Source organism: Rosa chinensis, chromosome 4 (assembly GCF_002994745.2).
Source record: "Rosa chinensis cultivar Old Blush chromosome 4, RchiOBHm-V2, whole genome shotgun sequence".
In the NCBI taxonomy this organism is placed as follows: domain Eukaryota; kingdom Viridiplantae; phylum Streptophyta; class Magnoliopsida; order Rosales; family Rosaceae; genus Rosa; species Rosa chinensis.
The window spans coordinates 7,058,966-7,130,687 of NC_037091.1; the positions used below are offsets into that span (position 1 = coordinate 7,058,966).

General features: G+C 40.1%; 3 protein-coding genes, 4 long non-coding RNA genes and 1 pseudogene across 12 annotated transcripts; 6 read left to right on the forward strand and 2 right to left on the reverse strand.

The window, feature by feature from the left end:
* The first annotated feature begins 4,917 nt into the window (after window positions 1-4,917).
* Window positions 4,918-5,613, forward strand: LOC112198703. The gene is made up of 2 exons (XM_024339829.1): window positions 4,918-5,108; window positions 5,478-5,613. Exons 1-2 carry the CDS (start codon window positions 4,918-4,920, stop codon window positions 5,611-5,613), a joined length of 327 nt encoding a protein of 108 aa, XP_024195597.1.
* Window positions 5,614-7,735: 2,122 nt separating this feature from the next.
* Window positions 7,736-8,680, forward strand: LOC112195829 (probable prefoldin subunit 5). The gene is made up of 2 exons (XM_024336043.2): window positions 7,736-8,098; window positions 8,544-8,680. Exons 1-2 carry the CDS (start codon window positions 7,736-7,738, stop codon window positions 8,628-8,630), a joined length of 450 nt encoding a protein of 149 aa, XP_024191811.2. The 3' UTR covers window positions 8,631-8,680.
* A 388-nt stretch (window positions 8,681-9,068) lies between these two features.
* On the forward strand, window positions 9,069-10,225 carry LOC112200316. 3 transcript variants are annotated; one of them, XR_002936269.2, is made up of 5 exons: window positions 9,069-9,298; window positions 9,391-9,491; window positions 9,575-9,655; window positions 9,724-9,922; window positions 10,052-10,199. It is a non-coding gene; the product is annotated as an uncharacterized LOC112200316 (long non-coding RNA). The 3 variants fall into 3 exon arrangements; XR_002936268.2 differs by lacking the exon at window positions 10,052-10,199 and adding an exon at window positions 10,211-10,225 and having other exon boundaries at window positions 9,071-9,298; XR_002936267.2 differs by having other exon boundaries at window positions 9,071-9,298; window positions 10,037-10,201.
* Window positions 10,226-10,813: 588 nt separating this feature from the next.
* Window positions 10,814-11,811, forward strand: LOC112200286. The gene is made up of 4 exons (XR_002936240.2): window positions 10,814-10,861; window positions 11,172-11,255; window positions 11,523-11,598; window positions 11,798-11,811. It is a non-coding gene; the product is annotated as an uncharacterized LOC112200286 (long non-coding RNA).
* Window positions 11,812-11,821: 10 nt separating this feature from the next.
* On the forward strand, window positions 11,822-13,385 carry LOC112200287. Its single transcript, XR_005810081.1, has 3 exons — window positions 11,822-11,904; window positions 12,826-12,919; window positions 13,034-13,385. It is a non-coding gene; the product is annotated as an uncharacterized LOC112200287 (long non-coding RNA).
* Window positions 13,386-41,784: 28,399 nt separating this feature from the next.
* On the reverse strand, window positions 41,785-47,389 carry LOC112198704 (annotated as a pseudogene).
* A 10,286-nt stretch (window positions 47,390-57,675) lies between these two features.
* LOC112196702 lies at window positions 57,676-61,265 on the reverse strand. Of its 4 annotated transcripts, XR_005810080.1 has the most exons (10): window positions 60,927-61,265; window positions 60,654-60,773; window positions 60,434-60,553; window positions 60,098-60,243; window positions 59,914-60,003; window positions 59,258-59,361; window positions 58,664-58,859; window positions 58,255-58,588; window positions 58,131-58,176; window positions 57,676-58,006 (listed from the first exon to the last, which is right to left on the reverse strand). It is a non-coding gene; the product is annotated as an uncharacterized LOC112196702 (long non-coding RNA). The 4 variants fall into 4 exon arrangements; XR_005810079.1 differs by lacking the exon at window positions 59,258-59,361 and having other exon boundaries at window positions 57,683-58,006; window positions 58,255-58,434; window positions 58,510-58,588; window positions 59,914-60,243; XR_002935342.2 differs by lacking the exon at window positions 59,258-59,361 and having other exon boundaries at window positions 57,682-58,006; window positions 59,914-60,243; window positions 60,434-60,550.
* An 8,670-nt stretch (window positions 61,266-69,935) lies between these two features.
* LOC112198705 lies at window positions 69,936-71,476 on the forward strand. The gene is made up of 3 exons (XM_024339830.1): window positions 69,936-70,068; window positions 70,182-70,673; window positions 70,809-71,476. Exons 1-3 carry the CDS (start codon window positions 69,936-69,938, stop codon window positions 71,474-71,476), a joined length of 1,293 nt encoding a protein of 430 aa, XP_024195598.1.
* The last annotated feature ends 246 nt before the right edge of the window (window positions 71,477-71,722 follow it).

A 71,722-nucleotide genomic window follows, 5' to 3' on the forward strand; every position in this document is an offset into this window, starting at 1 on the left:
ACTAAAACAATACGATTTCCGAGCTATGCTACCAAGAAATCAATTTCCAAGAGACTCTTTTGGATTAGACCAAACAATGATGTTTTAATATGGTTACAATTTGATGCTTACGGACGCTCTTAGTCCAAGTATTGTGAACGCTCTTAGTTCACACGAACACTCTTAGTTCGTTTAATTATGAACACTCTTAGTTCATACGAACACTCCTAGTTCGTTAAGCGTGAATCCCCACAATTCCGCTTTGTTAAATATCAAAATCATTTGGCAACATATATTCAAATATTTGCAAGAAATAAAAGGAATTTAAATACAAGAAAGTAGCAACCTTAATTATAAAAACTTACGTGATTGTTCTTGGTTTAAAGACACGCGCGTGTTGATGCAGGCGTGTAGCTAAATTAGGATTGCTGGAATCTGGTCGGAAATTGGCAGTTGGTGGGCTGCCCTTCTCCCTTCCCTTTTTTTTTTCTTTTTTTTTTCTTACCTTGGCCCAGCCCTTCTCCCTTCCTTTTTTTTGGGTCTTTTCCCATATACCCAAAAAGCTCCTATATTTTTCCCAACTGTCCAAAACTTTTGTATTAATCTATTGCTGATAGAAAAAGACTAATAGGGATGGTTTTTTTCGGAAAAAATGCCTTCTGTATCCGATGTTGACCAGTGGTTCTAGCAATATTGTTTGACCAAAAAAAAACTTCGCCCTATACGACAAAAACAAAAACAAGACTAGCCTTCAACATGCCCAAGTTTTTCGCCTAACAGCTACTTTAACAGGCAGAATCACTGCTTATTGTCCTGATTTTTGGTTCTAAAACTGATTTTTTCCAGGTGAAAAATATTATTAGAACTTTAGATTTCTATAGGATGCATGCATTTGGATAGTGAAATGACAACTATAATTAAGGAAATGTAATGACAACTATAATTAAGGAAATGTAATGACAACTATAATAGTTGAAGAAGTGGGTGAGCAACCACCTGAATTCATTTATTCAAATATACATACATGCTAAACATTCAGAGCCTCATTCTAAGGTAAACAGCAAAAGGCTGTTTAGCTATCCATAAGAATGAGAACAGATACTTACTTGTAATGAAAGCACACTACTTCACACTTAGACAGGAAGGGAAGCACACTGCTATACTATTTGAGAGAAGACTCTTCTGCTCTATTTTCTGATCTAGAACTTATATGGAAATTATTCCTCCCCTTACAACTGAAACTAAAGCTCCTTATATAGAGAGCAGAACTCAAACTATAATTCAAAACATCAAAATGTACAGAACAACTCCGTGACCTTTCAGCTTTTCTGAGTGCTCCTGATAATGGAGGTCGGATGGGAAAAGTAGAAAAGTAGTTGGTGAAATGTCTTTTTCTTGACTTTTGGCAAAAGCAAAAGTAGCTTTTAGAAAAGTCTAAAGGTCTACAGTTGCAATTTTGGTGCTGATTCTTGACCTGTAGCTTCACATGTTCTCGTCGGTTTCAAAATTGTGGCCAAGGACAAAGGAGTTGTTGTCTGCCTGGGCCATACGAGCAGTTGTTGCATTGTCTTCGACATCTGTATCAACATACATTTTATAGTGGTTGTCTGTTTCAAGTCTTTCTACCCACTGTAAGCATGCTAGTGTCGAATCTATCTCTTTTTTGGTAAGAGATAGGAACATGTCACTGCTGACTATGTCAGGATGATCGTATGCAGTGATAATAGTTTTTTCTCCTGCTGCCAGGAAGGTATTGTTGATATCTTCAGAGATGATCTTCATGATATATTCTAAAGTCATGGCTTTCATCTATGGAATGCTTGAGTTTGGTTGGCCATTGCAACCAACACAGGCAGGCTGCAGATATTTCCTTTGAATAATTCTCACATAATGATATGGAGAAATATACTCAACCTCACTGTTTGCCTTCTGGATCCATTTTGGAGGAGTGGATCTGGACTTCAGACGAAGCATATAGTCATTTTTTCTAATGTTTTTGACTGTGTTGACAATGATAGGTGACAATCCTTTAAGCTCATCATTTGTTTTAGTCCACAGATTATGGACAAAAGCATTTTCAATAAGCCAAAGCTTGTGTTCTTGAGGATATTCACTCTGAACATTGACTAAGTATCTTCCAACATATGGTCTTGCAATGATAAAGAGAGTTGGAGGGACTCAGTCTTCAGAATTATGACTTCCTATCAGACTATGAAATTCATGCTAGTCTGATTCATTAAGTGCCATGATAGGGACCCTAACACTTTCTGGGCTTTCCAGGAAGTGAATTTTTTCTTTTCTTACAACACTCTGCTGTGTATGAAGTTCTTCAAACTGTGGTCTGGCATTCTCATAAAGTTCTTCAGCTAGTGCAAAGAGTGCCGGGAAAATTAGACCACTGCTTCTTTCTTGAAAAGTAAATAGGAGATTATCCAGAATTGCTTTCTGGTGGTAAGCTAGTCTCCTGCCAATTCTGAACACAGGAGCATCAAAGGTTCTTAATTCATAATTAAAAACATTTATAACTCCAGTTGGAGTTGGTCTGCTTTTTGGCAAAGCAGCAGCCGTCAACGATCTTGATGAGCCTTTACCGTCTGCCGTTTGAGACGAGCTAGCCAATCATTTACCCTAAGATTGATCAGTTGTGGTTAGTCCTTTTGGACTTAGCAGAAACCTTTTGAGGATTTTTTCTCTGGTTTCTTTGGGATCCACTTCAGGCTCATGTTCTTTCCCAGTTCTTCTGCTTCTGGGATTACGACCTTCGTCATCATCTCTTTGGCTAAACATTGCCATTTCTCTGGTCAATGCGTCTGGAAGATAATTCTTGTTTCCTGCAATTAATTCAACATTATAATTATATTGGTTAAGAAATAATTGTCAGTTTGCTAATCTTCCTCTATCGGCAGCTTTATCAAGTTTGAAATTTTTGAAATTCTTTACTCTGGCACAAGCGGTGCGAACAATAAAGGCTTTTCCAAGAAAAGCTGGAGAATTTAAAATTATTTTCTTGACAGCCAAAATTTCTTTTTCCCCTGTGGGATAATTCAGTTCTGCAGGGATGAACTTGCCGCTACAAAATTTGCAGATTTTTTCAATGTTAGTTCCAGGCGTTTTTGCCAGAACTGCACCGGACCAATAATTATCACTCGCATCTGTTTGGAGGATAATTTCATCATTCTCTTCTGGTTGTTGAAGAGGAGGGAGGTTTTTGCAGAGATTTTTTATCTGCTTCACGATTTTTTCATCATCTTCTGTGAAGTTCCATTTTCTTTTGGAACTTATCTTTGGAGATAACATTGCTGTTAACCCTGATATTTTGGGAATGAAATCTATCCCATAATTTATGACACTAAGGATTGTAGGCTCTCAGCATCAGGAATTCTATCTGGGAATTTCCAGATCTTCTCAAGGATATGAGGTTGGAGTTTTATTACTCCATTCTTGATGTTTATTCCTAGGAAATCAACTTCATCGAGGATAAAGAAGATTTTCTTTTCACCTAGGATAATTCCATGCTGAACTATCAGCTTTACAACCTCATGGAGGTGTTTCATGTGTTCTTCTCTGTTTTTGGAGAAGACCAGGATGTCATCTATGTAGACGATGCAGAACTCAGCAATGTGCTTGAAGATGTTGTCCATCTTTCTTTGAAAGATTGAGGGAGCTTGCTTGAGACCAACAGGCATTACCAGCCATTCGTAATGACCTTGTGGTGTTCCAAATGCAGTGAGAGGAACACTCTTGCACTACACCAAAAATGTTAACACACAACACTTTTTGCACAATGAAAAAAAAAATGTGTTGTGTGATGAAGAAAAGTTATTCACACAACATGTTTACTAAACTAACGTTGTATAAGGAGGTTAAAATTCTGAAATTTTTTTAGAAGGTCATTTCACAACGGTTATAAGAATAATCCGTTGTGTGAATCATAAAAAAAATAGCGGCAGATTTCCCTCCTAGATCGACTCAAATTTGGCTCCAAATTGATACTCTAAAGTACAACAGAATAGTTATATCTGTTGTATGAGTGTAGCTTGCAAAATATCATACAACTGTTTTTTTACTTTCTGTTGTCTGATAAAGGGAGATATATTGGGAAAGTTTGGATGTGTGTAGATTTGCCTCAAAATGGCACTATTCCCTCCAACATTTCCCTGCATTCTCTCCCCCAAAATTTGATTCCCTCTCAGCAGGCAATAAGAGGCGGCAAAACTGAAAATTTTTAAGTGGCATTCAGACAACAGATATGTGGAAAACCATGGTCTGATGCCTGCATGATGAAATTAATGGCTTATGTGGCCATGTGTCCTAGCGCTAGACAACTACACAATAGCATCGATCTATTCAGACCAAACTATTAGAACACTTCAGAAAAAATCCATTCAGTCGACCAAACTAATGCCCACAGCTAAACCCGACACGACATTCACTCTACAAAACCACACAGCTGACCCCAACTCACCTCGACTCTCTCTCTGACTCCCTCGTTGTCCGACTCTCACTCTGACTCACTCCACAGCTGCCTCGACTCACTCCACAATCCTAAACCCTGAATCCATCGCCTCCGAAGCGAAGCCTTCGAAGCCCTAAATGGGAGATTTCCCTTCGAAGCCCTAAAGGAGATTTCTCTGTGAATCCGTGGATTCACATCGGAGCAGCCTTAGACTTGGATTCACACAGGAGACCTAAACAATTTCGTCATCTCGAACTTGGTTTCACGCCTTTGATTCGATTTGTCTCGAACTTGGTAAGTTCTCGTCGTCTCCTTTACTGTTTTGATTCAATTTTGATTTGGATTTGCCAGCTTTCGCTCTTCGTTACTGTTTCAATTCACTGAGATGCAAAATTTAGGGTTCTGATATTCATAAGCAGATCTTAAAATTGTGCACTCTAGTCACCAGAGTTTAACAGAGACTCGAATCTCCATCTCCGACCATGGATTCTGAGCCTTTCGAGAGAGAAAAGAACGTGACTTTTCTGGGGATGATGTACCAGCTTCTCCCACACCAATCCGAAAAAGCTTCATCATCTTCTTCTTCTTCTTCCTTGGAAGGTCCTCGTTCTACTGAGGGCCTCTCTGCCGCTTTGTCCGATCAGTCTCGTATTATAGTCGCCAGACCTGTTAGGTACAGACCCATCTAGCTCTACCCTTTTAAAGTTTATAAATTTCTGATTGTATGTGTGAATTGGGTTACTTTGGTGTGAAACTCGTGAAATATTTGATCAATTTATGCAGTAGGTCCATAATGCCTTGTCTTTAACTAACAATTATGCTACCAAAGTTTGGTTCTTTAATCGCTTTTTCGCAAATTGATTATGGGTTTTGCTATTGAGCTTCCCAAACTTGTTTTGGCTTGTGTTTAAGTAGAGTTGTTCACGTATTGGTGAGGCTTGAATTAGTATATGAACTTGTGTTATGGTTAAGTGAACTTCAATAGTTGGATTGAATTTCTGCAATTGGACTGAATTGGTAAATTTTTTATGTTTGCTTGCAGAGGAGTGGTGTCCCTGTGGACATGCTCAAAGTTCTGTGCAATTGCCTTTGTTGCTGGGATCATTGTTGCCTATACCCTGAAGCGACGCGTTAAACGCTGGGCTAACAAGCTTCTCAAGAGGATCAAAGACGATTGATTGCACCTAGATTGAGTTAAGTTATCGCGGCGATGTCTCTATCATGTAATCTCCCTCATCCATTTCTCCTCTCTTATTTTCCCTTTTCCTGAATTACTACCCTAAATCTCGAATTAGGGTTTTTCATTTTGTAGATTTCAATTTTTTTTCTTTAGTTTGGGTACTGCTAATTTTGTTTTCTTTTTACAGTATTGCCGCCTAGTTTAGTCGGATTTGGGTCATATCTGGTAATACATCCTTTTCATATGGGTTGATTAATTGGATTTTGATTCATTTGTAAATTTGCAATTTTTAGAATTGAAGTGCATATAAAGAGCAAAAACAGAATGATTGGCCTTGGATTTTGATTCACCTCAAGCCTTCTTTCTTCTGGATTTGCAGTATTCGTGGGGCTGGAATGGACCCTAGTCCATCGAACAGTGTCGAGAGGTAATTTGCTCTAATCTATGATATACTAGAGTTGGAATTGGATGACTGCTCATGTGAATGAATGCAATACCGTAGGCAATAGTAACTTCTTCTTTTTTCAATGACACCCCAGGTGTAGGAGGAATTGCCTATTAGAGCAAGCATTCTTTTCTGAAGTAAAACTAGAGAGAAGGATGAGGCTGGGAGGTAAGTATATATAAAGCATGAACCATGGCTTTTTCATATGATTTTTCTCATTGAAAAAAGAGTAAAAAAAAAAAAAAACTGAGCTGATGTTTAATAGAGATATTGCAGGACATAATGGAACTCACCCTTTTGCTTTACCTATTTACATTTAGGTCTATGTTTTAGCAAGGATTGATTGTAGGCACTAGGCAGAGCAGTGAATGTTGGGCATATTTGTTCGTTTGTTCCAACGCCTTTGACAATACAAGGATACTGGAGAGAAAATAAGCCTTCTGAATGGTACGCTGACAAGGCCTTTATTCTAAGTGGTTTCTCTGTAGCTTCAATTTGTTACCTCCATTTGTTTGACCATATTTTCTTCTCCTTGGCTTTACCAAATCATGAATGCTTTTGACACTTTGAGTATGTCTATGTAAACATAGAGTCATAAATTGTAAAACCAATTTGATGGTGTAAATACCTATTATCTAAACAGTTGTGAGGATTCCACGTTATTACACACTTACTATTGTATCCTGTAGTAGTGTACCGCATCTTAGCTTCTAAAATGCAATAATTTGTAAATTCTAACTAATGGTATGTTTTGATAAGCCAATTCAAAGCAAAAGGTAAAACACTTAATTAGTGGTTTAACATATTAGCTAAGAAGTAAAGTTTGTTTAACATCTTTTAGTTTCCTTAGATAGAATAGATAGTACTGAACCTGAAAGATATCAAGTCTGTATCTTGCTGAATGCTAAAAGTCGAAATCATCAAAATAAGCCACATGCCAGTACTTAATCACCTAAGCCATGGAATTTGTTTTCTAATCTTGCAATTAGGTACTCTTTGCCCCTACTTTTGTCACAAAATTTTGTCTTTTATTGCTAGATTCTGTGTGTTACATTATTGCTTTGAAATTGATTTGATGGATTTACTCCTTAGTCATTACAGTATTGATGTTGTCTTTTATGTGCATTTTTCTTATTCATTTTGCAGAATTTGTAACTTGTATTCAACCCTTTTAATACGGTTTCATTGGTTCTGATCCTTTTGTCCCTGCTGATTCATCTAGAATGGCACAAAAGACTCAATCAGCAAGCTAGTGTCAGACTTAAACAGTGCAAAATTGGAACCTGATGTTGGTGAGCTTATTTGTTTGAACTTTAATATAAGCCTGATTCAATTTTCAGTAGATTTACTAGACTGCACTAGTAATTTTGTCACTGGCCATCTGGATCGGAATATAACTAAAATTGAATCCGAAAAATAAGTTTGGTAAAATGTACAAGTTTGATAAAATTGTAACCAAGTAAGACGCTTTTAATTTATAATATGTGTTCCAGAAATATTAATATGGTTTTGAATTTAACATAACTTTCCTGGGGATTTACATTTGTTGATTTCTTCTACATTCATACATGATATTCCAGCCATCTGCATTCATCTACCTTTTCATTTGGGCTTTTACTAAAATCTATTCTTGTTTGTGCTAGTATCTTATGTGCATGTTGAAGATCGACTGAAGATGGCGATGGGCGTGAGAGAAGAGATGGAGAAGCTGAGCGTGGAGCAGTTGAAGGCAGTGAAAGAGCAAACTGATCTGGAGGTCAATCTTCTCCAGGACTCTCTCAACAACATCCGCACAGCCACCACCCGCCTCGAGCTCGCCTCCTCCGCCCTCCACGACCTCTCCCTCCGACCCACCGGCAAAAAGATGCTCGTCCCTCTTACCGCCTCCCTTTACGTCTCCGGAACTCTCCAGGACCCCGACCAGGTCCTCGTCGATGTCGGCACCGGCTACTTCATCGAGAAGAACATGCCTCAAGCCAAAGACTACTGCGACCACAAGATCAATCTCCTCAAGTCCAATTTCGAACAACTCGTTGAGGTCAAAGTTCTCCACTTTGTGAATCTATTTCAATATTTCTTACATTTGCTAGGTTTGGTGATTAGTCTTCCTTCTTTCTTGCTCATATACGAGACCTGAAATTGAAAACCTCCTTATGCATAATATGTTTCTTGTTTGCTACTCGTAATGCCAATTTCATATCTCAGCTACTTTGCTATTACCTTCAAAAATTCATTGTTTTGCTGCTCTGTGGCAGCCGCAATTGAGTAGTGTTTCTGTGACCATTGATCCAGAGTTTAGGAGATTGCTGATTGCTGTAATGTTTTCTTTGTATGTTTTAATCAAAGGGGGGACAAAAATGCTCCTCTTGACTCTAATGCATACTTAAACTGCTTTAAAGTAGGGCTACTCTTTCTTTGCTTATAAGTTCTTCCTTTTTTGTTGTTGTTTTCTTCTAATTACGAAATTGTAAATTGATATGCAGGTTGCTTCTAAGAAGAAAAGCATATCTGATGAAGCTGGGTTAGTTTTGCAAGCAAAACTGAAGCAGATGGCTCCTACAGCACAGTAGGAGACAAGGACTTTTAATATGTGTGCTGTGGTATTCAAGTTAAGATCATGGTGAAGTACTGGTGACTTAGGAGTAGATTATGCTTGTTTTGATATAGAATTCAAACATCATGCTAGAGTTGTGGTTTGCACACTTGAACTGGTGTGGTTTTGTTCCCTTACAAATGGGCACTACTAGAATTTTGGCCTTAGACATCATGACAATTACATCGGTGAGGAATTCACACGATGTAAAAAAATGTCATTAACATCGATTTCTCAAATACCGATTTCTATGTATATTACTGACATCGATATTTACTGTTGACTGATGTCAAAGGTTTGATTTAAATTTTTGCGAAAACGCGGAGCGGCTTAAGTTAAAAATTTTTGAGAGAAAACGCGGGGATGAAAAGTTGTTTCCCACACTTAGACAAATTTGGACTAAAATTGACTTGCCCAGTTGCCCTAACTATTCGACAGCCTCTATTCTTCCTCTTCGTTCTACACCAACTCCTCGCTCTATTCCTCCTCTTCATCCTCTTGGTTCTTCGAATCCAAGCAGAACTCGACGCCTCGTCCTCCATCTTTTTCGAGTCAGGCCAGCTCTTGTACGTGCTCGAAGACAGTGAACAGCATCGGTTCCTCAAGGCCGCCGTTTCGGAGAAACTTTGAGCTTTTGAGTCATAGGTAATTCACTAATCTGTGGAATACAAGTCTTTGAAGGATTTGTGAGTTCTGAATCACAGATCTGAGCTTTTGTTTCTTATTTTGCTTCCAAGGAATTGTGTTTCATCTACCAAGTTATTCTTCATTCAGCTGGGCAAAGTTCGAAGCTTCCATGACCGTGTAACTGGAGCTTTCTAGGCATTCTTTATCTCTGGTTCGCTCTTTCTCAATTCTTGTCATTGTTTGTCACTGATGTGGGAAATTTTGGGGATTTTGTTGAGTTTTATAAATTTGAAGCTTTACTTTTCGGAGATTATAATCAGAGGCAATAGATCTTTTTCTAGTCTTGGAAGACGGATATTCGATGTTTATATTCAGGTAGCCACTCATACTGTTTATGCACTCTATAGGCTACAACGATCTCTGATTGTTTTCATTTGTTACAGGAGAAGTTAGTGTTGAACGATTTCGACATTGAAAAGGATGCCCAAGGGGTTGATAAGCCAGTCATCTGGGAATTTAAAGCAGTTGAGGTTAAGAAGAAAACTTTAGAGATCCGATTTCATTGGTCTGGGAAAGGGACAACAGCTTCCCCAAACAGAGGAGTATATGGTCCCCTTATTTCAGCTCTCTCTATAGAATCAGGTATTTTCCGCATTTAAAACATTACTCTCTGTCTCTTTCTCTCTCTCTCTTTTTTTTTTTGACTTGTTTGAAACATACAAGTAAGTGAAGCAACTAAAACTTAAATTGTGATAGATCGTAAAATACTAGAAACAGAATTGTGGAAGAAGATGGGAGCTTTTGATATGTGGATTTGGAATTCCTTTGTTTGTTTCTGCTCATTATCTCCTCTAATTTCAGGTACCCAAAACAATTTCTTTAGGAATTCACTCACTCATTGATCTGAAATTGTTTTTCTCTGATTTGGAGTCTCTATAAAACGTCTGCAACTTTTCCTTTGAAACTTGATTTCAAAGTCTGCAAGTTTAGTCCTCCTCGGTTTCTATCTCTCCATGCGCTAAATGAAGTCACTCCAAGTAACTCTTTGGTTTCTACAAAAAACAAACCCGCATCAACGCGGTAACGTATGCTGTTTAATTTTCAGTTTGAATTCAGAACTAAATTCTGAATTCGAAGGCTACACAGTTTGAAAGAGATCTCTGTTTCTGATAGAAGTATGATTTCACCTTCTAGATCGTGTTTTCCAGATGGATCTAAAAATATCTGGTTTTGTCTTCTTTATAAGATTCTAGATTTATTCGAGTTTTCTGGCAATTTACACTTCTACCACGTATTCTAATGCTATAAAATCTGCAATTGACTTATTAGGTTGTTCGGGAAGTGTCTGCAAAGACCCAACACAGTTTCTCCACTGTTTTAAATATGCAATCATTATCAGTCCCCACAAAAGATCGGTTAGGATCATCACTCATTATCATTCGCTTTTTCTTCTTTAACTGGTTGATTGGTTTAGTTCTGTCTGCATACATGATTGACACTTGCTTTATCACTGCAGTGTTCGACTAGAAGAATAAGAGGACTGATAGATTTGGGTTTGGTTTGGAGAGTAAACGATTGCAGGTTTGGAAATCCTATTTTCCTGCTGTGTTCTTCTTCTCTTAGTTTTGTTTGTGCTGAGGTTAGAGATATAGGCATTTGATTTAGTCTCTGCTGATTGATATCCTCTTTTCAAAATTTCTACTTTGCTTTTGATTACTTTGAACAACCCTATATCTTCTATTGTGGTCATGGTTGATTATTGTTGGCATTTCAGTTTTCAATTGGGCATGCCTTCTCAGAGTTATTTTGGGCCTTTGGTTCCTTAGCATTGTGTGAGTTACCCGAACCATTGAATATATAAGAAGGATCTCCACCACTGTTTCAATTCCAGAAACCTCCAGCCTCCATCAAGGTCAACATCTGCTTTTAGCCGATAACAAGCTTAGACATGAAAGTCAACATCATGAAAGGCTTGGTGAGATTTCACTTTCATACATATTGATTTTGTTCACTTGATTATCACATCATTCAGCTTAGTAACTGCTAGATTACTTGATTTCAGTTTGAGTTAACGATCATGATTCTGTTTATTAGGCTATTGAGTTTTTTATTCAATTCAATTGAATTCAAATCAGTAAACGTCTTCTTATCTTTCCATTTCTTAGTCGAAACAAATTCAATTAAATTGTTTCCTGGTTGAATTATGTACTCTATGATAACCTTTATTTTTATTTTTGAACAGCTCCGAAAGGACCGAAACTCAAGTTTTGGGAGAAATCTGAAAAAAGAAGGTTGTACTCATAGCTGAAACAGAGCAGGTTTGATCCTTAATAGAACTATCTTTTTTGACTTTCAGATGCAAATGTGTTCCAGGTGAAGGGAGGGGAGCAGAAGGTTATGTCGTACATTTTCAATGAAATTTCCTTCAAACCACCCTTACCAATAAACAATTTGTCTTAAGTCTTAACTTTATGATATTAATAGTCTATTTACAATGCATATTTTGCACATTTGCAGACCCCGTATCATGAAAGTATGTGAAAGACCCTTAATAGTATGCTTATATAATTTCACGTTGCCCTGCATTACATAAAGAGGGGCAAAACTCCGAGGCTCTTATTCGGGTAAGCTTTAGTTGTCTGTGTGTACAAAATTGTTGACAAATGCAGTTCATTGATACATTGAATATCATGTGGTTTCTTTTTGTTGTAATGCATTGCTTTTAAATGACCACCCGCAATATCTCAAGCTTCAAATTATTTGTTCGGGCTGATTCCAGAATTTTGGATACATTGCCTTTGGCCATTCCTCTACAAAAGTATCCAATACCTAGGAATATGTCCCGTGATCGACATACAATAACTGTTTTAAATCAATGACTACATCACATGATCATGATTCATGAGGATATGTCGATATATATTGGCCTGTATCTTCTTTCGGACAGTTTGCATATGCATGTTTTTAAATTTTAACACTAGCACGTAACTACAAAACATATTATAGTTGGTGCCAACTTATTAAAATGGTACCAACTTACTAAACAGAATCTTGGATTTCTGATAGTATTTTCATACAAATTGATGTATTTTAGTCTTTCCTCTATGGATACAAGTGCAAGTTTTAGATGCTTGATCTTTAGAATGCTTTTATTTTTTAATCTTTGACATAACTACTCATTTTTTAGAAATTTTTATTTAGATTTTTGGGATGTTAATAGCTATAGCTACTCACTATGAATATAATTGCTACTGTAAGCATCCACGTTAACGTTAGCGGCAAAAACTTTCTGTTCTATGTTGCATCAGCATCTCACAGAAGCATTCAGAATTTTGTACCACTTATATTAGGTTTGCATTAGTAATTACTATATTGATTAAAAGGGATTTTAATTTTGTAGTGATTCACTTAAGTTGCGTATATGTGTTTAAACTACCCATAAATCTTTATCTGGTGATACCTGTAAATTACTCTAACATGGTGGTTATGTTTTGATAAACTATCTCATTTTTTATCTTTTAATGATAATTATTGTATGTTTCCAGATTAAAAGCGTAGCTCAGTACCTTTATTTGAGAAAGAACCCATCCATGTTCAGAGATGAGAGTTCTCCGCCAGTCTACTGGTGATAACCATTTGGTATGCCTTACTTTCTCCAGTGTGTTGGCCAGTTGTTTTCATGTGCTCTTTGTGCTTGCAGTGTTAAAAGTTAGAACTGCGCCAAGCTTAAGTATTACAGTCTACTGAATGCAGATTCTGCACTTGGGAATAAATTTTCTGATAGCTGATGATATGCTTGGAATACTTGCTGTCAAGCTAAAGAAAGGATCGGCTTTGGCTTTGGTATATGCATTATGATGGAAACTTTGGTTTAATTATAGTGGGCAGATTATGACTTATGTTATTGAATATATTCATAGTGGGCAGTGAAGACTCGGAAAGTATACACCCAAGATGAACTTGACGAGGTCCGCATTGAAGTAGCTGACTATTTGCAGACTTTGCTATAGATGCTGACTCTACCAAAGTGATTTTGAGTAAGGCTAGCTAGATTTTGTAGAATCATTTTGAAGTAGAACGTTGTATAGTTGCAGGTGAACTAAACTGCATATAGTTATTGCAATGGTCTATTTTGGGCTAGCCTTGATGTAGGTTGGGGTGTTTTTACCTATTTTTGAAACTATTAACAATTCTGCTGTTCGACAGAAATTAATGCAATGCCCCATATTCAATTAATTCAGAATGTCTTGTTGTTGAATGTGGATTACAATCATTTTAGCAGCTATAATTAATTTCTTGGACATCATCTCATATAAAAGATATGATGTATACACACATGTTTCAAATCAGTGTTAAACTACAAAACGATGTCCATAAAGAGATAATACATCAGTTTCGAAACTAAAATCGATGTCTCATTTTTCATGGATAACGACGTATTGAGTAAGAAGCGATGTTTAAAAAACTAATCGACGTCGATGTAAACTACAGGGAACAATGTCTGGAATCAATGCGGACATCGATTCACAATTTCGGAAACGATGTCTGGAATCAATGCGGACATCGATTCACAATTTGGGAAACGATGTCCGGAATCAATGTGGACATCGATTCACTATTTAGGAAACGATGTCCGGAATCAATGTAGACATCGATTCACAATTTGGGAAACGATGTCTAATAGTAAAATGGACATCGCTCCATAAAAGGAAACGATGTTTATTATAATAATGCACATCGTTTATTATATACTAAGGAATGTAGATTGAATCTTAAATAGTAGGATATATGGAAAATATGTGTGAACCTCACAAACGGCAGGCAAAATGAAAATAATCTGATGTCTGATACCATAATAAACATCGTTTCTAATATGAGTAACGATGTTAAAATGAATATTTATGCTATTGGACCTATACTTCATTAAACATTAAATGCCAAAATATGAAGGTTTAACAATATCTAAACACACTAATATATTATCATAATAACTGTTTTACATCGGTTCCATAAGCTTATTCGATGTATATTGTTGATCTGGACATCGGTTTTTGACCGATGTCTTTTTGTTCGTGATCTTTAACATCACCCACTAAGACATCGGATGGTTTTTTTTTTAACATCGGTTTTTGGCCGATGTAAAAGGCCAAAATTCTAGTAGTGGGGATTAATTCTCTTATGATCTTTAAAGACTCGTGTTGTGGTGTATCATTGCAGAACTACTTACAATTTACAATTTGCTTTTTCCAGCTTCAAATGTTGTGTGGTGTATCATTTGATGAACTACTGTTCATTTGGTAAATGGACCAAATGAATGCACAATTTAATTTTGGAATGGGATGTTCAAATGATCAGACAACAGAATAGATATAATGGCGACTGCACGAATGGCCAAAATTGGGGCAAATACACTGCAATCATTTATATCACACATCGGTTTTTAACAAATTAGTGTCTTCTAATTTATACTCACACAATAGAAGCAATTGAACTCTGTTGTCCCAAAAGTTAATCAGACAACAGATATAGTCCAAGAACTGAAGTTTGAAGAGCAATCAGACAACACACAAAATAAAAATATGTTGTCTGACAAGCTTAACATACAACAACTTGAAAACAAGCACTGTTGTCTGAAGACGCCCCTCAACTACTGCGTAGCTGCGCGCTTGGCATCTGCCGAGCCATCTGCTGAGCTATCACACAACAGTTATAACACATACCTGTTGTCTGTGTGTTTATCACACAACTGTGTTCCACCGTTGTCTGATTTTTCATCAAACAACGGCTCACTCTACAACGGTGGGTCTTCAAATCACACAACGGTTTTCTGCCGTTGTCTGATAACAAAATTGGTGTAGTGTCGGGATGCATCTTGACCTGCCAGAAACCCGACTTTGCATCAAATTTCGAAAAGACTTTAGCTCCTCTGAGCTGGTTGATCAATACTCTTACTTGAGCAATTTGATAACCGTTTTTGACAGTCTTCTTGTTGACATCTCTGTAGTCAATCACCATTCTAGCTTTTCCTTGTAGATTTTCTGCATGATTTCTCACGTAGAATGCTGGAGCATGATGAGGGCTAGTGGAAGGTTGAATTAATCTCTTGTTCAGGAGATCTTCAATATCTTTTCTGAATTCTTTTTTATCTTCCTCTTTATACTGAGGAATGGCTTTGACATGACAGATGGCATTCATGTCATGTAATCTTAATTCACATACCACCGGGTCTTTTTCCCAAAACTTCTGAGGGTCTACATCAATATTTTGTTCGAGTAGTTTCTTGATTTTATCAAGAGTGGGAATTTTCTGAGACTCAAGCTTATTCTAAAAGTGCTTGAGGTTATGCTCATGGATGAAACTAGCTTCTTCATCTTCACTAGTTTCTTCTTCTTCTTCTTCAGAGGATTCTTCAACAAGTAATTCTTCTTGTTGCTTGATTTGGAGTATAGGCTCGAATTTGGGTTTGTAGGGGGTAAGAACACCACTATTCTGTTGCGTTCCCTGATACTGAGTAGTAAAACCAGAACCTACTACACTTTTTGCTTGTGTAAGTCGGTCTGCCCAAAACACCCGTTCTCCTTTTCTGAAGCCTATCGCTTCTTCATCCTGAATGAATCTCTGTTGGAGAATAAAATCATTTCCTGACAGGAAATCGGATCCTTGGCCTTCAGATTGCCAAGCATTATGGATGATAAATGTTCCTCCACCAATGGTGATATGAACATTTTTTGCTACCTTATTCATGGTGAGATGGCTTCCATCAAATGTAACACCAGTAGCAGTTCTTTTCTTTTCTTCTTTGCAGAGTTCTTCTGGAATTGCAAATCTCTTTGCAACAGTAAATCCTGATCCATTATCTACAAAGGCATGTAGATGATATTTTTTGTGATCAGAGAATTTTAGCCCAATCTCTATGTAGTTGCTGTATCTACTAGTAGAGACGACTTTTGATTGTAGAAGCTCATTTTGTTGAGCTTGTTCCTTCGGAATGAATGGTTTACATTCTTCTGGAACAATTTCTGGTGGTTCAACAAGTTCAAAATTTTCATTTTCATCGATTTTTTCTTCATCGATGATTTATTCCTTTATTTTTGAGGAAGATGGTTCCATGATTTCTTGGAACAAAGTTTCTACTTCTTTATCTTTTTGCTCAGAGAAATATTCTTCATATTCTTGCTCTACCAATTGGCTGACAAGGCCATTCTTGGTTTTTCTTCTTGCTTCAGCTATGAAGCATTCTTTGTGATAAGTCTTTTTTGACACCTCACAAAACATAGGGAGACCATTCTTTTTGTGACATAAGCAGTAGTCACAAACGAATGTACCAGGGTTTATCTGATAAGAAGACATTAAAGATTTTGTCTTGCTTTCTTCCCAGTTTTTGATTCTTAGAACATTCATCTATCTTGATTCGAAGTACTCTACTTCAGAATCTAACTCAGATTCACTTGAATCTTCTTCTTCAGACCAGGCAGAATAAACTGACATGTCATCTTCTTCATAAGAATAGGCTATTTCGTAACCTTTCATGTTCGCTGTTTCTACTATTAGCTCATATTCTTCAAAGAGAGCTTTTGTAGTTCTTTTACCCTTTTCCGGGCATTCATTGGCGTAGTGCCCTTCAGCTTTACATAACCAACACCTACAATCTTTCTTGCTTGGTTGTTTATGCTGATAGGTATTCTTCTTTTTCTTGAAGAATTTCATTTTAGGTTGTTTATGCTGATGGGTATTCTTCTTTTTCTTGAAGAATTTCTTTTTAGGATATTCATCCTGTTGGTTTTTGTAATTGGAACTTTTCTTGAATTTCCAATCTTTTCTCTGATTACTCTTTTTGAATCTTTTTAGAGTAATATTTGTCTTTCTTCTTTCTGTGGAATTTGGATTCATGACATTCCCAGTTGGTTGGCATATCCAGTATTTCGTAGCAGAAATTCTCAACTCCTTTGAGTTGTTTCTTGGCCATCTTAGCTCTAAGATTAGCTTTGCATTGCTTTTTCAATAATTGCCTGATTCTGTCGGCAATTCCTCCAACTGAAAATCTTTCAATTGGTTTTTCAGCTATGCTTTCTCTTACAGCTGTTCTCAATGGTTCAGGGAGTTTTCTGTGCAACAGGTTGACTAGATCAGTATTCTCTAGTTCACCAATCGTACAGTAATATTCTTGAAATTCGTTCAAGTATTCTTCAAAATATCTCATGTCACAGATTTTGAGAGCATAGATATTTGATTTGGCCGTTTCTTTAGCCTTCTCACTCAGATTTGAGAGATCTCCACAGAACTGATCATACAGGGGTACTGCAAAATTATACGGAGACTTTAAATTTTTGATTTCTTCTAGCCAGTCTCTTCCTCTGGCAGTCTCTTTGAAAGACAGATAATACTTTTTTGCTACTCCAGTAAGAGTAGTTTCACAGTACACCTGCAGATCTGGTGCTTCAAATTTTCCAAGGTTAAGTGCAGAAGCCATCATCAGGCTATCTACCTATTGGTCAATGGTTTTTCTTTTATCTAGACTCTTGTCTAGATTTAACCAGATGCTATAGTTCGTGATTGGAACTTTAGGCATATTGTCCTCTGGGACAAATCTTTGGAAATTTCTTTCCCCTTTTCTACCCGTGGGGGATTTCTGAACTGGGAGTTTTATTTTCCCTTTTTCTCTGATAATGAAAGTTCTGGAGCTATCTCCTTCTTCCATTTCAACATCTTGATAAGGAAAAACTTTTCTCGTCTTTCTGATTTTGAATTCTTTCATTTTTTCGATTAGTTTTTCTAATCGTTCAGGATTTTCGCAAGATTCTGCTTCTTCATAGAGTTCATAGAGCTTTTCTGCTCTGAACATATTAACTGGTCTGTTTAGATCAGCTTCTAATTCTTCTTCAGATATAGGTTCTTCAATAGTGGGTTTTGTACCATTAACACTAGCTTCTCTAGTGCTGTAGCTTCTTCTGAGAAGATTCTTGTTTATCTTGAGGTTCTCAGGACAGACATCACTTTTTCTGTGATTGTCAAAGTTGAGACAGATTTCTCCAGTCTTTCTACTTTCATAGATTTTTGCTTTCGCTCTTTCTGGTAGCTTTTTTGGACCGGATAATTTCCATTCAAGAGGAAAAGTCACTTCATTCCAAGTAGTTTTATAAATCTGTTGTGAATGGTTTTTCTGATTGGTGAGGAAACCAGTAGTAAGACCCGGAATATTTGTTATTCTGGTCTTGGGGGCTACTGTAGTGCTCATCAATTTATAGTATATTCTGTATACTATGGCTAGTTATTGCATATCTTCTTTCATCGATATGCCATCTGTCTTGACTCTCAGTCATAGACAGTGAGCTGCATCTTTCAAGCTAGTTGTGAAATTTGGGAAGCAGTTGAAATATGCTATTTGATCACATAGAGATGCTTCAAGAGTTCCCAACAGACTAACTCGGAAGTCTGTTAATCTATTGTCTTGTAGAACACATAGAACCGAACAGTCTATGCCTTCACGAGCAAGCAGATTTATGCCTACTTGGACTGCTCCAATATGCATAAATTGATAATTTTTTGCTTGAGCTCTAGCAACTTCTGAAGGAGTGATAATTAGAAGATCAGTCTCTCCTCCTGCTGTAGAGGGGGTTGTAATTTCCAGTAGTTTAAAATAATGGCTATCCATTAGATCAAACGTTCCCCTTTTGTAGATTTGTTTAAAATCTAGTTTTGGAATGAAGGAGTTTTTTACCTCCTGTTCGATTTTGTTGAATTCGAATGCTTCAGCATTTAGGAGCTGTACTCCTTTCTTTTTTCCAAAGATGCTTAACATCTTGATATCTCTTTTTTCCGGGTTTTCATACCGGATACTAGTCTGACTAGTAGATGGTTCCAAAAAAATCATGTTTGGAACAAGATTCTTGTCTGGTTTTTCTAATGGTTTGAATCCATTAGCTTTCTTTGTTTTTACTGTAGGCACTTTCTTTTCCTTCAGTATTGTTTTCATAGAATCCAGCGTTTTTTGCTATCCATTGATTTTTCTACTAACGACTGTTAGATTTTCTTCTTTCGTTTTTGGAAGTTCTTTGATATAATCCATTTTGTTTTCCAATCTTTCCAATTGGTGGATTATAGTAGGTAACTTTTCTAGATGAGTTTGACATCTAGATAATTCTAGTAACAGCCTCTGATATTTCTCATCAGAGGAATTTAATAGAGAATTTAATTTCTCTAATAGCAATTCTGACATTGTCCCCATTAGGAGGGATATATTCCCCTTTGAGCTATTTTACAAGCTCTGATACCAGTGATTTGCGGATCTAACCAATGCTCAAATTATCAAGAGGTTTTTGTTCCTCTTCCAGAATATATAAGAGATTATCAATATCTTGTTCTACTTTATAGATTCTGGTTTGAAGTCTATAGATGATATCTCAATAGTTGGGAGATTCTCTATTAAGACTTTCTCTATAGGCTTTCAATTTTCTCAATTTTTCTCTCTCTTTTTGCAATTCTTTGCTAGTATTTTTGCAGATAGCAATCAACTCAAGTCTGTCAATAATCGAAATTATAAATAGTAATACGTACTGTTTACCTTTGAAAAATAGAGGATGATTGTTAACATCTGTATATTTAAACAAAAGAAACTCTGATGGGCCCACCACATTTTCAACAATACTATTATTATGCATATGCAGACTCTAACATATAAAGATAAAGGCTGCAAACCAAACTGAAAAAGGACAACAAAGAAGGGTACTACTGGTAGAGGTTTTGATAAGATGGGTAGGTAGGAAGAAAGGAGAGAAAAAGTTGTGTAAAGACGAAGGAAATAAAGACTTTGGGGTGTATGAGAAGTATTCTCGTGGATTTGGGGTGTATGAGCATTAACCCCTTTTTTTTCTTTCCGGGCCCAGCCCTTCTCCCTTCCTTTTTTCTTTTTCTTTCTTTTCCTTCGGTCTTCTTCTTCTTTCTTTCTTTCCTCTGTTCTTCTTCCTCCTAATCTGCTGGTGGCGGGGCAGAAATTGCAAGGCAGGCAGCAGCTTCGGGCAGGGACGCTGGTGCAGTGGCGTGGCAGGCAGGGGGGCTGGGCTGGGCTGCGGGCTGAAGCTCAGGGCTGCAAGAGGGCTGGTGCTCAGGGCTGCAGGTGGTGTGCAACGAGGGTTGGTGCGGAGGTGGCTGGAGGCTGCAGGATGCGCGGGGGCTGCAGGAAGCGTGCATGGCAGTGGACTTGCACGGAGGCTGGGTTACAATGGGCTTGCAAGGAGGCTGGGCAGTGCGGTTTGATGTGCAGGCGGGCTGGCAGGGCTGCAGGGGGCTTGCAGGCAGTAGGGAGGCTACTTGCGGTAGGTTTTGGTGTTTAGGGTTTTTTTTTTTTTTTTTTTTTTTTTTTTTTTTTTTTTTGCAGCTAGGGTTAGAACTCGTGCTGATAACGTGTTGTAGAAGAATGGAATTGTGTGTTATCATTGATAATAGGAGCCCTTTAAATAGGTAGTTACAAGGTACCCAAAAGGTAATAGAATCTGATTACAATTGAATACCTAGAACACATTCCTATTACAACTCTAAACCCTAGTTTGTAGAGCACATTATGTCAATATCTTTCAACATAAAGTACTGTTTTCCTTCTTCCACCTAGATTTTTAGCAAATTTAAGACACCGAGGAGAGGAGGAACTGTATAATTACTGAAAGAGGAAGCATGTAGCGTCCACAAAGACTTATCTCCATCCGTAAAAATAGAATGGTACGGTGGATAAAGAAACTGCAAAAGATATAACACATTTACTCGACTAAACGCAAAACCAGTTATTTTATCCAAGGAATGCAGGTGGTAACTAATGGTAAGAGTTATACCTTACAGAAAATATGATATCTTGCATCATAGATAAGAACTTCGGCGCACCCATAAACCGCCCAAGAATTTTAATCTTACCAGAATTCACAAGAGGAACAACACATTTTGCCCATTCCATTAGAAACCGACCAATTTACAAATCCAACCATTACATACACCACATCATTCTTTGGCATCCTAAAATAAACTAAATCGAAAAGAAAAAAAAATGTAAAAGGGATAACTTTGTTTAACACAAAAGTTCTTACAGAAAACACAGATTAAACCTCTCCTGATCTTTTCGTCGAGAAACAAAAAATCCATTGGGTTTTGTAGCTGGAATTTGAGGAAGGAAAAGAGAGATGAACAATCTCATTGTCCAATAATTTCATGCCTTTACTAGTGAAACCGCAGTGACGAATGTGCTTCCCACCAAGTGTTAGGAACGTTGTGGTATGGGGCACCCAATTACAACTGAAGTAGAAACTATGAAAATGAGTGAAGCACAAGATGATAGGCAAATTGTAGAAGGATTTCACTATAGCAAAAGGATACAACAATTTATCTTCAGCAATAAGGAGAGCAACAATTGAGAATACCCTCTCTCTTACAACAGGAGGAAATACACACTAACAAAGGAAAGACACTTGAGTTTTAGGAGAAATCTCCATTTTCTCTCTAAACTCCACTCCCTCTCTCTCTTTGTTTTCACTCACCACAACATGGGATTACAACTCTATAACTCAAGACCTCTATTTATACTAGATAGACGAGGTTACAACTAGCTTCTTAAAGCTTAAGAAAACTTAGCTCTAGATGAGTTGTAAATACAATCTTTACAACTATCATATGTTGGAAAGTAAGTCACAATCTTTGTCCTATTGTTTGTACCCACATTTGCATGACCACTCGGACGTAGCTAATGTGCATAGATATTGAATGATTTCTAGTTACAGTTTGCCGCTTAACAAGCAATTGGGCTGATTGCCAGAAATGTTGGCCGATGAATAATTGGACAATTCATCTGGTCCAAGACAAGTCACATAAAAACTAGGCCGATAGAGGTTTCGAAAGTTAGGCCATTGGTTATCGGACGACCCATAGTCATTGGTTTATTGTCTAAAAGCCCATTGGCCAATACTCTAATTGGTTTCCAATATGAACTCAACTTAGAAAGATAATAGCCGATTGTCAGAGAGGCCGATAAGCTATAAACATGAAATTTGATCGAGTTTAGTATTTCAGTCGACTTGGAGTTCATGTCAGCTGATAAGGAGAGTTCAATCCAAGTTAGTCTATTTCAAGATTAATTGCAGCCGTTGATTATCTCCATCAAAGCCAATCCTGATAAAGCCAAGGATCAAGTCAGCCGACGATAAGTATTGAAGCCGAAGCAAGATAGAGTCACTAAGCCAAGAGGAGGCTGAATTCCACTCAACTTCAAAGAATCAAGAGATCAGTTCAAGTCACAAAGGAGCCAATATAAATAGAAGCATCAACAGAAGACAACACACACACAACTCCAGAAACTCAAGCCATCAAGCTTTTCTTATTTCGTTTTACCTTTTGCTAAGGTAGAATTTCTGTCTGCTTCCTTAGTTTATTTGCTCTGCTAGTTACAATCTCAGTTACTTTACCTTTCTTGTAGCCTAGTATCGATTTTGAATTGTTCTCTTCATTTTCTTTCAAACAATAGTTGATAATTTTCAGCCATTCCAGATTTCAGTTTCGTTGTTATTATCTTTTATTTGCTCCTTATTGTCTTTATGCTTTACTTGTTTGATCGTGCTATTTACTGTTCGTAGTCGCATAGTAGCAATTAATCTTATATTTACTCATATTCTCACAACCGCCCCTAACTCACCCGACCTTCAGCCACCAAGTCCTTAATCTAGAGGCATCGAACCGCAGCAGAGAATAAGTTCCTTCCTCTGCTAACAATTGCTTGATAAGTCAGATCTACATCCACTACACCTACAGTTGCACACTTGGCCTTCTGGCCATGTGCTGGCACGCTCCGCATCTATTCATTGAGAAGGACATTTGTTCCTTGATCCCTCGGCTGTATAGGCCGAGGTGATTTTCAGAGGCAACATTTTTTGGCACCCCTAGTGGGACTCAAGATTACTATTTTCTTAGTAAGGTTGAATACAAGGGAAGAAGGTTAGTCAACAAAAACAAGACAACCCATATAGTGTAAGCTGGGGAAAGAAGTGTCTTCAGTGTGGAGAGTCAGGACATTATTCAACTTTTTGTCCTTCACGGCCGAAGCCCGATCATACTTCAATCAGAATGTCACTTGAGTCAAGTGGAAATGGGACTTCAGACTCTTCATCGGCAGAGCAATCAGCCGATGAACGTAGAGCTCAAGAAGCAGCAAAGACTGCAGCAGCCGAACTAGCCGCAAGGCAGGAGGCTACACAAGCAGCGGCAGCCGATGCTGCTGCAAGGCAAGAAGACATGAGATGAGCAGCCGCTGACGCAGCCTTGGCCAAGCAATCTACTGAAAATTCGTCTAGAGGCTCACCACTTAATGCTTTTCAAAGTGCCTCGAATAGTGCAACTACTCCCGGTGCTATCATCTATGCAGCACAAGATGGTAGAGTTAGAGATACTGTGGAAGCTGATTATTTAGGACCGGCCGGAGTGTCAACCGAATATATGTACAAAGCATTGAATGAGGTTTTTAAATTGCAGACGAATGAACTCGCTACCCGAGGAGAAATCAACAATAGAACGTTGGTAGATCAGTTAGCTACTGTTTGGGAGAGAATACTAACCGATCAATTGGAGGATTGCAAACGTTTCTTGAGCAACTGAACCAAACAATGGTGGCTATGGTGAATGGTCAGAACATTTTGCAAACCATGCTGATACAAAATCAACAAGGCCAACTCAACCAAGCACTTCAACCTCCATGGCAGCAAGCTCATGCTTATGTTCCATAACCACTGGCTCAGTTTCCTATTGGTGGACAGCCGTTTCAAGCTCAACCCCAATTTGGAATGGCCAATAATTATGTGCAACAGCCGATAAATAACAACAACGGTTTAGGAGGACAAAATCCACCTAGGAACGGGTTGACGGTCGAAGAAATAAGGAGAATCTGTGAAGAAACTGTAGGGTCGGCTCCTAGAAGAACGGCCAGGCCGAAATACACCAAACCATATCCGGAAATGGTTGAAAACAGAGACTATCCGAGGGGATTCAAATTTCCCGACTTTCCTTTATTCAATGGAGATGATTACCAATTAACTATAGCACATATTTTTCGGTTCACAACGCGATGTGCTGAGCATTCTAGAGATGACGACTTGAAGTTGAAGTGGTTTGAGAACTCACTGACCGGCCCTGCTCATAATTCTATGTCAACTTGGCTCCTAATTCTATTCCAAACTGGACCGACATGGAAAGAGCTTTCCATGAGCAATTCTACATAGCCGAACCAGAAGTCACAATTGCTGATTTAGCAAAAATGTATCAGGAAGCACATGAATCGGCCCAAGATTTCTTGGATAGATTTAAGGCCTCAAGAAACAAGTGCAGAGTTAATTTGGGAGAGCTAGAGTTTGTCCGGATAGCTCAACAAGGTCTAAATTACGAGTTGCGCAAGAAATATGAAGGAGTCGATATTAGGGACATCTTTGAATTAACCACTAGCGTGGCTAGATACGAGGCAATCATCAGAGAAGAAACTCAAGCTAGATCAGCCTCAAAGGGAACTTATTATAAAAATCCTACTGTTCATGCTATGGAGGCCAATTTCGAAGGTTTGAAGGTCGAGGAAGAAGATTCGGCCGATATCAATGCTGCCGAATTGTTTATAAACAAACCAGTGGTTTGTAATGCCCTTGCAAAGCCAACAAACCCAATCAAGGATAAACCTCAGCCGATAACCTACCATACCAAAGATGGCACACCTTTAAGATTGACACCTACCCGCACTTACACTTTTGATATCACAAAGGCTGACATAATTTTTGATCAACTTCTTGCTGAGAAAGTAATTAAATTGCCAAACGGCCATGTTATACCTAAGGCCGATGAAACTAGAAATAAGTCTTATTGTAAATTTCACAATTCATGGAAGCATTCTACTAACAATTGTGTGGATTACCGTGATGCTTTGCAAGATCTCATTGAAAAAGGGAAGTTGAAGTTTCGAGAGACGAGCAAACCAGCTCAGCTTGTCGATACCGACCCTTTTCCAGTCAATATAGTGTACGTCAACTTCCCAAGAGGTCACAGGAGGAATTGGCCAAATATGAACTTGTCTGATCCTAGGGCCCGAAGGAGGTATATGTTTCATGACCAGAGGAGGGAGCCAGTTTATGATAGTCAGGATGAGGATGCATATGATATGACAATGCCACCGGCTTTGAAGGCTTCTTCGTCGTCCACTTCAAAAGTATCGTCGGCTAGTGCTGTGATTATGTGCAGCTGTTGCAACTGCGAAGTAACCCTCAGTAATCTTCTACAAATCAAAAACCAAGAGTTAGCTACTGACCAACAGGTAAAGCCTGATAAAAGCTCCAACTAATTGTGAAGAGAGTAAGAAGAGAGATACAGGAAGGAAACATGCTGTTAATGAATTGGGGACTCCCACGGCCAATTTGGCCGAGGAGGAAGTACTTAAGCTCTTTGGCCCTCATAGTCCCAAGGGATTTTATCAGGGACAGCAAACTTCCCAAAGTGTTTTTAAGAGGATAAAGGAATCTGAAAACTCCAAAAGCGGACGACTTTCCGTGAGGAGAAGGTTGACTTTTGAGGATGATGATCTTGAGGGAAATTTTGCTGACAGTTTCAATGGCCGACGATGATAAGGTTTTGACCAAGATGATCGATTTTATGACCAAGATTATTTTGCTAGAAATAGAGGCCGTAGACCTTATAGGACATATCGGCCACCAGTTACTCATGATAATAGGTGGTATGGCCGAGCGGCCAGAGATCAGCCATTTTCCCCTTTGACAAAAACTCAAAAGAGACGTATGCAAAGGGAAGTGACGGCCGCAAGGCAGCAAGGGTCAGAAGGGCAGGAAGTCAGACGTCAACTGAAGCAGATAACAAAGAAGCCCCTATAATAAGATAGGACTTTCATAAGGATTTAGGAGAACCTATGGAACTTGAGACCATCGGTGACCATTTTGAAAATGTCCTTAGCTTCCCAAAGCTACCCCATCTGCGGTTTACTGAAGGAGGGGTTAAGGTCTTCAAACATCTCAACCCTTCATTTAAGTTGGCTGAATTAGAAACAATGAGAAAGTTTCACCAGAAACATTCAGCCCTTGCAATTTATGGGCTTCCAAGGAATCAAGACTATATTCTCAATACAATAGGAGCAAATTCTGATGTCGATCATGCTCTGATTCGGCAGGGTTTCCATAGCCAATTTATTACACCTGGTTTAAAGGCTTTGTATCGAGCACATCGCAAAGGAATCCAAAAGAAGGATATAGTCGCTCAAATTCCAGTTTCAGAAGCCGACTTTCCTTTCCTTAGATGTTTTCATAGAAGTCACTCGGCTGAGGAAACCTATGGCATAACGCCAGAAGAGGTCCAGCTCGTAAGGGAACTTGATGATTATTTAGAAAAGAAAGACTTCGCAACTGAAGAGCAAGCGAAAGCCGATGCCAAAGCTAAAGATATTGAACAACAGAAGGAAGTACATAAGGCGGCTATGGATAAGACGCCAAATGGAAAAGTCCCTACCATAAGAGTACTGAGAGGACAGGATCTGCCATTCTCAAATCAAGATCTGGGGATGATGAAAAAATATCATAGGATGTATTCAACATTGGCCACTTATGGCCTAACTGAGGAGGAAAGCGCGATGATGAAAATGTTGGAAAAGGATCTGTCCTCAGAGTCATACCTCATCACTGAGGATTCTAGCATCGGCTTAAAAATCAGTTATCAGGCAATGATGGAGAATTGTAAGCTGGAAGCCAATACTGATAACTTACCTATTTTTGATGCTGACCTGACTTACCTCCGCACCTACCATAAACAACATCCAGCTGCTGAGATTTATGGATTCACTTCCGCCGAGGTAAATTACTAAATAACTTGTCCAAATACTTGCGGGCTCGTGCAATTGAGTGGCAAGCAGAGACAGAGAAGGCATCCACCAAGCTGACAACTGGGGCCATTGAAGAATTGAAGAAAGAGCAAGCCAGTCTCAATCAGCAGTTGAATGATGAGGAAATGGTAGAAGGTGCTGCCACGAACAATGGTAAGCAAGATGATTTTGGAGATGAAGGTGATGAGGAAGTCGATTATGGGGAAGAAGAGGAACAAGGTGACTATGATAATGAAGCTGGAATCAACTACAACATAGGAGATGACACAGCTTTTGACATGGAAACCTTATCCCCATTTTACAAGGGCAAGGCCGCCTTTGGAAAAGGAAAAGGTAATACAATGGACATCAACATGGTTTATGTCCTACCTTCAGAACTTAAAGCTCAACCAGGTCAGTCAAATGAACTGATCGGCGACTTTGTTGCCGATCAACAACCTCGATTTGAGATTGATGAAGCCGTTGCCCAGTTGAAGGATGAAGACGGCCATGTGGTACTCACAACACCAACAGCCAAAATGGCTCAACATTTGAAGTCGTTATACATCACGGCTTACATAGAGGGATATCCAATAACGAAAGTTTTGGTGGACAATGGTGCAACAGTTAATGTGTTACCTACAGCCGTTATGAAGAAATTACGCAGAACTGAATCCGATTTGCTACCTTCGGACATCACAGTGAGCAACTTCTCTGGTGGGAAGAGCAGGCCAAGAGGTATCCTCCCACTCGATGTCACAGTGGGGGAAAAGTCAAACATGACAGCTTTCTTCGTGGTCGATTCATCTGCTCATTACAATGCGTTGCTTGGCCGCGATTGGATTCACCAGAACTTATGTGTACCTTCTTCCCTGTATCAAGTTTTGATCTTCTGGCATGGAGACAAAATTGAGGTCATTCCAGCAGACAATAATCCATTTCAAGCATCCACCAATGTAGTAGAAGCAAGGTTTTATGAGGACGATATTGGTTATTTCACTTTCAGTGGACGAGATAGCAAGGGCCGACCTACCCAAGTTACAGCCCAGAAAATTGTCAACCTAGGGAGTGAGGATGTTTTGCAAGATGCATAACGTCCAACCCTGGTTGACCTCTTCAAGGACAATATCAATGTCTAGAGACCCAAGGTCTCTAGAAAGAAAGGCCGCAATCCGATCTATTTTAGGACATTTGCTGGCCTATTGGGTCAACAGGACTACCAAGTCTAACTCGGCCATCAACTTGATGGAATATATTGCAGAACAACAGGAAGAAGAACTGCAGTTGGAAGATATCGGCCCAGCCTCGACTGAATTAGAAGATACTGAAGCCGAAACTCAAGATCCTGTAGACCAAATCAACTTGGGAGATGAAGATAACCCTCGGCTGATCTCTATCAGTAGACTTCTCGATCCAGAACTGCGAGCAGCGATGGAGGCTTTATTACGAGAATATAAGGATTGTTTTGCATGGGAGTACCATGAAATGCCCGGGCTCGATGGAAGCTTAGTAGAACATGTATTACCTCTTAGAGATGATTGTAAACCTTACAAACAAGCTCCTCGGTGCTGTTCCGCCGAGGTACAAATTGAAATGAAAGAGGAAATTGAACGATTACTACATGCTAAATTTATTAGACCAGCTAGATATGTGGAATGGGTTTCCAACGCTGTACCTGTAAGAAAGAAATATAGCAAGATGAGAGTATGCGTTGACTTCAGAAACTTAAATTTAGCAACTCCAAAAGATGAATATTCTATGCCAATGGCCGATCTCTTAATTGATGGAGCGGCCAAACATGAAATATTATCTTTCATGGATGGTCATGCCACTATAATCAATATTTGTAGCCGAAGAGGACGTCCATAAAACAGCCTTCAGGTGCCCAGGCTTTGTTGGAACCTTTGAATGGGTAGTGATGCCTTTCGGCTTAAAGAATGCCGGAGCAACTTACCAAAGGGCCATCAATGCCATTTTTCACGATTTAATTGGCAAAATCGTAGAGGTTTACATAGATGACGTGGTTGTTAAATCAAAAACCCGATCATGACATCTAGCCGATCTTGAGCAGACATTCAAACGTATGCGAAAACATAAACTTAAAATGAACCCCAAGAAGTGTGTTTTTGGAGTATCAGCGGGGAAGTTTCTAGGTTTTCTCATTCACCAGCGGCGAATTTAGGTCGACAAGAATAAGGCTAAAGCCATTATCGATGCACCCGCTCCTTCTAACAAAAAATAGATACAATCATTCCTTGATCAAGTTAATTTTCTCAGACGATTCATCTTTAACTTGGCAGGTAAGCTTTGGCCTTTCTCTTCTCTACTTAAGTTGAAAATTGGAGATGAATACAAGTGGGAGCCAGAGCACCAACAAGCTTTTGACGAACTCAAGAAGTATTTAACACAACCCCCAGTGTTAGTACCCCCACAGAAAGGAAAGCCGCTGAAGCTCTACATAGCGGCCACAGCTGAATCAATTGGGAGCATGTTGGCTCAAGACAATGATCAAGGAAAGGAGTAAGTCATCCATTATTTGAGCAGAATCCTCACACCTATTGAGATAAGATATTCGCCGATTGAAAAACTATGCCTCGTGCTCTACTTTTCGGCGATTAAATTACGTCATTATATGTTACCATCAGTTGTTCATATAATTTCACAAACGGATTTAATTAAATATATGTTGACTCGGCCGATCATCAAAGGCCGAATTGGAAAATGGACAATGGCGGTTTCTGAATTTACTTTCAAATACGTGGCTCAGTAGTCAGTTACAGGCCAAGCATTGGCTCAATTTCTTGCTGACCACCCTTCTGTTGAATTGAAGATATGGAGAACGTTGAAATAGATACTGCACAAGTCGGCCAGATGTATCACGAGCCTTGGCTACTAAATTTTGATGGCTCAAGCACCAGTGACTCTGCCGGGGCAGGAATAATGATTGAATCTCCAACCAGCCAAAAGCATCAATATGCCTTCAAACTGGACTTTAACTGCACAAACAACCAGGCTGAATATAAAGCCTTAATAATTGGCCTGGAAGTATTGGAAGAGCTTGGAGCAACAAGAGTTAAGGTGTTTGGGGACTCACTATTAGTCCTTAATCAAATGCTCCAGGTTTTTAGATGTTCAAATCTTTCGCTGGCCACTTATTATGCCACAGCACAATAATTGACTAGTTGTTTTCATGATATGGAATTTCACCATCTACCGCGAGAACTCAATCGAGAAGCGAATGAAATGGCTCAGATTGCTTCTGGTTTCTGCATCCCGGAAGGCCAGACTACCAAAGTCATCACAATTGAGATGAAATCGTTGCCATCTTTGGCCGAGAGAGGTATGCCTGCTGATGTTTTTGAGCTTGACGTCCCACTTGGTGATTGGAGATTTTATATAATCCAACACCTTTTGATGAAAACTGATGGAGGTGGGAGTTGAAAAATCAAAATGTTGTCTAGCAAATTCACTATTAAAAATGGTGAACTGCTAAGAAAAAGTCCTGATGATGACCTCCTTCTTCGTTGCCTTGGCTCTGAAGATGCCCAACTCGTAATGGCTAAAGTTCATGAGGGTATTTGCGGAGCACACCAAGATGGGATAAAAATGAGGTGGTTAATTAGGAGACATGGCTACTACTGGCCAACTATTCTTAAAGACTGTATTGAGTATGCTTGAGGCTGTGCTCCATGCCAACTTCACGGGTCCATTCAGAGAGTTCCTGCTTTCCCCATGAATCCAATAGTGAAGCCATGGCCTTTTCGGGGCTGGGCAATGGATATAATTGGCCAAATATCTCCCCCATCTTCCAAACAGCACAGATGGATACTGGTAGCCACAGACTACTTTACAAAATGGGTTGAAGTCGTTCCATTCACCTCCATAAGCGGTGCCGAGGTGATCAGATTTATTGAGCAAAACATCATTCACCGCTTCGGTATTCCAGAAACTATAACAACTGACCGAGGATCGGTATTCATAGCTGAAGCCGTCATCAAACGGATGGCCGAATATAAGATTACAATGCAACAATCGACACCCTATTATGCTCAGGCTAATGGACAGGCTGAGGCCACAAACAAGGTCCTCATCCAAATTGTGGAAAAGATGATTCAGGAAAATCCGCGTGATTGGCACAATCTTCTATCAGAAACTTTATGGGCTTATCGGACCTCCAAACGCTCGGCTATAGGGACAACTCACTTTGCTCCGACGTATGGACATGATGCAATTTTACTTATGGAAATGACAGTCAAATCATTCAGAGTCGCAATGCAAAACAATCTCACAGCCGATGAATATAATCAGGCAATGTTGCAAGAACTAGAGAATCTTGACCAGGCGCGGTTGGATGCATATGATCGGCTTCAAGCTCAAAAGAAGGCTGTCACTCATGCTTACAATACAAAGACCAGATACAAGAATTTTGGGGAAGGCGCGCTGGTATGGAAAGCAGTGTTACCCATCGGCACTAAGGATCCCAGATTTGGAAAATGGTCACCAAATTGGGAGGGTCCATTTATTATTGACAAAGTTCTCGGCAAAGGAGCATACCATTTGAGAGATAAAGATGGCGAATGACACGCAATGCCCATTAATGCCAATACCTAAAGAAATATTATCCCACAATGTGGGAAGCGCGAGCTGTTGAATAATGGTGTAATCAAAAGATGGCCACTAGTTTATAATGTATATATGTTTAGGCCATCTTGATTCTGGCCGATGCAATTAAGCCGAAAAGATTATTTTTATCAGATTTCCAGTTTGTTTGCTTGACCATTATACTTCACTTGTATTTACTACTACAAGATATTATCTATCCATGACCCAACAATGTTTATGATAATCTACCGGCAAGCAAATAATTAATTAAGTTTTTCATCGGCCCATAACTTTCAAATGTTTACAAAAACCGGCCAATGACCGACAAAAGAGCCACATACATCAATCATCATTACTCGGCTAATAAAGCTTTAAGAGCTCCCAAGGTACAACCAGTGTCCTGAAGGTCACTCTCAAGTTGCATACACCTAGGCTCGGAATTTTTCAATTTGGCCTCTATTTTTTTCAGTTGTCCTTGGCTTTGGAAACAATGCTTACTCCTTTGAAGGAGCTTTTCCCCCACTTCTTGTCTCTCTTGTTTCAAGGACGCCAATTGTCTTTCCAACTTATTTATCTTGCCTTCAAGAGACTCCACAACCCGTTTTTGTTCCATACACCACCCAAACTTGGGAACTAAGGCTTTCTTCATTTGCTCACAAGCCAAGATTTGTTGTCTCCTTTTTTCTATTTCTTGGTACGAACCAGCTACACGAGATATTTGTTGGGTCAACACTTCTAGCTTCTCACTAATGAGGGCTACCTTGGGAGGGGCAAAATATTTGGCTCCAAGTAACAAATCCATGGCCACTTTCACTTTTGATAGTTGGCCTGTTTCCATAAATTCTTTTAATGGCTGTGCTAACGTTTCCTTTACCACCTTCAGAGCCCTATCCATTTCCTCCCTTGATGTCAATTGGGCGGTCGGTAATTACAAAATGGCCGAGCAGCATTCTGGTTGGATTAGAGCATCGGCCGAAAATGCCCTCATGAAAGCCTGAAGTTCGGCTTCAAATCCTTGATTACCTTCCTACAATGTCAGCCACTAACAATCAGTTCTTTAGCATAATAGAAAGGAAGTAATCATGAAACATGTTCGGTGCATACTTACTAGTTCGTTAGCCAACACCAGTTTCTCACTAAGTGACGAAGAGGGAATACTGGCTTGCGTTGAAGCTTGATTAAGCACAAGTGTCTCCTCCATATCCATTGTCACAACTTCACTTTCGGCCATTCTTTCAGAAGAAATTACCTCCCCCACAGGTTCATCACTACTTGGTTGGCCATCTTTATCAGTGGTTAGTTCCACGGATTCCTCTGTTTCACTAGGAATGGCATTTTGGATGTTGGCTTTCTGCAAATTCATGATATAAAGTATGTCATATTTATACTCAAGCTAATAGCCAATTATTCACTATGTTGCAGTGCCATACCTTGAATGTCTCTAGACAGCTTCGTTTAGCCACGCACAATTGTTCTTCACTTTCAGAGGATTGATCGTCTTGTTTTGCCAATTGTTTCGCTGGAGGAGATTGAGACATTGAAGACATGGTGGCACCATCTGTTGTTCAAAGGAGACAAATCAGAAACGTCATTAGCCATCGACCATGATTCCTTACATAATGGTCGACTGCAATTCAAATTGATTTCGGCCTACCTTTGGCCACCTCAGTGGCTGCACTATGGATGGCCTTTCTCTTTGTGCTACCTTTAGCACACTTCTTCAAAGACTCTTGGCCACATACAATCAACAAACCCCAAGTTGGTGAACAAACTAAAAACATGTGCATAAATGAAAGTGCACTTGGGGGGGGGGGGGGGGGGGAGGGGTAACAACTTACTTATAGTTGGGATTGCTTTAGCAACTTTGCTTGTTATTTTACCACACCTTACAGCTTTCAGCTTCTCTTGTGCCCATGGATTTCCTGCAAAAGCCGATCGCCTAGCCGACACTAACCCATCTTTAAAGTGGCAACCTACTCGTTTCGCCCACCACTCTCTGAACTGGGAGGAACTCTTGCTAGTTGCAACTCTTGTCTTCATGGGAAAGCTCATGTTATACACAAACGCCTTGTTATTCTACTCAATGTTGTCCCTGTTGGAGAAAACGGCTCGCAATGAACTATATCGGTTTGATGATTCTGGCACCGGAGCTGGTATAGCTTGATAATATCCCAACTGACGACTGAAATAGGATGGTGAATATAACTCCATTCCACACTTGAGTATTTTACCAGACAAGGCACCCCAGAAGAGATCCCTCATACTTGTTGCACTCTTCCAAGCTGAACACGCAGTCTCCCATCTTGTCTCTCTTTCTGAGGCGTGTTGGCTTGATCCCTCGGCTGTATAGACCGAGGTGATTTTCAGAGGCAACACCTATCAACAACTTAAGTATGAAGTAAGTCACAATCTTTGACCTATCAACAACTTAAGCATGAAGTAAGTCACAATCTTTGACTTATCAAAAATACCATGCTTATCAAGAACTTAAGCATGAAGCAAGCCTCCATTTTTTACTAATCAAGAAGATCATGCTTATCAAGAACTTAAGCATGAAGTAAGATGCACAAGTGGCTTTAATTCCACATATCTCCCACTTAAAGTCACTTTTGCAATTCTTCTATCCTTTCTACTTTGCCATGTCCACACTGCTTATGTTTCTACTAGGCCAATAGAGGATCGACACCAAATAAACTTGTCATTGTTGATCGGCTTTGTTAGAACATTTGCTAGGTTGTCATTTGTATGGATTTTCTGTATATCCACACTTCCTTCTTCCACCTTCTCACGAACGAAGTGATATTGAACTCTTATGTGCTTTGTCCTTGAGTGAAATGCCGGATTCTTTGCCAAGTGCAAAGCGCTCTGACTATCACAAAATAGAGCAATCTTCTCTTGTTTGTGTCCGAGCTCCTCCAAGCATTTGCAACCATATTGCCTCTTTGCTAGCTTCTGTAGCTGCGACGTATTCTGCCTCTGTCGAAACCCAGCTTACAGCTCCTCCAGCAAGAGTAAACACATAACCTGTGGTGGACTTACTCTTATCAAGATCACATGCAAAATCTGAATCAACATAGCCTCTAACAATAAAATCTGATCCTCCATAACATAATACAGCATTTGAGGTACCCTTGACATATCTCAGGCTCCTCTTCACAGCATTCCAATGCTCTATACCAGGATTCGCCATGTATCGACTAACCGCTCCCACTGCTTGTGCAATGTTTGGTCTTGTGCACACCATAGCGAACATTAAGCTACCCACTGCTGATGCAAATGGTACTCGAGACATTTCCATCCTCTCTGCTTCGTTGCTAGGGCTCATACTTAAGGATAACTTGAAATTAATAGGAAGAGGGGTAGAGATTGACTCACAATCTTGCATGTTGAAGCGACACAAGATTTTCTTTAAGTAGTTTTTCTGAGAGAGCCAAATCTTCCTATTATTTCTGTCTCGGTAAATTTGCATCCCTAAAATCTTGTTTGCTGGTCCCAAGTCCTTCATTTCAAACTCCCTAGCCAACTGTGCCTTCAATTCTTTAATACGATCTTTGTTGGGGCCCGCTACTAACATGTCGTCAACATACAACAGCAGAATAATGAAATCACCATCACCAAATCTCTTGTAGTAAGCACAAGGATCTGGACTGAGTCTGTTGTATCCAAGGCTCATGATGAAGGAATCAAATCTCTTATACCAACATCTCGGCGCCTGTTTGAGACCGTACAGAGATTTGTTCAACCTGCAAACCAAGTTCTCTTTTTTTTTTTCCTCAAATCCATCTGGTTGGAGCATGTAAATCTCTTCTTCTAGTTCTCCATGAAGAAACGCAGTTTTCACATCTAACTGCTCTAAGCACAAGTCAAATGTAGCACACATCACCAGGACTACTCGAACTGTTGTGAGTCGAACAACAAGAGAGAATATTTCTTTGAAGTCAATACCTTCTTTCTGAGCGAACCCTTTCACCACCAATCTAGCACGATACCGCTCCACTTGGTCATTGCCATCTCGTTTGATCTTGTAGACCCATTTGTTGCCAATGGCCTTCCTTCCTTGTGGTAGCAGAACAAGATCCCACGTCTTATTTTTATGAAGGGCTTCAATCTCTTCTTGCATTGCTGTCATCCACAAAGAAGCTTCTTGACCTTTTATAGCCTCATGGAAAGTTGATGGCTCTCCATCCTCTGTTAGTAGACAGTATGCAACATTTCCTTCCATAATGTATTCTGAGTGCCAAGTTGGTTCTCTTCTTTCCCGAGTTGATTGTCGAACTCGTGGAGTTGCAAACTCAACTTGTTCTTGTTCTTCGTGCTCTAGTGTCACTTCAAAAGAATCTGAAACTTCATGTTCTCGTTTATCTTCAACTTGAACTGTAATAGTCTCTGGTTTCTCTTTTGAAGTGGGATTCCACAGGTGGTACCCCTTAACTCCATCAGCATACCCTAAGAAAAGGCATTTTCTAGATTTTGGATCCAGTTTTGATGTTTCTTGGGCGTTATACATAACATACACATGACTTCCAAATGTATGTAAGCGAGAATAATCAGCTGGCTTACCAGTCCACATCTCCATTGGCGTCTTCAAATCAATTGCGGTTGATGGTGACCGATTGATCACATAACAGGCGGTCTTCACTGCTTCTGCCCAAAATGACTTGGCCATCTCCGCAATCCTCAACATCGCTCTTGTCCGTTCTAACAAGGTTCTGTTCATCCGCTCTGCTACTCCATTTTGTTATGGAGTGTATGCCACTGTGAACTGCCTCTTGATACCTTCTTGTTTACAGAAGTTATCAAATTCATTACTGGTATATTCTCCTCCATAGTTCATCCTCAAACACTTGATCTTCTTTTCAGATTCAAGCTCCACAGGCGCTTTGAATACTTTGAAAACTGGAAACACGTCGGCCTTCCTTTTGATTGGATACACCCAACATCTCCTGGAGTAATCATCAATAAAAGACACAAAGTATCTTGCACCTCCTAGGGATAGAACTGGTGCTTGCCAAACATCCGAATGGATCAGTTCTAAGATAGCTTTGCTTCTAGCATTAGAACTACTGAACTTTAATCTGTGCTGCTTACTAGTGACACAATGCTCATAAAATGGTAATGAAACCTTTTTGAGCCCTGGAAGAAGCTTTTGTTCAGCAAGAATCTTCAAACCTCGTTCCGACATGTGGCGAAGCTTACGGTGCCACATCATCATTGATTCTTCTAAAGATCTTACTGAAGTTATAGATGCTTCTCCTTCTTGTTGTGTTTCTCCTTTAAGCATGTACAGATTTGCAGCTATCTTTTCCGCTTTCATCACCACAAGCGCGCCTTTAACTATCGTCATGATCCCATGTTGACCATGGATTTGGTATCTGCTATTATCTAATTGTCCCCAAGACAATAGATTTTTCTTCAGGCCTTTCACGTGCCGTACCTCCTGAATGGTGCGAACTGTACCATCATACATCTTCACCTTGATCGTACCAATACCAGCGATCTCATAGGGATAATCATCTCCCATGAACACAGTTCCTCTTGAGATAGGTTCATATTGGTGGAACCATTCTATCCGGGGGGTTCATATGCCATGTTGCACCTGAATCCATAAGCCAGATATCAACAAATTTTCTCCTCCCTTCAATAACTGTTGTTGCCTCGCTGTATAAAACTTCACCATATTCTAAGGTGCTTGCTGCACAACCCTGAGCTCTTGATGACTCAGGACCTTTTCCTTTGGTTTCATCGTTCTTCTTAAGATGTCAACACTCCCTTTTGTAGTGCCCTTTCTTGCCATAGTGATGACACTTGACATTCTTCTTGCTTCTGGATTTTGGTCTACTCTGAGTTTGACTCCCACTGGGGGCCACGTTCCGCTGATCTCTCTCTCGTTATCATCAAAGCCACGACCTGCTGTGAGCCTCCCAATCTATCTTCTTTGCTCTTGCGCCGACTTTCTTCTTCAAGAACCACAGCTGCAATATCATCGAAGACTAGTATTTCTAAATTGTTAGTTAAGTTGATGATGAGTTGATCATAAGAATCAGGTAGACTTTGAAGTAGAATTTCAGCACGTTCACCCATCTCTATGTTATGCCCCATTGCTGTGAGCTGTGAGAACAAGGTGTTGAGTGTGTTGATATGGTCGGTCATTGTAGTCGACTCCATCATCCGAAGGGTGTAAAGCTTCCTCTTCAAGAAGATTTTTTTGTGTAGTGATTTGGCCTCGTACAATTTTGTGAGTGTATCCCATATGTCTTTTGCCATCTTCTTCTCTGCCACACTTGACAATACTTCATTGGCTAGTGCTAGATGCAGATTAGCAATCGCATTGCCATCCATCTCGTTCCACTTGCCATCGTCAGTGATCTCCTCAGGCCTATCTCCAATTGCCGCCAAGCATTTATCTTTTCTCAAAACTGCTTTTATCCTCATTTTCCACAATGAGAAATTGTTCCCATTGAACTTCTCTATTTCGTACTTCGTCACCATTGTTGAAGAGGCCTTCTTTCCAGTAACTGGATCTGACTATAGCACGAAAACTTGCTAGAAACCCGGTGCTCTGATACCACTGTTAGGAACGTTGTGGTATGGGGCACCCAATTACAACGTTCCTAACACCAAGAACCAATCCGGCTCAGCCTTGAAATCGCCATCCTCCAAATTCTGAGGTCTTACATGTCGGACCGAAATCAATTCACAGTCAGCAACTTCCTTCTTCACCCTCTTAGCAGCTGACTCCACAGACCTAGAAATCTGAGCCCCTGTGATTCTACTTGCCTGATTTTTGAGTATTTCGGACCCGATTACTAATTGGATTTTCATCACATTCTCTTGCAGTTGGATCAAACCCTGTTGGGCATTGGGAACTTGCTGCTTGATATGATGGGTTGAAATGGGTTTGGCCCTTTTGATCGAACCCTCGCTGTTTTGTAAGCTCTTACGCTTCGGGTTCATCCGACTCTTCTTGGTTGATCGTAGACATGGATGATGATGGATCAGATGCAGAGTAAGTACGAAGAAGATGAATGTGAAACATAGGAGGTATTCGTGTGGATGGAGATTTTGGGGAAGTGAACAAACAGCGAAATGGGTCAAGGTTTTGGCGACTAATTTTTGGCGCGAAACAATGTAACGCCACCGTAAAGCAACTTAGATGTAAAATTTCCCAGATTATCGCGAGTAAATTACCTAGCGTTAATCACAAGTAATTAAGAAGACAATGTTAGGAATTTAAGACCGAAGTTCGCCCTAATTTATTCAAAAAATTCTAAAACAGCCCTACCTCGAGGGAGATTTCTCGAGGTCAATACTTGCTAGAACCATTGTTGTGTCCTCCGCCACCGAAGCACCAACTTGATCCTCAACCATGTCCAAAGCACGTTTTGCACTAGCAAACTTGCGCTTCTTCACCTTCTTAGCCGTCGCCGAAAAAAAAAAGTTAATATCTTAGGGTATCTTAATTAATTAACCAAAAAGTACTTTGTTAAACTTTTCAACAAATTATTAGATGAACTCGTCCAAATAATACACGTGCACACTTTTTTCATGTTATGCACGTCACATATTTTACTACCCATACAGTTTTATTAAAGGGTTAAATACTTGTTACTCCCTGTACTTTGCACCGAAAAACAGTTCAGTCCCTCACCTTTTAAATTAAACAATTTAGTCCTTATTCTCTCTAATTCTCACACAATAGGTCCCAAAATGACCATTATACCCCTCACTTTCTATTTTTTTCCTCTCTTTTTTTATTTGGTTTTTATTTTTTCTGCTTTTCTCCCTCATCTCTCTCTCCCCCCCCTCACTCCTCGGCGTTTCTCTCCACACCGGCCGGTATCCACTTGCAACAACCCGGTGGCATTAATCAGATTTGGGGGCTGAGGATCCATCTTCGAGCTTGGATCCAAGCTTCTCGATGTCCATGTAGGTGCAGAAGATGTCATCTTCAGAGCCAAGATCCTTGGAGCTGTTGGATGGTCGTCGAAGAAATTCTGGAGCAGATCCAGGTCATCAGGGATTCAGAAATGGACCTCTGATTGGGCGCGGTGGTGGTAGGAGACTAGGAGCCACGAATGGCATGGAGGCTTTTTGCATTGGTACGATCGTCCACCACTTTTTGCACATCTTCTACGACCTCACATGCCGCCGCTTTGCGCTGGAGGTCATCAGGAAGAATGGCTGCCTCATGGTTGTCCACCTCCCCGGAAACCTTCCGGTCAAGCTCAATTCGCAAGATCTGCTTCAGCTTGGGGATAAAGGGTTTTACTTTTTGTTACCGATAAGGAGCACTCTGGGTGGACCTATTAAGCCCAGGCATTAGGCGGTGGCGGTCGAGGGCGGTGGCTGTAGTGGGAAGAAAAGGAGGGAAGGGTATGATGGTTATGGGTATAGTGGTGGGCTGGGTTGCAGCGATTGTGTTGCTGCAGGTGATAGGTCTCCACGGAGAAGAAGGTTTGGGTGCCCAAAGAAAATTCTAGGTACCTGTGTATCGGCACGTGGGCCATTTTCCGGCATCGCCGGATGATGCAGAGGCCGGACCAGACTCGTCAGAGGCCAGTGAGTACACTAGTAGTAGAGGTGAGCTGCATGGTGGTGTGAGAGACTAATCATGGAGGAGAGAGAATATGGGAGAGCTTCTGAATTGGAACTCCAATGCGCGGCTTTCAGCTGTCCATTGTCGCTTTTGGGTTGTTTGCTTCGATTATAACAGCCATTGATTCCTAAGGTAGAGTTTCTGAATTGGAAAGTTCAGAGCAGAAAATTGATGAAGAAACGGATATGTAATCTTGAGAGAGAGGGAGGGGGAGAGAGCAAAGCAGAAAAAATAAAAACCAAATAAAAAAAGAGAGAAAAAAAAAAGTGAGGGGTATAATGGTCATTTTGGGACCTATTGTGTGAGAATTAGAGAGAATAAAGACTAAATTGTTTAATTTAAAAGGTGAGGGACTGAACTGTTTTTCGGTGCAAAAGTATTTAACCCTTAAATAAATTATGATTGGGGTACTGACAAAACAAAAAGATTTCTCAACTAAATGACCTTTATTGTTTTTTTTTTTTTGGTCAATGAAATCATTCATTAAAAACCAAAGGGGAAGAACCCAATGGAAAGAGCCCAAACAAGGCCCAAAACCTAACAAGGAAAATTACTACTCAACGCAAATCCACATAGGTAGAGCAAAAGAGTGTAACCCTAAAAATTAAATTAAGAAAAACATCATCTCCTACAATACAACAGCCGCCTCCCAAGCCATCTGTGCCGCCGCTGCCCGGAGTAAAAAGGTAGGGAAAAGTGGCATATCAAGGAGATAAAATCCGAATAACCGCTGCCAAAACAATCCCAAAATACAAATCCAATCGAAACTAAGGTAATGAGATGATAAATTGGAGCCAAACCCACACACTAACACTCTTCTCCACCAGAGAAACTCAAACCGGGAAGAAACCGATGCCACCGAAATGGGACAGAAGCCAATAGCAAAGAAAAAAATTCAATGGTCAATGGGGGGTGAAACACCCATGCGTGAGCACCCATACACCTCTAGGTAAGTGTTTCTCACTTTTAAGAGGTAGCCATAAGAATCTTCAAGGAACAAGTCTTTGGTAGTTGGAGGGGAGTTTATGTGAGGAAATGGGTGAGGGGAATCATGGAGGTTTGTGGATTTGAAAATTTTCTAGGATGTTTGACAAAGAAAGAAGGAACAAAGTCCTCTAAATCTGAACATAAGTCAGGAAATCCCCACAAAGGGGGTATAAAGCCACCACAGAGGGTGTGAGAGAATCAACAGAGATGAAGTGAGTGCAAGACAGAAAAAAAACTCTCAAGCCACTGATCAAGATCCAGAGGGATCACAATCTGGGGAAGAGAGAAGGGGGAGAGAGCTATAGTTCTAGATCTGGTTTCTCTCTCTAAGTTTAGAGAGAGAGGCTCTCGAATTAGAAAAGTACTAAACTTTCACAAGTGATCAATAACATACCCAAACATATTAAAACACACCGTCAGACCCCTTAGAAATCAAATTCTGTCACGAATCCGTTAAATAAAGAAAATTTGTATTGCTGAGCGCAAGATTTACAAAACTGGGGGATCTAAAGTTGCATACCACAGAAAAAAAGAGCCCCATAGTGTGTCTAGTTGTTTCCAACTTATGTCTATATATGGATAATTCATCTGAAAATCATTTTGAGGTCCTCAATTCTGGCCGATCGATCTTTCTCAACAGGGACAACTTCCACACTCATTTGCTGCTTTCTAGACTGAAGCTGTTGCATGCGTTCCTCCACTGTGTCCTGTCCAATTTTAATGTCATTAACATGTCATAATCAATCCCGTAATACAAAACTTACTGGACTTAAGGAGATGAGATTACCAAAAGTAGCCTTCATTTTGCATTGATTAAATAGACTTCATTTTGCATTGATTAACCAAAGTTCCTTAATAAGCAAAAGCTACAAGAGTTGCAAGACTATTAGCTCACCTTGACAATAAATCTTCTAACAACAGTTCCATCTTTTCTACTGCGTATAATTCTCATTAGTATTTTCTCCTCAGCGGGTGGATTCCACCATGGATCCTATAAAAGGATGCACATAACAGATTCAATATCAGAAAAATCATAGTGAAGCATATATATGCAAATAATAGACATAAAGATAGTACGATTAGTACCATTAAAAAGATATTAGATGCTGCACTTAAATCGTAACCAGCTTCAGTTCTTAAACATATCAACAAGTCCTGAAATGCAATTCAGGAAATTAACTAGCAAAAAGATTTCTGCAAACTGCAACAACAAAGAATGAGAAAATGTAACTATTGCTGCTTACCTGTTTATCTTTGGTGCGGTAAAGGCTGAAGTCCTTCAAAACCCTATCCCTCTTATCCTCCGACAGATTGTCATCAATCCTCTGAAACACGATATTTCTTCTCTTCATAGAGATCTCCAAGAGATCCAAAAATGAAGGCCACTGACTGAAAATGATGCACTTTTCATCAGAACCTGACTGAAGAATTTGTTCCAAGATGTTCAAGAGCTTTGAAACCTTAGAAGACTCCTTCCAGTTTTCCTCGACTCCAACCTGGAAACAGTTTTCTAATGTGCAAGTTTTGAGCTCAGTTTTGTCCATCCATTCCCAACATACCTGGCATTGATTAATGCCAAAACGATCAAGGGGGTGCCATCTTTTTTGTCTCTCCCACCTCAAGAACAGACACTCCCTGCACATCTTATGTCCACATGGTGTGAGTACAGGATAATATGTGCAGTCAAAGCATATGGAACACACAGTATTTTCAACCCGATGGATACCCTCAACAACCTCTCCTACATGTGATTCGGTGGGGAGAATCTGATCTGAACTTGGAGAATCATGATGGGTTTCAAGGAATCTTCTAGCAGGCTTGTCCAAGTCTGCAGAGTTTTGTGAATCATGCGGACTGCATATTTCAATCCAAAGGTTCTTAGAAACAGAATCATATATTGAAAAGGAAAAACGCAGTAATATTCAATTATCTAGACACAACTGAAAAACCATTTCCACCTCGAAACAAAAAATGGGTGGTCGCAACGCTGCCTTAAACAAAGCAATAGCCCAAGGGCATGTGCATAGTTGTGAAGAACCTTGCCTTGTGCCACAAACTGGTCAAACTGAACCTGTAAATTTTGCAAGAACCATGGATGAAAGATGGCCAGTACCGAGGAAGCAATGAAAATTACCAATTCATCAATTGCAGTTTTGTTAAAACACAACTTACTTTTGATCTCTTAAAAAGGGCATCATAGAACTCTTGTTCAGCTTCAGACTGATGACACTATAGTTTCAACGTCAGGAGGAAGAATGAATATGGGGCTGAAAATTATATGCACCAAGTTAAAAGTCAACAAGAAGATTAATGTCACATACATGTTTGTGGAGAAAGAATTGTTCAAAAGAACCAAATATGCTACCTTCCATCTTTCTCCTTTGCCTCCGTTCTTCTTAACATCAATGGCCTCAAAATGTCCTTTATCAATCTCAATCCTCTTGGATCACCATTTTCATAAGGCGTCTGAATTCATTTCTTCCAGCTATATATAGGTAAAAAGTACATTAGATATCTCATAAGTACAGGTTCCCTACTTGAAGTAACAGTTCCTATAGATACAATAGAAAGAAAAAATTAAAAACAACAACAACAATTTATAAATCATAAAGTTTTAATAGTTCGTCATACCATGCCCAGTTGCTCCATGGCTCAACATGCAAGAAACATAAGAGGCTGTAGATGTCTTCCAAATCAATCTGCAGCAATTGATCACCGCAGGATGTTGTCAGTAATCTCACAATGAATGAATAGCCCCTCTCCTAATTCTAAGCAAGCGAGTAAATTTCTCCAAGAAGTGACCAAGCAAATGATGAAATATACTGTTAAAACTCATATATGCTTCACTTATCCTCTGTCCTTGCATCTTTATCGAGTACAGGAACAAAAGGCAGACCTTAAGAGGGGTTCCTGTCAACCACCATCGGCAATGAGAGGACAACATAGAAGCAGCCTTAGCAGCTTCTTTTGCCCCTGAAGATCCAAGAGTATCAGCATCATTGAGCACCACCCTATACCAGTCAACCTGGTGTAAGACACTGTTCTCGCCATACTGCATCATAAGTGAAGTCCAGTGCAACAAAGATATAAGTGTCCAACCAAAATAAATAGTGGTTTGGTGGTTCTTACCAAACTAAAGTTCTTAAGATTGGCTTAACCAGATGGTTGTAAATGATTCTTAGTTTCTTACCGAATAATAATCGTAAGTCAGAAAATCATAGTCAGTCAAGACCACATCTTGTTCTGAAATCACCACGGGGCTGATGGTTCTCCCCCAAACATGGACCAAAGTAGAAATACTTTTCGAGTCTGAATGGGTTTCAAGCGCATCCTGGAATTATTAAAAGAGTTGATAAGAACTTGCAAAGTAGAGGATATTATACCATATGCGAAATTACAATTCAAGCTATCAGTACATCAACATGACCTACAGATAGGAAACAGTTCTTCAGCTTTTGCTGGCACAATAAAAAAAAAGAAAAGAAAAAAGAAAACCAAATTGTTGTCTAAATATAAAATAAATGATCAAAACAATACAAGAAAAGGACTCACCTTCAACTTGAGTACGCTAGGACAGACAACAAGAGTGCCTCCCTTTGGCTTTAATGTTGTCATTGTATCTTGATCTATCTTTCTCTTCTTTGTAATTTCAATACTATCAGAGTTTCCTCTCCTTGGTCTTGCAAGTATTAGAGCAATTGTCATCACAGTCTTCCCCAGTCCCATTGCATCTGCTAGAATCTGTACAGATACTTGTGAGATTAGAGAAAAAAATGTGGATGATAATAACCCTCCCAACCCAAAAAGAACAATAAGGTAAGCTGACAATGCACGACAACAAACTAAAGGGAATCAAAAATAGAAGGGTGATAAAGAGACGCACTCCTCCTCTTGGCGTTTGTGTTGCAGTTGGTAAGTGTGTTGTTGCCTCCCCTGAGAACATGTTCACATAGATGAAAGAAGCCCTCCTGACAAGTAGTATGTTTAGAATGGTTAGACACTTGAGTCCATTTGATTTGATCATATGGGCTTGTAGTATGTGTTGCCACAGATTCAAAGAGAAATAGGAAAAAGCATTATTTTAAACTGCATGTTCATCACATATACGATAGGCCTTCCAGCAAGGATGAAGAGTTGGTGCTGACTTCTCGACATCAATCCCCTTCTCAAATTCTGACATCTAATGGAGAGCTTGTTTCTGGTATGGCCTCAGATTACAATAGAGAGTACTTGGGGTTTCCATCTCCTAAAGAAATGAGAGAGAGAGAGAGAGAGAGAGAGAGAGAGAGAGAGAGAGAGACAGAGAGAGAGAGAGAGAGACAGAGACAGAGACAGAGACAGAGACAGAGACAGAGACAGAGACAAGGTCAGACAACAGGATATTTATGACTTGCAAAACAATATTTGCATATCTGAATTCTCAGATGATAAGTAAAAGCATTGAAGTGCCTACCTTCAAGTTACAAGCATCTGCAGCACTAGCAATGTTATTCAGAGAAGACTCTGAAATGGCTTCTTCATCTCTGTTTTCTAATGTATTGGCTACCCCTTCTTTTTTTGACAGCTTCATCCAGATCACACTGTTTTGATCACATACATTTTTGTTTTAGTAACTCATGCAAGTCTATGTCATTCTCAGGTTGATATATTGTTATGGTAGTTTATGTGTTACTAAAACAAAAGTTTTAGTAACTCATGCAAGTCTATGTCATTCTCAGGTTGATATATTGTTATTGTAGTTTATGTGTATGCAGATTCAAACATGCACACAGCTATAAAACAGAGAAACACACAAGGTCAAACTCAGTCATGTTTGAATTTGACATGTAGTTTACAAACATATAATCAAGCCTAGTGAAACTACTTATTTGGCAGAAGAATTTATACTGGTAATTAAAACACAAGAAAAAGATGTGTGCGATGAAGTTATAATTCGGCTTGGCAACCATCTGAGAGAATCAGCAGAAACTATCCTTTTTTAGCAACTTAGACAAATGCAATTGAACAATACTAAGTAGAGTTTGTCGGCCAGTTTTATATATTATCTAGAGTGCTGATATCAACAAAACAGAATTAGACAATACCTTCTGATATGGTTGGAGTTTCAGTAATTTGAACAAGGTGAGAAAAGGATACGAATCCTCTCACATGAAGACACCTCAACAGCAGCGGAAATTGAATGATGAACATAAAAACTGAAATAAATCACAATTGGGTTTCAGTTAGTACCAAACACAGTTGATCTGTCCAAGAAATGCATGACCACAAATGGGTTGAAAGTTGAAACTATACCTCAAAGACAATATGACCTCTTGCATCATAGATAGGAATTTCAGCGCACCATTAAACCGCCCAAGAACTTTAACCTTCCCCGAATTCACAAGAGGAACAACACATTTTGCCCATTCCATTGGAAACTGACCAATCTACAAAATCCAACCATTACACACACCACATCATTCTTTGACATCCTAACTTAAACTAAATCGAAAAAATGTAACTTTGTTTGACACAACAGCTCATAAAGAAACTTAGGCAAACAGAAAACACAGATATACCTCCCCTGATCTTTTCGTCTAGAAACGAACAATCCATTGGGTTTTGTAGCTGGAATTTGAGGAAGGAAAAGAGAGATGAACAATCTCATTGTCCAACAATTTCATGCCTTTACTAGTCGAAACCGCAGTAACCAATGTGCTTCCCACCAAGAACCAATCCGGCTCAATCTTGAAATCGCCATCCTCCAAATTTTGAGGTCTCACCTGTCGCACTGACACCACTTCACAATCAGGAACTTCCTCCTTTACCCTCTTGGCCTTCGGCTCCGGAATCAATGTCCTTCGACTTTCCGCAACTTCATCAAATTCCTCAATGCACTCTTGCTTGATAAGAATCGAAATGCGAGCCCCGGAGCTCGTGTTTGTCCGCTTAACCGTCACGGCCGTCGGAATTTCATGATCGGAATTGATGGCCTCACCGATAACTGACGGGACCTTGTACCGATCAGCCACGTGTTCTGTATCCATGTGGGTTTTGGAAATACAGCGGAGATTTTTGGAGATTTGGGGAAGCGGGCAAAAACATAAGAAGGAAATCTGGCGCGCTTTTGCTTTTATATTAAACTAGAAAAAGGTGCCTGCGCGCTGCTGCAGGTTTTATTGTCAATCGATCCAATTATAATAATGCATTCTTGTTAGGTTATTTTTGATAAAAATACAAAAAAGACTAAAATATGTAATATAATTGTGAAAATATTGATCTACATTACAATTTTGATATACTCTTATATTTTAATAACAATTAGAATTTTTTGAAATGAAGAAGTTTAGAACATGAAGAAAGATATAAGGGCTAAATACGGGTTTTATTGTCGATGGATCCAATTATAATAATGCATTCTTGCTAGGTTATTTTTGATAAAAATAAAAAGTAAAAATAAAGACTAAAATGTGTAATATAGTTGTGAAAATATTGATCTACATTACAATTTTGATATACTCTTATATTTTACTAACAATTGGAATTGTTTGAAATGAAGAAGTTTAGAACATGAAGAAAGATATAATTAAGGAAGTAACCCACGGATAGGATCCTTAATCTTACACAATTCAATTAACCCTGCATGGCACTCTCTTGACATTACAAAAGATCTAATACAAATTCATAGACATCTCTAGTATGACCTGTACCTCCAACATGCTCTTGATCCGCTCCTACCGCCCATTCCATAACCCCATTGCAGATTAAGATTGCACAATGTAATATGTTAATAACGGATCTGAATTACAAATAAAAAATTCCATCCTTTAGCTTAAAGAGATTAACCAAAAACAAACCATAATGCTGAACTTAGCAATGAAAAAATCACATGCAGCAAACACGAACCTACTCTTTTCGTGAAACTTTTTGTGGTCACTATTTCTCACAAACATGATAGAGCATTAATATTATAAACTACACTGCAATCAACCACTCTGTGGAAACCCTTATTCGATAAATTGTCTTATATTCATGAAGAAAGATCTTCCAAACTTATGAAAGCCATCAGGTGAAGTGGTGAACATACTATAGAATTCATATATTCAAAATCCAGACTTCCATACATCCTGCCATATGGGTGCATAGGACCACCATACTACATTTAATTCTCCACCAAAAAAAATAAATAAAAATAAATAAATAAATGTTGTAGAGAAACTGAATTTAAGAGAAAAATTTTTGTGTGTTCTCATTGATAATAGGGGCCTCTTTATATAGAGGATTACAATGCATAGAATCTCAATCATACAAGGAAATTAATTCTACATTGATTAGGATTCTAGATCCTTCTAATTAAATCCTATTACCACTAGGTCAAGTAACCTAGAGTTTGGGCTAAACACAAATTAGGTTTTCCTTCAACACTCCCCCTTGTGTTGCCCAAACGCGGTGCTTCTCTCGTTGCCTCGTTAAAAACCTTGCCGAGTAAATAAAACCCAGTGGGACAAAAATAACCTCGGTCGAAGGGGAAAAAGAGCACAACACACCCTTCACGATTCGAGACGAACATGTAGACATCTCCTCCTGATGTCTGCACCTCCCCCTGATGACTACGATCATGGGAGTTCAGATAATTTCCGCAAGCCAATTCTTGCCACATGTTTCTCGAACGTGGTATTGGGCAATGACTTAGTAAACAAGTCTGCCTCACTGTCCTCAGATCGAACCTAGTTCACTTTGATCTCGAGGAGTGTCTGTTGTTGCTGATTATGCTTGGTGTTGTCGCTGTTGATGTAGTCTTGCCTCATTTGTGATAGATATCAAACCACAACTGCTCGAACATGCGTAATTATGGATCCAATCCATATACATTCACGAACCACTTCGTGAAGAGCAATGATCTTTGCATTGTTCGAAGATATAGCGACTAGGGTCTAATATGTAGACCTCCAAGATATCACGGTCTTTTCCCATGGTGAACACTTAACCAGTTTGGGAGCGACCTTTGTGTGGGTCAGAGAGATACCCAATATCAGCAAAACCTTCCAAAACACATGTCGTTTTGGGATGGGGATAGAGAACGCAGGCTAGTGTTGGCGGCGTACCTGGTGTGTGATGGGTCCGAATCCATCATCTCTTTGTAGGGATAGAACAAACCCATATCAATCGTACATCTCAAATATCGAAAGATATCTTTTACACCAATCCAATGGCGTCGCGTTGGCGCAGAGCTATATCTAGCTAACAAGTTTACAACATATGAGATGTCCGGTCTTGTGCATTGAGATAAGTACAATAATGCGCCTATTGTACTTAACTAGGGCATTTCCGCCCCTAGCGCATCTTTGTCATCATCCTTCGAACGAAGAGGATCCTTTTCAGGATCAAGACTACAGACGATCATGGGGGTGCTTGGAGGCTTGACCTTGTCAAAATGCCTAAGCATCTATCGACACGATGCTCAAGTTCCAAACCGAGACATAATCGTGTTCTCCCAAAATCCTTCATCTCAAACTCAGATTTCATGTGTTCAGCGGTTTCCCTTAACTCTTTAAGGGCTTCTAATGAAGATCATGTCCAACATGAACCGCGATAGAATCTGAAACTTGTTATATAAACGCGTGGGCATATCCCTTCCCAATCAAGTAGTCACTTTAGTGAGCGTTTCAACCTTTGTAAACAATCTCCATGGTCTAGAACCTCTTGACTTGGGTAAATGAAGTTCGCCATGAACCTTCATGTATGTTCCGTATCTAGATCCCTATAGAGATACGTAGTGACCATATTTGTAAGCTGCATGTTCAGTTATTCGGAAACTACCAAACTGACAGGGTAGTAGAGTGCAATGACATCCATTACGAGAGAATATGTCTCATCGTAGTCGATTCCAGGGCGTTTTGTGAGAAGCCTTGCGCCATAAGGCGAGATTACCATATCTTTTTCTCATCACGCTTTCTAACGAAGACCCATTAGTCAACAGGTTTTATGTTAGGAGGTGTTGGCATCTCTAGCTCGAAAACCTTCCTCTTCGTTAGAGAATCCATCTTAACCTGGATCGCATCTTTCCATTTAGGCCAAAAACTCTCTACGTTGGCATTCATTCATCAACGGAGCGTGGTTCGATATCATTGGACTCAGCAAACTCATGCGCAACAAAATGCGTAACTACATCATCAATTATGATGGAGTTTCTATCCCATATCTCATGTACACTAGTGTAAGTTTCATAGAGCTCTATATTCTCAGGAATAGGGTTTGACGTTGAGGCGTCCCCCAACGATAACCATAACCCGGAAGATACTCATGAGACGGATTTTGAGTCATGATGATTAAAGGATTGGAATGTGCCAAAGTATCCTTCGAACCCACGGGCCTCCCACGGGCCTCCCACGCATCCTAGCTGGGGCCATGGCCTGTAACGCCAGAGTGCCACTCTCTTTGGCATTGGCGCCATGCCTACCTCCGTGTAGGGTGGCGCTTACGTCCTCTCGTAGGGACGTCCTTCCTTGCAGGCATGTTTGCAGCATATTTGTGTGATCTCGTCACTTTAACAGGGATCAAGATGAGACATAGTGGGGACAGACTACGACAATTCCTGTCGTTCCTGTTGAACATAAGTGTTTTTATCTCCCCCTAACGACGGGAAGACTGTCTCATCAAAGTGACATCCGCAAATCTAGCGGTAAGGAGATCGCCTAGCAAGGGCATTTAAGTGGCGGACGATTGTTGGAAGCGCAAATCCAACGTAGTTGCCCATTCGTCTGTAAGGACCCATCATAGAGCTCTGTGGCGGCGCAAGTGGCACATAAATGGCTCACTCAAATGTGCGTAAGTACAAAATACGTGTACCCAGTCACTAGCTGTAACGCATAGGTACATTGAGTGGCGTGAGGTCGTAGACGAATTAGCAAGGCTGCATGCGATATCGCATCACCCCAAGCGGATGTAAGAAGATTGGTGCGCATTACCAATGTTCGGACTACCATCGTAGTCGTTTCCGCGAGACCAATTGGGTGTGTACATGGGAATGTGATGTCCAACATCAAACCCATTGCAATATCCATCGAAAGTCTCTCGATGTAAACTCTCTAGCATAGTCAAATCCAATTGACTGAATAGGATGATTCGGGGAGTGAGCCCGTTGTCACATGATATGTGCTAGGAGTGTAGCATAAGTAGCATTTATAGGTGGACAATGGCACAACACGTGACCGGCGTGTTTGCGTGTCAACCAACATCATGAAATATTTAAACGTCCGCAAGTTGGTTGAATCAATCCACAAAATCCCTACGGATTCTTTGTAAGAACAGAATGAGTATTGTCATATCCTTTGCAGAGGACGGTCTCAGTCCTAATTTCCATAAGGAATGGGCTTTGTAAAACGAGTGAGAGGCCTTAGAAGCAACCAATGAGGATTTTGGTTAGGCCTAAGCGTCTGTAGCGCTATTAGAAGCAAAATGTGTGACTACATCTCCCATCATGGCGTGGGAGCCATGGAAATTAGTATGTATGGCGTCATGGTCGCAAGGAGGGACAACCATGGCGTTATGCCCATGGTTGGCGCCTTTTATGGCGGCATCTTGCTTCATTTTGCTCAAAAGAAATGATGTCCATGTGAAGTCTTTTGTAGACGGATCATCATATCATGACTAGGATGATCTATCCTATCGTGACAAAGCCAATATGTGTCTAAATCCAAGAGATCTTCTCTCATAAGTTTATTGGATTTAATAGCTCGAATAGTGACATAAAGTCCACTAGAGAGACACATAAACGTCTCTAAGATGCGTCTTTGTTCGCAATCATTAGAGGTAATGCAAAGGAACTCATTTCCGTTCTCTACATGCATTTTCGCATGGAATTCGTTGGCTATTCGTAGGGTACTATTTGCCCTAAGAGCGTAGAGAGTTTCTGTGACAACTGTAATCAAGGTGCCATTTGGCAAGTGGAACTTGGGCTATTCCATATCCTTAAATTAATACTGATGGTCTAGCCATCGTAGTCACAAAGTCATATGCTCAGAATCAAAATTGAGTCATAATGAAAAGAACTCGAAATTTTATTCATAAGCCAACGAAATACATCATTGTTTCTATGATCAAAGAAAATCTAATCCAATAAAAAGGAATATGGCAATCGCCTACATCTCTTGGAAAATAAAAAGACTTAATCAAAATCGCCAATTTCTGGGTCTTGATCCTTGTAGTCTTCAACCCTTCACTCTAGATCATCTTCTTGATCTTCTTGTTCCACATAGTGAGCTTCTCTTGCTTCACAATATGCTTTGTATGCGGTGACCAGTTCTTCACGAGCTCTACAAATGTGTGCCCAATGCTCAGACACTCCACATCGAGAACATACATCTCTTTGCTCGAACTCCATTGATTGAGGCGCTTTGAAAGCGTCATTTAGATGGCTCTTAGTGTTGGTGGCGCCACCAACATGGCCAGAGGCATTGCCTCCCTCTCTCTTTCCACGTTTACCTCTTCGGTTCCGTGTTCGCCTATTTTGGCGGTTACCTTCCCAAGTAGAGCAATTATATGGATCAGAATGTCCAGAAGTATACCTAAGATTAGGGTTTTGCTCTTGGCGCCCTCTCTTAGAGGTGCGACTATAATTGGATTCCGGAATATGCTCTGTTTCCACGGATCTCGAATTATAGTTCTTCACAAGGATATTGTCATGCTTTTCAGCGACATTCATAGCTCCAATGAGCTCATGAAACCTTGTGATCCGTCTTGCATTTACATCGATTCGATAGTTCTTAGCAACCATCAATGCAGAGATGGGGAAGGTAGAGAGAGTCTTCTCAATCAACATCGCATCTGTGATCTCTTTACCACAGAATTCCATTAAGGATTTAATGCGAAGTGCTTCAGAGTTATAGTCAAGAACTGACTTGAAATCACAGAAGCGGAGGCTATGCCATCTCACTTCTAGGTCAGGAAGCAAGGAGTCACGGACGTTGCCAAATCTTTCTTCGAGTGAGACCCACAGCCTTCTGGGGTCTTCTTCATTCATATACTCGTACTGGAGCGAATCATCCATATGACGAGTCATTAGGATGATGGCTTTCGCCTTATTTGCCTCTAAGGCTGCTCTATTTGCTTCCAAAGCTTGAGCTTGCTCAACAGTTAGCACGTCCTGGCTAGGCTCGAGAATCATATCCAGGATTCTATCAGCCTTGAGATGCTGGCGGATATCACGAACCCACCAGTGATATCCAGAGCCAGTTGTTCCCAATGGAGCAAAGTCCAATTTGTTCAGGTTACTCATCCTGAAAGAGAACAAGAAATTAGGGTTAGTTTCGGAGCGAAATAGGCTACCACGAAAACATATGAAATTTATGAGCGTAATCGCTTCCAAGAAATTAGGAATTTCCGAGCGTAGTCGCTTCCAAGAAATTCGATTCCAAGAGATATTGGATTAGATCGAAACAATAATGTAAGTGGTCGATCATAACTTCTCAACAAACTCTAAGTTTGGAGGACTCTACAAGCTCTAAGCTTGGAGTGAGCGCGAACCCCCACAGTTCGGCTTTTGGTCTCCCCTATGAAGAAGAAAGGGGGGTAGAAGAAGGGATGTTGGAAGTCCCCGAGAAAAGAAGATGAAATTGAAGGAAAAACTTCAAAAACAGGAACTTTTAGAAAAGTTTACCTTAAAAGATGGCGGGGGAAAAATGTCACCGAAAAGTCGCCGGAGACTGTAGCAGAGGCACTGTAGCAGTCGGAAGTACTGTAGCGACCGAAAAGTTGTCCAGAAAAGTCGCCGGAAGTCGGCCGGAAAGGTGTCGGAAAAATCGCCGAAGTACTGTAGCAGCCCGGAAGACTGTAGCGGGGGGGGGGGGGGGGGGGGGGGGGGTACTGTAGCAGTCGAAGTACTGTAGCAACTGGTACTGTAGCAGTCGGTAGTACTGTAGCATGTTACTGTAGCTGCGGAGGTTTCTGGGATTTGAAGGCTACGATTATAGGGTTTCAGGGTTAGGGCTCGTGCTGATAACGTGTTGTAGAGAAACTGAATTTAAGAGAAATTTTTTGTGTGTTCTCATTGATAATAGGGGCCTCTTTATATAGAGGATTACAATGCATAGAATCTCAATCATACAAGGAAATTAATTCTACATTGATTAGGATTCTAGATCCTTCTAATTAAATCCTATTACCACTAGGTCAAGTAACCTAGAGTTTGGGCTAAACACAAATTAGGTTTTCCTTCAACAATAAACAAATAATTTTTTTTGTGACAGAACAACTTCTTTCCAGTTTTGGCCAATGTTCCTTTTCGCAGAAAGCAAAATATGCATTGGTAAATTACATTTGATCAATGATCATACATTTTTTTTTTTTTTTGAGTAAAGGGGTTTGGAACCCAGTCAGGCTGGGGGGCTCATCCCCACGCCCATATTATTATTATTTAAATTTTGCCGCATCGGGGGGGACGTAATACCTATACCCCGAGCATGCATAGTTGCGTTACAATTGTCTTCATAAAGGACATCCTGTAAAAAATCAGGAGCCTCCGCTAAAGAGAGATCCACAACACGATCAAAGCTAGCAAAATGTGCCAACCTATGGGCCACATTGTTTGCTTCACGAAAGATATGACGTATTCTAATAAAATCAAAGCTTGCATAAACTCTCTACAATCGTCTAGAATACGACTTACCTCATAATTGTCCTCCCCTTGATTGTTAAGAGCCTCAACAAGGGTGGAACAATCACTCTCAAACTCAACCTGTCTCCAACCCTGGCGAATAGCCAACAGCAAGCCCACTCTGCAGGCCTCTACTTCACTATGGTAAGCTGAGCATAGATTAGAGATGGATCGGGACCATGCTCCCTTGAACCTGCCCCGCTCATCACGGGCCACCACCCCAACACCACCAGCCTCAGTATTACCCCAGAATGCCCCATCCACATTGATCTTTAGTCGGCCTCGAGGAGGGTAGACCCATTTTGTCGTCATCCTCCTATTGTCCCTTCCCACTGCTCTACGAGGATGGAACCGCTGATACTCATGTAACAAATGCATAGACCAGGTCACTGTATGCATGGGGTTGAATTGACCACCATCCCATACTAATTTATTTCTTTCAGACCATAAAGACCAAAGTAGCATAAAGAAGACGTCCACCTGTGGCTTAGCGAGCAAGCCTATCATATCAACAACCCATTCCTTCAAGGACGTCGTTGCATGGTTTCTGGCACGCAACCCCAGTGGGCTATAAAGCCAAAAACATGCAATAACATTGCATTCCTTAAAAACATGTAAACTGTGCTCATTCTCATGCCGACAAAACACACAAAGATGATCACCCAAGTGGACTCTTTTATGTAAAGCAACTTTAGTAGGTACCACACCTTTCACTAGTCTCCATATGAAGATACGTACCTTAGGTTGGACTTTTGCAGCCCATATTGTTTTCCACAAACTGCTATCTCCACTTGCATGAGAAGAAGACCCTTGAGATGACATAGTGCTCATGCAACGAGCCACATGATAGCCACTCTTCACATTATATAGTCCATGCTTGTCATAGTGCCATATGAGTCTGTCAGCTGGATTCCTCAAGCTAAGAGAGATTTTAGTAATCAGCTCAACTTCTTCAGGGAAGAAAAGTTCCTCTAACCATTCCACCATCCATTCCCTCGTCTCCGGATCAATCAGATCAGCAACCCTCATATCTTCCAACCCCTCCATCACCGCAGAATAGGGCTTGAAAGTATAAGGTCTTGGTATCCAAGGATCAGACCATACATTAATTACCTCCCCCGAACCCACTTGAAATCGAACCCCCTTCACACAAGAAGATCCTTCCCCTTCATCAGACTACGCCAAGTATATGAGTCACGCGGGTTGACACAAGCATGCAAGAAATCAGAATTGGGAAAATACTTAGCTCTCAAGGTCCGTGCAAGAAGAGAATCAGGACACCTCAAAATTCTCCATCCCTGTTTTGCGAGTAGAGCTTGGTTAAATAACTCCATATTTCTAAAACCCAACCCCCCTTCCTCTTTGGGTACACACATCTTATCCCATGCAATCCAATGAATCTTCCTTCCGTTGTCTGAGTCACCCCACCAAAATTCTGCCATACAACGGTGCAACTCTTGGCAAAGGTGTTTTGACAACTCAAAACAACTCATCACATATATCTCTAAGAATTAACAACAGAATTGGGTCCACAACCAAGCTATTATGTGTGTGTACTATGTGCGCAAAAAAATGCAATTTGAAACAGATACAGATAAACAATAAAAAAATAATGTCCAAACACTCAAAAGCTACTTTTGTAGTTTTTCAAATTACCATAACACTCTTAAACATATAATGAGGATAGAATGGCTGCATATATAAGTATCACAATGGAGTTTCAATAAAGGGCAACAGCTTTGAAAAGCATATGATTATCCACATTATGGATCAAATTCCATAAGAGAAAAGAATTCTATCAAAAACATTAGGCATACAAAATATCCATACTCAACTGCTATAAGCACCCTACCCATCGCTGTTACCACATTCAGTTCTCAACTGGCAGTGTTAAAATCCCAAGCCCCTTACCCCCAAATATATTAAAGTTATATGTGCTCTCCCTCAAGAAGGACATGCGTACTGCTATATTCAAACAACAAAGAAAACAATATGCTACTTGTTTCGCGATGATCATGAACTAATAACCATATCAAACATACAAAAATATTTGATCCATTTAATCAAATCTCATCAAAATTGACAAAAATTGATTCTTCAAAGTTAGCCAAACAGTAGATAAAGCATAAGCTTAATTAGTCCCAGATACAAAAACAAACCGTTTAAATTTGTAATAAGTCCAATTTCTCCATTGGTTATGAATTAAGATTAACTGTCAAATAGAATTCAAAGACAGCAAATTGATTTCTAAATCAGTAATAAAACATGGATCTGTTGGACCTCCAAATGTTGAATAATCACCAAATTCATACGCTGCAGGTCTTTCTCTATTTCAATTCTTCTACATAAATCAGTTGCCAAAGATTAGCAGAACTCAGAAAATCAAATCAAGAATGAGTATCAGTATACACTTCTTAAGCACATGGTCGCGGTTGTGAAGATCTATACATTGCATCACAGAATTTAGACAAACAAACACAGATGGAGTCATCAAGTTACAGATTCATTTGTAGTCAATGTATTTTCAAAGAAATGGAAACTGAACAAAACAAAGGTGCAGTAAGCTTCAAAAGCTTCTATGAATTGGATTAGTAAGTGCTTATGATCCTTTTCTGAATAGATACAAAATCCCATACAGATAACTCTAGAAAATCCAGACTTAATTTAATTAAAATACTTCAAAGGTAAAGATTGATTTGTGAGATCGTCAAACCCATAGAGCAATAACCCTGTTTCATATACCATCTTTAATTTAAGCATAAGAAGAGTTCCTCAACAGCATATAATCTCACACCAGCAGACCAACTCATTTCAGTTTTCTACTCTACTCTGTGGCCATGGCTTTAAAATTATACTAAAAAGTTGAAAACTTACAACTTCAAAGAAATTAATCCTCTAGAGTTCTCAGAAAAAGAAACCTTATCAAAAAATTTCTAAAGATTTAAACTTGAGCATGATTTCTCTGACAATTCTCATGCTAAATTCAACAAAAGTCTAGACAGCAAGAACACTTACCAAATGAGGTCTTCTTTGCCGAATATATTCCTGCACACAAAAAAAATAACATGCATCAAGTAAAAACCCAGAACCCGCCCACCTAATTACCCTAATCAAAAGCAACTGGAGAAAAGGAACAAAAGCAAAGCATCAATGATTTGACCACAATTACCTTGATCAAAATCCAAATTCGCAAATCGCAAGCAACAAAGCTCCGTCTAATGCCAAAAAAAAAAAATCAAAAAATTATAAAAACCCCAAAAAAGAAATTGGTGAGAAAGAGCTTGCAATAATACCTGGGTTGCACCATCAAAAACTCCTCCAAACGACAACTCTATCTCTCGATCATGGAGGAAAACATTGATGTAACAATCGGTTGTAGCTGGGTTGCACTGATACGTACCCTCTCTCTCTCTCTCTCTCTCTCTCTCTCTCTCTCTCTCTCTTTCTCTCGGCTGCTTTCTTTCTGCTTCTCACTATCGGTCGGGGAATAAGATCAGAGAGAATGAGAAATTGTGGAGGGACAATCCACTGAACAAGCCAAAACAAACCCGGAGATGAGTTCGCTTGTTCAGAACTGATAGTATAGGGCCACAAAGAGTGAATTCCTAAAGAAATTGTATTGGGTACCTGAAATTAGAGGAGATTATGAGCAAAAAGAAAGAAAGAAAGCAAATCCAAATTCACAGATAAAAAGCAACGAACCTAACTCTCTCAATGTCATTTATATGGCTGTAGAAAACACGGAGGAATCAGTAGTGGCACGATTAGGATCAACGATTTGGGTATTTGGGTGTAACAGTAGAGGTCAGTGTAAACAGATGCTTCCCGAACAAAGAGATACAGTCGAGGGTTGAGGTCGGTGTAAGTAGAGGCTTCCCGAACAACTGAAAACAGATATCTGTAGGACGATGGCAACACCGTAAGTACGTTGAGGGAAAACAGAGGGCAAAAGAGTCATTTCTCACCCCCCACATGAATAGTAAAATGAATAGTGCATGAGCTTTAGTATATGCTAGTAACATTTGCCCACGCTTTGCTGCGGGAATTACTATTATATGTTACTAGGATAAAATTACATAGCAGAATGTTTCTATTGTACACCTTCATTTAATCATCCTTTAAACATGTTACACAAATTTCTCAGTGGAATCAATAACTTCAAATCAAACTTGGTATGTATCGTCTAATAAAGCAATAGATGGAAGACAATAATGAGAACGGTTTGATGGTGGATGTTGGCTTGAAAATTAGCGGTTTGCCTTGTTGTTATACAAAGACATGAGCGCTACTCACTACCTCTACATGAAGTAGAATGTTCTACTTAGATATAATCAAGGCATTTGTTGACTGTGCCAAAGACAGTAGAAACCATGGTCATCAAATGCTGAGTAGTCAACAAACTGCAAAATAGTGTCAACATTAATAAAAAAACACATGCTACTGAATCAATTCAGTGCTAATATTTACAGTTGGATCAGATTTTCAGTCGATAAAGTTAGATAAAGAAAAAAGAAATAGTAAGGAGAAACAAAGTAAAGAAAAACTTGTCTTTGAAAATGATTGAATGTTAGAAAGGAAATTCATTTGATGTGAGAAAGAAGATCACAAATTCAACTAAAACATAGATTTAGTTACTTGACTAACCTAGAGAGCAACCTCTGTAAGTAGAGATCCTCAAATAATCTCAGACTTGAAGCTATTCTATTGTGCTTCACTGAATCAGTAAGCGAAGAGAGAAGAGTGAACCCCATCAATGTAATGTGGGCTTTCCTTCGTCATTTCTTTTTTCAAAACGCATAATATTCTGATGCAGAATCAATAATCTTATGGGTTGGAGAAACTACAGTAGTATCTTGCTTATTTGTCTTTAATACATAAGTTTGAATTGGGAGAAGCATTTCCAAGCCAAGGCTTAAAACTAAAACAGAGTTCCATGTCTTGGCAACTCATACCTTCTGAGTACGTAACACAGCCCGATGTCCATATACAGATGCTTTGCAAGGTCCTTTTCAATATCATCTCATATTCCCTTTATGTTTTTCCTATATCATGCACAAAAAATCTAGCAAAACTTAGATAGCAATAACAGAACTCACCAAAGTTAGTGAGCAAACTTAGCTATTGTATGCAACTTACCACAAAACACAAATATAGTTGCAGAAACTGACCACTCTTGCTTGTTTTAGGCTTCCAAATAACCTCAATGCAAGCTTTTTTAGGATTTTCATTCTTCTTTGTCCCTACTTTGGGTCGATAAACTGCGGCAAGAAATTTGATACCCCCTATAAAAATCAAAGACCCAATTAGAAAACAAACTCAAATTTAGAGCACAAAGCCTAGAAAGAAAGAGAAAATACTGAACAGAGAGAGGGACAATTTCTGGTGTAAGTTTGCAATGTTATCAAAAGTATAATAACAGATACCAATAGCTGCAGTGATTAATCATTTTATCAATCAAGGGAGAAACCTTACATAAATTTTATTGATTTCATATCTGGTGGCAAACTGTAACAGAACATATATCTAGAATATTAACTTTCATAGCTGTATCTCCTGATCTTCTGCTTGCTTTTCGTCACCTTTGGTGACCTGCTGAAGGGATTTAGATAGGGTTCAGGCGTGCACGTAATTTTTCTCTTCTTAAGACATAGTCTAAGTAAGTGAAGAATTATGAATCAATATAAAGAATTACCTGTTGAAGTCCTTCATTGTTCAAAATAAATTATGGTCATAGCCAATCACTATGACATGCAATTGGTTTCCGTACTGGTCGTACAGTAAGATATCCGACTTTAGGATATGGCAGAGGAAGCTGTAGAAAAGGTAATAACAAAAAAATAGTTGAGAAATAAAACATATAACAAAAAATATCGAAATCAGCTAACAAAAAATCAAAATTCAAAATGAATTAGGGACCAAAAAAAAAGGAAAAAGGATGAAAATAGAGAAATTAGTGTGTCTTTACCTTAGTAGCATCTTCATTAAAAATCAGAACTTAAAACCTGCATATACGGCAGAGAACCCCAAAAGCATTGTCAAAGTCATAGTCCTCAGTTGATAGTCTGATGAAGAACCTATTATAAAGAGAAAGACAAAGAAAAGTTCAACTTAAAAATGAATTAAAGTTATAACCTGTGGCACTGTATTTCCACTATTTAATACAAACAATGCTTTGTTAACTATATGCTATATAACAAATAATGTGGTCTTCATTTGTTCTCTTGATTTCACAGTGCGAAAAAGCTTTGGCTTCTGTAGATATTCAAAAGCTACAACAGATACTTTAATTAACAAAACAAAGAAAGAAAAAAGCTTCTTTTTTTTTTGATAAATTGGAAAATTTTGGTAATCAATCATTTTGAAGATAGCAAAACTTAATTCTTTCCAATCAATCTCAAAAACCAAAATATCAGTATCTACATTTCGATACATATTTTCTATACTTAAGTTCAAATTTCAAAAGGAAAGAGTTTTGGAGGTATTTGAGTATCAGTAATAGTACATAGGGCAGTATTATATATTTGAGTATAAAGAGACAAAGGCTCACTCTCAAATTGAAACCTTGGAACTTTGACTACAGCTACTGTATTTGCCTTATACCTGCCCAAAAGGGTTCATCAAAATTAAAATCCTTTAGGAGTTGACAAAGCACAAAGAAAAAGCGAATGTGGTGCTAGTGTCGCAGATTGAAGGAAACTTAATTATTAACATGTGCTTGGTATCAAAGTGTGGCCAACAAAAAAATAATAATAATGAAGTTAAAAGCTGTGAAGAGGTGGCGACATAGAAAGATCAAAGAAAAAGTGTTGACGGTGGCTGAGAACTCAATTGACCTTGTACTCAAATGATGAGCTGAGAACCCATGCTCATTAAATCGCACACAAAACCCTTAATCGAATAAAATCCCAAAAGCCCATACCGAACAAAATTGACCAAAAAATTTACATAAAGAAGTTACCTTTTATCAATTGAATCAGTTATCTATGAATCAATTCAAAACAAAACCAATCGCATGAAAAAATCAGAGCAATTGAAGCATGAGCAAATCAAACCTACCGACGGAAAGAAAACAATCCACTGAATAAGCCGATGAACAATCCAAAACAAACCCAGACATGAATTCGCTTGTTCAAAACTGATAATATAGGACCATAAAGAGTGAATTCCTAAACAAATTCTATTGGGTACCTGAGATTAGAGGAGATAATGAGCAGAAACAAAGAAAGCAATTCCAAATCCACAGATCAAAAAGCAACGAACCGAACTCTCTCAATCTCGCTTATACAGCTGTAGAAGACAGTGGCATGATTGGGATCAACGATTTGGGTATTTGGGTGTAACAGCATAAGTCGCTGTAAATAGATGATTTCCGAAGAAAGAGATACGGACGAAGGCTGTAACTTCCCGAACAACTGAAAATAGATATTTGATATTTGTAGAACGATGGCAGCGCCATAAGTTGAGGGAAAACAGAGGGCAAAAGCGTCATTTCTTACCCCCCAAGATGAACAGTAAAATGAATAGTGCAGGCGCTTTAGTATATAGTAAACTAGTAATAGTTGCCCGCGCTTTGCTGCGGGAGTTAACATTGTTAATCGATTCAGTTAGAATAATGCATTCGTGCTAGATTGTTTTTGATAAAAAAAAATGAAAAATAAAAATAAAAACTAAAATGTGTTCTATAGTTGTGAAAATATTGATTTACATTATTAGGTGCAATGTGTAATGTGCTCGTATAAGATAAATAACAATTTTGATAAACTCACTCTTATATTTTAATAACAAATTTTAATAACAATTAGAATTGTTTGAAATGAAGAAGTTTAGAAGATGAAGAAAAAATATAATCAAGGAAGTACCCAAGGATAGAATCCTTAATCTTACACAATTCAATTAACCATGCATGGCACTCTATTGACATTAGCCAAGGATAGTTTTCATTTCTTTTTACTTTGTTCAGTTGATATATACTAATATATATGGCAGAACTTAAAAAATAAATAAATAAATAAATAAAGACAGAACTGTAATTTCAGTTAAAATTCAAGGGCAAAATCCGTGCGATGCTGCGGAAAGAAGTTTTTTATATTTAGTATTTCAATAAAAAGATGTTATTATTTTACATATTACTTTTTGTAGAATTGTCAAAAAGAGTTTTATTCATGAAAACTCAAACCACCATATTTCATTCGTCCATAAACAATCTCCACTTTTAAAGTTTTGAGTAGGGGCGGGTGCTTTGACCAAGTTTATCTTTTTTAAAAAAAAAAAATTTTACAATTTAAAAAAAAAATGTTGGTGAGCTGTGAAAGTGTGAATTATTGGTAAGTTATAATCCAACTTTGTAAAAATTATTGGTAAGTTATAATCCAATATTGTAAAAATTATTGGTAAGTTATTGTTTGGACCCAAAATGAGCATTTTGGCCTGACAAGGCATGTGTTGGAGAAATTGAGCCAATGTCAGTGGCTCAAGCTATATATTGTCGACAAGTTCGAAATATATTATTTAGAGGCTAAATAAAGCCTACTATGGAGAATTATGCGAGCTGTAAGAAATGGAAATGATGGAAGCATGGAAATGAAAAGTCAACTTTAGCACATTTTCTTACTTCGGCTAGGAGAAACCGAGCTAAACAAGGAAAGATGGGCAGAAGACTAACCAAACAAGATTCAAATAAGTTGAAACTTTCCAGATTAATACTAGACATCCCAAGGATAATTTCTTATGAAGAGTTCAAGATCTAGTTTTAAGTGGAAAGCCTTCAAACAATCAGCCCAATTTTCTACAGAAGTAAAACTGGAAAACTGGACCTGTAAGAGGTCCAGCAGCGTTTTTGGCCCAACCACTATACTAAAAGCTCTGAACTTTTACCAGGATGATCTACACTCATAGTGGAACATTTCTTATGAAGAAGTCACGGTCAAAATCTAAATTCTTGAATGAGATATAATTGAAGGAATAAAGGAGCCGAAAGTGAGCCGAAAGTGCTTCCTTATCTCCAAAATTCATCATTCCTTATCTCCAATTATGCTTCTTTATCTCTTTATCTCCAAAATTCATCATTTCTTATCTCCAATTAATGCTCCACTATCATTTGTTTAATGCCAATTGATTTGGCATGGTAGCCTATAAATAGATGTTACAAATTCATCACAAAACACACATTCACAACATCAAAACATCTGTAAGATAATCTAAGTTCTCTCTAGAGCAACCTCTCTAAGAGCAACTCCTCTCCTTCTCTTTCTCTTACCGGTGATCACACTCCTAGTCCTAGTCTTCTCAGAAGCCGACTTTCAGTGCCACCAACCCTCTGCCAACGTACTTCGGTCCTAGTCTCCTCGGGAGCCGACGATAGTGCCGCAACCACAACAGTTACAGAACCAGCCAAGCAAAGGTAACGCCCTAGCAACCTAGCCAAGCTAAAGTCAAGCTTTAGCAAGTTCTCCTCACTTCCCAGTGGTTCTCACTCTGCTCGATCTACAACATCGAGTATCGATTGTGATTTTCAAGAAGCTCAGCAAAAGTCCTCGCCACGAGGCACAAAGAATCCCACGACAAGGTTGGTGCTCTCCTCATCCACAATTGCTGGAAAGAAGTCAGGTCAAGGGACACCCCCGACGACCACACCCGAACAGTGCTGGCACGCCCGCGCAAGAAAAGAGACTATTAACCAGCTGCAACAAAATTGGAGCCAAATATTTTGGCACGCCCAGTGGGACATACTGTGAGCTGTAAATCACACTACTATTAAGAAATTGAGGTTAGTAAGGGGTTGTGAATCATAACGGAATAGATGAAGTCTCTTTTGTTAATATTGACCTAAACTCCTTATTGGTTCCTAGTTCAGGTCCCTTAAGGTTAAGGACGGTTTTTATTAACACTTGTTGAACTGACTTCACACTTATGATCTTTCTCATTTTAGTAAGTATAGCCTATGTGAAATGGTGTCTAGAAATGGGACAACGTTCATAACAGGTTATTGAATCCAGAAGTGCGTGCAAATGGGCCTAAACCACTACGTTGGAGTAGATCATGCCAAAATGGATTCTGCCTCTTTTGTTCGCCTTCCCCCATCTGGCCATTTCAGTAAGGTTGCCCAAAGGATTTGAAAGAAAGCTTGTGTCTAGGCGACTATACTTGGACCGCAAGTCTAACCTTGATTCACAAAGTCTTATTGAATTCAGCTACTTATACAATACAGCATACTACCAGATATTCACCATTGGGAAGTCAGACGATAACCCTTACCAAAAGGTTTACGTCAACTGCCTGAAACATAAGACCCCTAGTTACAGACCGCACACGCATGCAGACTGTCGTGGTCTTTCAGAAGAATTAGTAATTCAAAGATTTTCTCTCCACACGCCATCAACAGAGATGACGACCGAACGAGGAGAAGATCAACAGCCCGTTACTGAGGGCGAGGCAGTTCTCACCGTCCAGCCTAATGAGGCCGGAAGAGCATTTGATACCACCAAGGTGGCTGAGGACGAGGTAAGAGCAGATATTTTTTTACCCATCCCTATCCCAGAAAACGCCAGCCTAGAAGCGCAACTTAACATCATGCGAAAAAACAATAGTACATTCTGGGCAAAGACGGCTAAAAGATTCGAGGAACAGCGACGGATGTCCAACGTGAACAAGCCCAGAAGCAACATGAACAGCTCGTGACCTTGATAAATGCCCAAGCTGCGCAGACTAAGGTCGTTCTCACAGAAGTCGCGGCTATTCGCAGTGAGGGATCCAATACCGAGATCCAAGTTGCCATGCAAAAAACTGAGATGGATCAGGCAAGAGATGTCCTGAATAAGGTGTTAGGGGACCCCAATGCTATTCTAGGGTCCCTCGGCCAGCCTACAGGGTCAGGTAAGTACATACCACCAAATACTCGAGAAAAAGCAAGCGGCGGCAGTACAACCACATCCGCTACTGCTTTCTCAGTTAGAGGTAAAGAGACTACTCTGGCAACGGGTGGGAAGAACAACGCCGCGTCATCAGTCACGCAAGGGACCAGGACTTTGAAAATCAATGAAGGGGCCTCTGTTGATCATAGCCTGTTTCCCCAATATGACAGCGACAGAGTTGAATACGTGCACCACGATCCACCTCCAGCAAGTCATTATGGTATCGACCGGGTTGAAAGTCCAGCGAAGGTCACCGCAGCCATAAAGGGTCAGCCAGCAGTGGGTTTTACGTCGCAGACGTCAACCAGACACAAAACGACCCATGGAGGCAGCATATCTTTGGTTAATCAGGCTTCACAGGCTCCACCGCTGATCTGGCCAGTTGATGATACAGTGGTTCACCCACCTCCTCCTGATCCAAGATATATAAGGAGAGAGGAGGTAGAAGCAAGGATCAGGGCCGCGAACCAGAGGCCTAACCTGGAGGAGGCCTACCAAAGGCCCTTCCCACCACATATTACACAGACACCTTATCCTAGGGGATATAAGAACATTACGTTCTCTACTTTCTCGGGAGAGGAAGTCAAAAATGCCGCGGCCCATTTGGTTAGGTTTCGAGTACAGTGTGGCCAGTACCAGAACGACGACAATCTGAAGTGTAACATCTTCGCTACTTCTTTATCGGGGTCTGCCTTCACCTGGTTCACTAAGCTGCAACCGGGATCAGTTGCGAGTTGGCCCGCGATGGAGAAGCTGTTCAAGGAAACCTTCGGGACTATCGAGCCGGAAGTAGATCTAGCTTCACTCACTCAGATGGCTCAGCAGCCAACTGAATCCGCTATCATGTACCTTCAGCGCTTTCAGATCCAGAAAGGAAAGTTGAACATGATTCTGCCGGAGAAAGAACTGGTGAAATTGGCAATAAAAGGCTTAGAGCCCCGCCAACGCAAAAAACAGCATGGAAGCATGTTCAATTCCATGGGCGAACTGATCACAGAAGTAGGAAGTTTCGAGCACTTGCTCAGGGAGATGGACGCTTTGAAAAATGCCTCGAAGGGGACATACATCCCAGGGAAATGCCGAATAGTGGCTGCACTCAGCCATCAATCTAGTTCCTTTGATCCTTACTACAAGAGTGAGGAATCTAGTACAGCAGAGGCTGATGAGTCTGAAGAAGATGAGATAGCTGCCCTGGAACTCACCGGGAAAAAGGCTTCAACGTTAAAGCAACTGAAGCTATGCAAAGAGCTGGTGAAGCTCAAGTCGGTGGTTTTCACCAAACCAGAGTTTGCAAGTTATACTTACGACGCGAACAAAGCGCATGAAATCTTGGATGAAATGATCGCCGCGAAGATGGTGAAAACAGACTTCGGCCCATTTCCCAAAGCAGAGCAGCTAAAGGGGAAGAAATACTGCAAACTCCATAATATGTGGAATCATAATACAGCCGATTGTGTTAAGCTGAATGATCAGATCCAAATCTGGTTAAATAACGGTAGTTTGCAAGTAGAAGCACCGACAACAGCAGCAGCGTTGGTGGACCTAGATCCCTTCCCAGATACCGGCATCAACATGGTGGACGTGGCATGGGGTGAAAAAGATCAGCAGAATCAAAGTCCAGACCACGCGGCTAAGGATTTGAAAAGGGTTGGAGACAAAGTCATGAAGCGAGAATCCAAGACTCGTTTACCCATCGTCCTATGCTCGCGGTGCAAGGAAGAATGTGACACTCAAGCCCTAGATGAGGAAACATCCCAGACTGTCCGCTTTGGATCTCTGCCGCCAATACGGTTAGCATCATCCTCTAGAAACTTCCAACCATACAGCCCAAGAGTATACAGTGGTTCAGAAACTCTTTCTCCAAGGGACTCAAATTTATTCAAAAAGTTGAAGACGCGAGGGAAGAAGAGCAAGTAGATAAGCGGCAAGGGGTTTTAACCAGACCTTACATTCCGCCAGTGTCAACATCCTCCATCAAAGAAGGGAGATGGTATACACAAAAGAAGGGCAAGGCGGTGGAGATGAGCTCTTCAAGGAAGAGAAAACTCCAGCAGAGGTTTGGAGAAGCAAAGCGAACCTTGGAAGCACTAGATTAAGGACTGATCAAACCATCGCAATTACTGAAACCTCCAAAAGAGTATCAGAGACAATTGGAGGCACTGGCCTCCAAGAGATTTGTTTCCCCGCAAATTCAGAAACAGCAGCCCAAGGTATCACACAAAGAGAAAAATCCACGTGCCCCCAAAAGCAGCACTCAAGAGAAGTCCCTAGTTCCCGCGAGGCAAGAACTGCCGCCAGCTCGTAAAGTCAATGTTTGGCGGAGAGTATCTCGCAAAGAAAGAAATAACGAGCCTTCCATCTTTGACAGGCTGGGGGGGCAAAGACAATCGGTCCGCAATTGTGAAGAAAGTTCAAAGCTTGGTGGTGGCTCTCCCAGAGGAAGTGCCAGCGGCAAAAAAAATTTTTGAATCACTGAACCAGGTTTCCATGGTACAGGAGCACGAACAAGCCAAGGTGGTGATCCCTGTAGAGGAATCATTGGTTGCTTTCATGGTAAAACGGTTCAACGCCGATATCCCAGCAGATGAACCCAAGCTCAATCTTCATGATGACATGGACAAAACAGAAATGGTGGATACCTCTTGCAATATGGTTTATGTGCTCCCTGCTAAGTATGCCTTACCAGTCGTTGCGCAGGAATGTGTAGAAACTGACGCGATTGGAGAACAGCAGTTGCAGATCACTTCAGCCGCAACAATGCAGGTGAAAGAAGCAGTGTTCCTTGAGACTAAAGATGCTAACAATAAGGGTTTCTTCATGAGCTTCACAAGACCCACACCCGCCATGGTGCAACACATGCGACCTTTGTATATCACTGCAGAAATGAATGGGACTAAGGTCAGCAAGATAATGGTTGATACCGGCGCGGCTGTGAATGTCATTACTACCAGAACCATGCATCTACTAGGGATCAAGAGAGAGAAGATCCAATCCACTTCCCTTACGCTAAAGAACTTCGCGGGGACTGTGACCAAAACATTGGGTTTGATTTTCCTACGAGTCAAGGTGGGTCCAGCAGAAGGGCTTTACGCTTTCTTTGTTACAGATTGCTATGCGGCATATAGCGCAATTATGGGCCGCGACTGGATCCATAGGAGTTATTGTGTCCCATCCACCCTTCATCAGGAGCTGATCATATGGGATAGAGTCGCGGACAAGGCAGAAATTATTAAAGCAGACCCCAGACCTTTTTCGGTGTCTGCCAACTACTTAGACGCAAGGTATTACCTAGAACCAATCTCTCCTTTACAAGTCATTGGTATTGATGATAAGGGCCGCCCCACAGGGGTGACGACCTCTGAATTGGCACAATGGGGGCTCGCGGTCGCAAAAAACTACCTCGAAAGGCCTGGATATGCGGTGCCATCTCCAAGTGCTAATTAATGGATCACGAATTCATGGAGGAAGAGGTAGAGGCCGTCCATTCCTTGTACGAGAGGCTATCCTCATACTTGGTGGAAAAAGAGGCCTATGATCGAGTCGCGACCTTAGAAATTGTTAATGAAGAGTTCACGGACCAAGAAGAGGAGGAAGAAGAGATTCAGCTTGCTCCAGCAGCATTGGATGATACACCTCCGAAGGTTAGGGACCCTACTAAAAAGGTCAATCTGGGAACAACTGATGAGCCTATAGAAGTGGCTATCAGCACTTACTTAGAGCCTAGCGAGAAACAGAGGCTCGTCGAATTATTGTTGGAATTCAAGGACTGCTTTACGGAAAAATATGAGGACATGCCAGGCCTATCATCAGACTTGGTATGCCACCAACTACCAATATTTCCTGATAAGAGGCCTGTGAAGCAAGAACCGCGAAGAATGAACTCGGAAACCAAAGTTCTGGTCAAAGAGGAAGTTGAAAAGATGCACAAGTCAGGCATTATCAAAGTAGCCAAGTACAATCAGTGGCTATCTAATATAGTGCCTGTTCGCAAGAAGAATGGCAAGATGAGGGTTTGTGTAGATTACAGAGACCTTAATTTGGCTACACCTAAAGATGCCTACCCCATGCCGGTTGCTGACATGTTGGTAGACGCAGTTGCAGGGAACGAATTGTTGTCTTTCATGGATGGCACAGCGGGATATCACCAGATTCCGGTCACGGAGGAAGATAGACACAGACCGCATTCCGCTGCCCTGGGTTTGCAGGAGTTTTTGAATATGTGGTCATGCCTTTTGGGCTGAAGAATGCGGGAGCAACATATCAGAGAGCCATGAACCTGATCTTCCACGACATACTTGGGAAGATCTTAGAGGTTTACATTGATGACGTCGTTGTGAAGTCTAAGAAGAGTGGAGATCACTTCACGGATCTCAGAAAAGTTTTCGAGCGCATGCAGCTACACAAGCTCAAGATGAATCCCGCCAAGAGCATTTTTGGAGTTCAGGCAGAAGATTTCCTGGGATTCATTGTCCATCAAAGAGGCATTGAGGTACCTGAGGATACAGCACAACGACTATTGGGTAGGATCAACTTTTTGAGACGATTCATTTCTAACTCTTCAGGAAAAATCCATCTGTTTTCCCCACTGTTGAAGTTGCAAGGACAGAATGAGTTTGTGTGGGAACCTAAACATCAAGAGGCTTTCGACAAAATCAAGGCCTATCTAGCTAGCCTGCCAGTGCTTGTTCCTCCTAGAGCGGGATTTCCATTAAAGTTGTATGTTTCAGCAGCTGAGGCTTCCATTGGCAGCCTCCTCGCTCAGGATGATGCAAATGGTGTTGAACATGCCATCTTTTACCTCAGTAGGACACTCACAGATTGCGAAACAAGGTACACTCTAATGGAAAAACTGTGTCTTACATTATACTTCTCAGCATGCAAGTTGCGGCATTACATGTTGTCCTTTACTACTTGCATCATTGCTCAAACCGATCTAGTCAAATATATGCTATCGCGACCTATCTTGAGAGACCGTATTGGCAAGTGGGTGCTCGCCTTATCAGAATTCTCACTACAGTATGTGCCACAGAAAGCAGTAAAGGGGCAAGCCATAGCAGACTTTCTGGCACATCACCCTATGCTGGATGTCCCCGCGGTTAGAGATTTAGAGGCCGCTGCCACAACTTTAGATCACCCGGATTTAGCGTGCTTGCCAGAGTACGCCGCGCTTTATCTAGCCACAGTCTCACTCCAGCCTTGGGTGTTATATTTTGACGGGTCAAGAACAGATACGCTAGCAGGAGCAGGGATTGTCTTGGAAAACCCGGCCGACGATCGATTTTCCTACTCTTTCCAGTTTGAGTTCCAGTGTACCAATAACCAAGCAGAGTATGAGGCCCTCATTATAGGCCTAGAAGTACTACTGGAAATGGGAATCGGCGATGTACAAATACTTGGCGATTCTCTCTTGGTTATCAATCAGTTGTGCAATGAGTTCAGATGCAATAGCTTCACGTTGGTTCCTTATTGGAACAGGGCATTAGACCTGTTGGACCAGTTTGATAACATACATCTAGAGTACATTCCTCGCGAGCGAAATTTTACAGCGAACGAGTTGGTCCAACTGCCAACAGGGGTAACATTGAGATATGGCGTGCGGGAGTGAATCCTTAAAGTCGAGTGTCGCACGCTTCCTTCATGGATGGTGAGAAGAGAACCTCCAGATGATACCTCAGTCGAGACCCTGGAACCCATTGACGTGGATTGGCGCATCCCTTTGATCGCTTATCTCAAGCGGCCAGATCCCACTGCCAACAGGAAGATTCATTTTCTTGCACTAAATTACTTTCTTTGAGGTGACGAGATGCGACGACGCGGCGAAGATGGCATAGACTTCAGATGTGTTTATGGC

Coding starts and splice junctions, on each gene's coding strand:
- LOC112198703 (XM_024339829.1), top strand. CDS start 4,918: ATGGATTCTGAGCCTTTCGAGAGAGAAAAGAACGTGACTTTTCTGGGG. Junction 5,109..5,477: donor ATAGTCGCCAGACCTGTTAG/GTACAGACCCAT, acceptor GTTTGCTTGCAG/AGGAGTGGTGTCCCTGTGGA.
- LOC112198705 (XM_024339830.1), top strand. CDS start 69,936: ATGCCGGTTGCTGACATGTTGGTAGACGCAGTTGCAGGGAACGAATTG. Junction 70,069..70,181: donor ACCGCATTCCGCTGCCCTGG/GTTTGCAGGAGT, acceptor GGAAGATCTTAG/AGGTTTACATTGATGACGTC. Junction 70,674..70,808: donor ACATGCCATCTTTTACCTCA/GTAGGACACTCA, acceptor AAACCGATCTAG/TCAAATATATGCTATCGCGA.
- LOC112195829 (XM_024336043.2), top strand. CDS start 7,736: ATGGCGATGGGCGTGAGAGAAGAGATGGAGAAGCTGAGCGTGGAGCAG. Junction 8,099..8,543: donor ATTTCGAACAACTCGTTGAG/GTCAAAGTTCTC, acceptor ATTGATATGCAG/GTTGCTTCTAAGAAGAAAAG.